This window comes from Monodelphis domestica, chromosome 7, assembly GCF_027887165.1.
Source record: "Monodelphis domestica isolate mMonDom1 chromosome 7, mMonDom1.pri, whole genome shotgun sequence".
Taxonomy (NCBI): Eukaryota; Metazoa; Chordata; class Mammalia; order Didelphimorphia; family Didelphidae; genus Monodelphis; species Monodelphis domestica.
In genome coordinates this window covers 5,525,800-5,597,888 of record NC_077233.1, presented here as the reverse complement: position 1 = coordinate 5,597,888, position 72,089 = coordinate 5,525,800, and the positions used below count along the sequence as shown (strand labels likewise).

The 72,089-nt window shown below is 40.4% G+C and overlaps 1 long non-coding RNA gene across 2 annotated transcripts; it reads right to left on the bottom strand.

Moving 5' to 3' along the window:
- Window positions 1-12,441: 12,441 nt before the first annotated feature.
- LOC103095431 (uncharacterized) lies at window positions 12,442-41,746 on the bottom strand. Of its 2 annotated transcripts, XR_473911.3 has the most exons (4): window positions 41,550-41,746; window positions 15,580-15,745; window positions 14,508-14,684; window positions 12,442-12,573 (listed from the first exon to the last, which is right to left on the bottom strand). It is a non-coding gene; the product is annotated as an uncharacterized LOC103095431 (long non-coding RNA). The 2 variants fall into 2 exon arrangements; XR_473912.3 differs by lacking the exon at window positions 12,442-12,573 and having other exon boundaries at window positions 14,412-14,684.
- Between the last annotated feature and the right edge of the window lie 30,343 nt (window positions 41,747-72,089).

Genomic DNA, 72,089 nt, shown 5'->3' with positions numbered 1-72,089 from the left:
CTGGAGTCTATATTTTTATTATCCCACAGATGAAGTTAAGATTGAGGGATGTGAAGCCACTTGCCCAGGATCGCATAGCTAGGTAGTAAAAGTGTCTGAACCTGGATTTGAACTCACATTTGCTTGACTCCAGGCCCAACATTTTATTGGCTGCATAGGGCTCCACCCGTCTTTGATATGTTGCAGAGAAAAAAGTGGGCTCAGAGTCTTTGGACCTGGGCTCAAATCCAATCTGTGACATTTCCTACCTTGATGGCTACAGGAGAATCTCTTAACCTTGTTGGGCCTCAGTTTATTCAATTGTAAAACTAGGGGACTGGCCAAGATGACCTCTACTTTTCTTTAGAGCTCAAAATCCTAACTGAATCTAAGAAGGCAAATTAATTTTAGAAATCTTCTCTAGAGGAAAGCTGGGTAGCTCAGTGGATCAAGAGCCAGGCCTAGAGATGGGAGGTCCTGGGTTTAAATCTGACCCCAGACACTTCCTAGCTGGGTGACCCTGGGCAAGTCACTTAACCCCCATTGCCTAGCCCTTATGGCTCTTTCACCATGGAACCAATACACAGTATTGATTCCAAGACCAAAGGTAAGGATTAAAAAAAAAAAGAAAGAAATCTTCTCTAACCCTCTACCAGCAAAAACAAAAGCAAAAACAAACAAAACAAAACCAACCAACCACCTAAGCAAGCAAATAAAAAGACAAATTCCCCAAAACACAAAACCTTAACTCCATTAATCTACTGATGGAAGATTATCTTCGTTACTTACTCTTCTTCCCCATCTGGCCTTGGGTGCTACTCAATGATTATATTTCAGGGACTTACCTGAAGAGAAAATGTTCAGTTCCCACTTTCTGAATGTTCTCTCGTCCCATCATCCTGACATCCAGAGTATTAGAGGCAAAAAAAGAGAAAAGAGGGAAACAAGCATTCATCAAATGCTTACTCTGAGTCAGTCCTCTGCTCAGCAATTGGGATAGCAATAAAAGATGACATTCTAATAGGAGAATACAATGTACAAAGAAGAGCTGAGAAGCAGTATGGGAAGGATGGCCGGAACCAAGGTTCCTGGTCCTGGGGAATGGCTCTGAAGTCCAGAAAAAGTTAGGAACAAGGCAAAGAAGAAAGTGAAGGTAGGAGAGCCTGGGTTCCTCCACACAATGGAGGCCACAAGCATGAGAGAAGGGGTACAGGCCTTGTGGGGGGATAATCTATAGTGATCAGGCAATTAGGAATCCTAGACTGTGCCATATTGAAGAGGCCCCTCCTGCTGAGGGAAGTCCATTGATCCTTCTGCTATTCTCTATTAAATAACATCTTTCTGAGTCACTGGACATCTATACTACTTTGTGAAGGGCTCAAGGAGAATGTCTGGGAGAGAGCTCTTGGCACAGAGGATATAAACACATATGCTGCATTGGATGCTATTTCTAGGGAGACCGGGGGAGATTAAGACCTGTTATTGAGAACAAATCAAGAAATCCCCTTGGATCACGTAAATAAGACCTCTTTCTGTGGCTTCCTAGTCATAGTCCTTACAAGGAAAGATGGACTTTAATTGTTTGGTATCTAAATACAATGTATGGGATAGTCTGTCGACCCATCCCACCCCTCTTCTAGAAAGCCGATGGCAGATAGGTCAGATGACAAAGCCACAAACAACAGCACTCACATATTGATTTCCCTTCTTGCTTAAAGTCCTCTCCATGAATGGTAGCTCCTGAAGACCTCAGAAGGCTGAAGACCTTCCATTGTTCCCAATGAGGTTTTCTGCCAAACATCCCAATAAATACAGATGCGAAATGAGTTTCTGTTCACAGTGTGACAGAAGCCCTTTTGTGATCCTGTTACCTTTCCTATTGCCTTCTTCTTTTCCTCTCTGGGTTTTTCTAGGCAATGACAGTGAAGAAATCTTTAATGTGATGAGGGAGAGAAAGCAAAATGTTATGGGGCGAACAACTCAAGGCCATTTAAAATGATTTTGAAATTCCTTGAACTCAGAACTCACAAAAATAAAGCACATTTTAACTGCCCAGATAATATATCAAAAAGCATCAATCCTCAGTGGGAGGTGACAACTGGGGTCTTCCTGAGTTAAAGGCAACATCTCTAGTGGTCTTGGGAATCTAGTATTGGACTGGATTGTCCTAGAACCAAAAGCACCAGAAGGGATATTAATTGCTCTTTGGAACATTGTGAACATAAAGGCTCTGAAACCAAATAGGCATGTGATCGCATCAGTTAGGAAGTGCTGTATCTTCCCCAAATGGAGATGGCTAATTATTCATGCTTCTTCTCCCTGTTTGACTCTTGCCTAGGTTCCAGAGAACCCCGATTCCCCAGATGGAGTCCACCCAATGTGCTGAAAGTTTTATTGTTTTCTACTCACAAACCAGGTACCAGGGTGGCACTCTGACCCCCTGCCTGTCATCCCTCACGTTATCATCTTCTTTTCCCATCATATAACAGCTTGACGGCATGCTTTAACCCATTTATCTTCAGAATTCCTCGTTGGTTATATATTACAATCTACTTGTACATACCATGTGCTTCACCACTGGCCTCTCTGTGATATTTGTTTTGAATATTTTGCAGATCCGGAATACAGCAGTTAGCAAAAATATGCAGACTAAATAATATATAGAGACAAACCGAGCCAATTATCTGGCCCTAGAGCCTGCTCCTGAGGATAATTTAGGAGTTTGGACTGAATTATCTGTGCTTACTTTATTATGAAGTTAATCAGAAACATAACTAGGTTGGGTCAACCAGGACTTTTTCCCCAGGTTGCCAAAATTCAGAGGTAACTGACAGCGTTCATAGTGCCTCAGTAACTCAGAAACAATGGAGCTAAGTACTTTATGAATAAGAATAACTAGCTGAAAGAGAGTGGCTGGTCTCCACCAAGACGGGCCTTCTTCAAGCCCTTGGTCCCATGGCCATCTCCCCAGAGATTCCAATTTAAGGAACTTCTCATGTAGTTTTTCTGAGCTCCATGTTGAACTTCTTGTCTCAGTTGCTTCATTGTGGGTGAGTTGAGACCTCTAAAGGGAATTGTTACCCAATTTTCCCTGACAGTGTAGCCAACACAGTGCCATGTGAACTCTTAAAGAGGCAGGGCAATGAAGGCACACTGCTCCCACAAAAATAACACCTATCAGAGATTGCTACCCAGGTAATCAACATCGTTGATGGCAGTGACCCATACTCTGATGTCAATCACCAACTTTTCCTCCATTTTCTCCTTCCTTATTTCCTATTCTTCCATTCCTTTGAATTTTCCCATCCTCTTTTCTTCTTTCTCCATTGACTATACTTTAGTAATGTCTACCAGATTAGTGTAGAAAGGTGTTGTATGAGCAGTGGACTGGGCTGGGCTGAAAGGATATTCCAGTTTTAGAGGAGTTATTAAGTTGCATTTTGGGAGAAGGTAGAGTGGGTGAGCCTTAAAATCTGTCCTTTGTGCTTTTGAGATCTATTGAGATCATGAAAGAAAGAACACACTAACTTCTTCGGGAGGCACCTCCACAAATGGAGTCCCGGGCAGAAAGAAAAAAGATTAGAATGTATGTAGGACGATGGAAGCCTTTCTCTGCCCACTCATTATCTGATAGCAAACACCCTCTGGGGCGCCCATGGTGGACTGTCCTGGTGGTTGTATTTTTGAGTCCTTTTTCCTTCTCTTTGATCGAAAAGCAAAACCAAACCCCCAAACCCACAAATAAACAATAACAGCAACAACCAAACAAGGAAGAGCTTGGAAAGCAAAGGAAGGTCCCAGAGAGAAGGGCCCTGAAGAGAATGCCTATAAATTCTTCTACTAACTAAGCCTATGGAGGATATTGAGACTGGTCACCTTTTCACTAAGGCACAGGGGATATAAAATCATCCTGTTAAGGCCTTAGCAGCAGTTCAGGCAGCATGGGGGTGGTTGGGGATGGGATTTCAGCCTGACCTCTGAATTTCCTGGCTTCTTCCTCTCAAACTGACTCTAGAGGTTAATTTTCCAAGCAAGACCCTGAGTTTGCTTGGAACCATTTCCTCGGATGCTTTAAAAGTTGAAGTGATTCACGGCATTGTTCTGGATTTAGGTTTAATGGCAGACGCTGCTTTCCAAAGTTCTCTCAGCACCTCTACTCCATCTCGTACATAACGGAGGGTTCTAGAGAATTGGGGCCAGACTCAGAGTCTCTTAAAAAGCACTTTATTTTTCTGATGTGTATCCCAAAGTCATCTATAGGAAGAGCACTGACTGTATTTGCTCCGGCTCATCCCGAGAGAACGAATGGTTTCATAGAAATGGCACTGTTCAGTGCTACAGTCTCCATTTTTCACTCTCCAACTTTTATATCATCGATACATCCTCATCTTGCCTTTGGCCCTCCCATCCAAGCGTGAACAGAAGACTTGCTCTGCGTAGGTAATAATTTTTTCTTAACTTTTTTTTTCTTCCCAGAAAGAAATAAGACTTAGATTTCCATGGTTACTCCTCCTAATCCAAGCCTAAGCCAGGCCTTCAGAGGAAAGAAAATGATCCAGTGACGCTTTCTTCTGTGGTCTACTATCCACTAACATCCTACATGTGTGGACATGGTCTAAATCAATTCGTTGTCACCTGGGCCTAATTAATTTTAATTCTCCAATGGCGGGGCACCAAGGCTTGGCGTCCAAGGAACCATTTATTCCCACTGAAAATACGGTTATACAGTTGATTATAAGAGGAAGGGAGTGGGTCTTGGTTTCACGCCATTTGGCACCCTCCATTGACTGTATTTGCTCTGAGTTCATCTGGTCCTTGAGAAGTACTGACCTCTGGGATCAGAACACCAAAGTTTCAGAATTGTAGAGTTGGAGGAACCGGAGCAGCGTTCAGCCCGAGCCGACAAAGAGATCCGACAGCAGGACCCTCTGACCTGGGCGTGAGGTGGGGAGCCTGGCACGTCTCCCCTCTTCGGACTGACATGAGTTGTGGGGGAGTTCTGCACTCGGCTACCTCCAGGTCCAACCTAATTGTTCCTCTTCCTCACTTGGGAAGATGAGAATATAAACATCTCTGCACTCCCCAAATCAAAGAGGGTCCCCCACTTCCACATATGTACAGAATTTATTCAATGGCAAATGAATTTCTTGACATGCACACACACACATACACACACACTCATACATATGCACATCCATCTCTCTCTCCATGCATACTCATATGTATGTATATACAAATTCCCATGTATATGTACACATACAGATACATGTATGAAAGGTATCTATAAACCAATATATTCATGTACATATGAATATACGGATATTTGGTTGCCTCGCTTTCACCGTTAAGACAGGCTACATAAAGAGATTCACTTGATAACAAATCTGTTTGGGTGGAAGTCTTCATGAGATATATTACATACAAACATATATGACACATGTACACAATATCATGTATGCATTGTGTGTATAGAAATATTTGCACATTACATATTTATTGTGTGTGTATATATATGTGTGCATTTATAGCTGTACAATAAGATGCTCTTTCCAGCCCCAGTTGTGTTGGCCCAGACAGCGAGAATGTGTTTGATGATAGAAAATCTTGAAAGAAGAATCCCATATTATGTAATAAGGAGCCCACATTGGACTGTGACAGTGCGGGCCTCTTTCAGTGGTCAGTGGCCAGGAAGGATAAAGTGAGAAACAACAACAACAACAACTGAAATACATCTAAGAGAGCCTCATTTTTCAAACTTTACAATTACTTTTTTACAATTTTTTGTAATTTTACAATTTACATTTTTTGTAAATTTGTAAATTTACAATGAAAATTACAATTACCCATTACCAAGGGACCATGGTGGGGGGACACGTGAGGATCTTCAAATTGCCTTTTTTCAAGACCTTTCAGCTAAGTGGCCTTTATTGCCGTAAATAAATGCAAGCCAGTCCTAGCTGTGTGACCCTGGGCAAGTCACTTGACCCCCATTGCCTAGCCCTTACCACTCTTCTGCCTTGGAGCCAATACACAGTATTGACTCCAAGATGGAAGGTAAGGGTTTAATAAAAAAAAAAAATAAATGCAAGCCAGTAAGATTTTTGGTCTTGTAACGCATTTGGAGTTCCCGGAGTCTGAGCAATGAGGATTCGCTGCCTGAAATTGTCCTAAGAAGACTCTCCTGTCTTTTGTGACTATAGTCATTTCCAGCTTGCGCTTTTTTTTCCATTTTTAAGAGGGAAGGAAAAGGCTTGGTGCTTGGTGGGGCTGGGAAGACTGTTAAAATGGTGACGTACTTTGGGGACCTGCCTGTTTAATATCTCTGTCTATATTCAGGGGGATCCAAGTTCAAATCCACCCCCAGACACTTACTAGCTGTGTGATTCTGGTCAAGTCACTTAACCCTGTTTATCTCAGTTTCCTCATCTAGAAAACAAGTTCTACAAGGAAAGAAATGTCAAACCACCCCAATATCCTTGTCCTACGGGACCACAGAGTCAGTTACAACCAAAATGACTGAGCATGTGTGTGTGTGTATACAAATAATGTATGTATGTTTAGATACACATATACACACATATACCCAAAATGCCTACAGAGATTATATACACAAATATAGACTTGCACATGTAGGTATAGGAGTATACGATGTGTGTAGATGAATGCATATATCCATGCACATATAGTGCTTTGCTGGACCTCAAGAGTTATATAAATATTGTCATTTTTGGAGAGAGGATGAGTTACTCTCCTACTGAAGGCTGCTCCTTTTCCTTTCAGTAAACTGACAACATATTCCAATTCCAATCGGATCCAGGCAGTCCTATTCGACTACTCTCCACTTCTCTGGGATGGGACTTCCAGTACCTTTGTAACATTTGGACTTTGGGGGTTTAGAAATCCATCCTTTCTTAATGTCACAGACTTAGAGTGGGAAAGGACTTTGGGGGGATTTATTTAATAAACAAGGAAACTGAGGTGCCCAGAGAGATGACTTGCCCAGGGTCATCCAGACAGTGAGACTTAGAGATGGGATTCAAATTTAGGGGCTCATCTTCCAAATGGAGCACAGTTTCCAGTGTACCACCTGACCTCTGTTGTCATGCCTCATTCACTCCAGCATGTTAGGTGGTGAGACTCCTAAGGTATGCTGGGGGCAATAACGTCCTTTTTGAAAGGACCAAGTCCATCCTTTACTAAAATAATTTATTATAAACTTATGGCTGTGATTCCACTGCTCAAGTTCAGACATTGTAAAGGGAAATGGGAACATGACTGCTTCCTACTAGCACTTCAGTATGGCCAAAGTTTGTCCTTTCTTCCTCTGATAAAGATAGAACTTAGAACTAAACATCCTCGAATGAGAGATCTTAAGCTGAAAGGAACTTAGAAGTCTTGAGTGCCAGCTGAGGTCTTCATGAGTTGCCTTCACCAAAAACTGATCCCCTGCAACCACATAGGTGCTGAGCTTCTGCAAACCCACTAGCCCAGTTCTCAGAAAGACAAACTTTCCAGTGCCAGGCAAGAGAACGCCTTCCCTACTAGAGTTTGCAATTTAGGCAACTAGTCTTCGAGAATCTTGGCACTTCACAAGTATATGTTAAAAGTAATTGATGGAATTGAATCAAATCAACTCTATCCCTTAATAAGCATGATACAAAAGAATACTGAATTTGGATTAAAAAAATAAAGCCACATCTTGTTTCTGCCACTTTCTCTGTCATTTCAGCTCCGTGAGCCTCAGTTTACCTTACTGTAATACCAGGGGGTTCTGTCTGGGGACTTCTGAGCTCATTTCCTGCTCAACATATCAGATACTCGGATTCTAATCCCTAGTATATGTTGTTTATTTCTTTGTTAATGTTTTATCTTTAGTAATGACTGAGGACTTCCCTGACAGACTGGCTATTCTGCGTTCTTTCCTCTGGGAAGCCCTGGGGCTGACAGTTTATACTCTCCTCTCTTATCCTGTGATGCTGCGGTTCTTTTAGCAGCTACCTCTGATAGTGTGTTGTTAAGTTAAAGTTTAATGTTGGAATCTCAGCAAGATCCTCCAAGAATTACTTGGGTGGTCTCTTCTGTAGATCAGCAGCTGATGGCTCAGGGAGCTTTGGTGGCAGAGCAAATCAGGGAGGTAGCTGACTGGATCTTGTAGAAAGTAAACACTGTGTTGGTAGAGGCCAATTATGAGAAATGTCATTCACAATTTAGGGACCACCTCTGCTTTCCCCAGTCCTCCAATGGGTATAGATCTTCAAGGCACTCTGTATACTTAGACTTTAAGCAAATCAGCGATTTCGTGGTTTCCACTGCATATGGTACATCAATCACAGGGAGCTCTTCCTTTCTCCTTCCAAGTAAAACCACCACTTCCACTCCCCAGGTCATTATTATCACAATAGGATCTGCTGGGAAATGGACTTTGGAAGGAAGCCTTGACTTGAAAGTCCTATTTGAGATGAAGGTTTCCTTCCTGCTGCAACTTAGCTTTAAAACAGACTTCTAATGAGCTTGACTCTCTCCCTCCCTTCTCTCCTCTCCTCTTCTCTCCTCTCCTCTCTTTTCCTCTCTTCCTCTCTGTCTCTGTCTCTGTCTCTGTCTCTGTCTCTGTCTCTGTCTCTGTCTCTGTCTCTGTCTCCTTTAGTTTATTGTACTATTATTCTGTCACTGTGGATTTCCTTTCTTCTAATTAGGAAGATCTTGGGGTCTCTATCATCTTTTCCCTTGAGGTTTCAAAGAGATGGGAAGAAAGGTGACACAAGAAAAAGGACATGACACATGACTCTAACTAGAGTAGTTTGGAATGCTATATGACAATGATCAGCCCTTTCTATTATCATTAAAAGGTTCTCTAAGCTCTAGCAAAATGACACTAACTTAAATGAAAACCAAACAAATTCAGTGCCACTTAGCATTGATTTAAATCATTACTGATGAATAAAAGAAAGCTGTGCTAATGATCAAATGTAAGCCCCTACATCTAATTTGCATTTTTTGATATTTGTCCAATAGGATCATGTTGGCTTCTTATACACATTCTCTTACATGATGCTATCAGAGAAGCTGAGTGGGCTATTTTAGAGAGTCAAAAGTCAAAAGGCTTTGTAGTTATGAGGGAGACCTAGTTATTCCTTGAGGGAAAACTTAAGAGTCAGGAGTGGCTCTGACTCCCAGAAAAATCCTTGTGAGGATTTTTCTACAGGAAAAATATGAGGGAACTAGTCAACCAATCAACAAATTGCTGTTGTTACTGTTAAAAGATTTTTCCCATGTGCCAGGCAGTGCACAGGGTGCTGACATTACTTCACATAGCCTGGCCTAGAGCTTCAGTCAGCCATGCACAGGGCTAAGAAGCTTTCTCTGACCTAAGTGTCTCAGTGTAAAATGGAGATTTGAACCCTAGACTTCAATCCTCAGAAGTCCTTGGTATTTCCCAGAATTCCCTATAATCTCACCTGAGTCCACCTGGGCGAGATCACAATGAGTATTTTAACAGGCTCTCTGCCTTACGAGGCTCTCTACTTGGCCGTTGCAAGTTGTAGTAAGCTGTGAATGGGCTAATAAGCCCTAGGCACATAGTTTTCTTATTTTGTATTTCTTTATTCCTTGATTTCTAATACTCTTTAATAAACCTCATAAAATATAATATTTCTATTACTAGAGCCTAATTTAATTTTTACATTAGTGGACCTAGTTTGCTGGGAATGAGATTGACAGATATTATTGGTAGATAGTTATGGAAGGAGAGAATGGGAGGTTGCTCATGAGGGTCCATAGATGACATGGAGGGCACAGCAAGAGATGAGGATCATTGCCTTCCTCTTAGAATAGAGAAGGACTTTAGGCAAGATGATCTAGAAGATAAGCTATCACCTGAAGAGGGCAATATAGGAAAAGAAAGTCCCTACCCTCAAGGAGCTTCCAATATAATGATAGGGAGATCACACATAGAAACACACACACACACACACACACACACACACACACACACACGGAGGCAAAGAAGGGTGGGAAGACAGGAGGGGATGCCTTATGTAGGGTAATCTTTTTCAGTGGATTCAGTGGATTTAGGCAGGGGAGCAGAAGCAGAGTATAGTGAGTCAAATAGTCAGTGTATGCCCTCTATAAAGGAAGGCTTTGGATGGATTATGAAACTCTACCTCCAGCCCTATGATTGTGTGGAGGGGGTAGGGAGTAAGTATTATACACATCTTTGATGCAATGAGAAATGAAAGCATGGCCAAAAGAGTCAGATCACTTAGTCCATACTAGGAGAACAAAAGCCTCTAGGACCAACCAAGCCTAGTGATCATTCCCCTAGCCCAGTATCTTATAATCCCATAATCATAAATTTCCAGTTGGAAAAAAAACTTAGAGGACAACTAATAGTTATTTTATAGATGGAGAATCTGATACCCAGAAAGTTTGGCTTGCTGAAGGAAACAGAGGACAGAATTTGACTCCAATTCAGTGTTATTTCAAATGTACCTACAGATATGTGGAGTCTGGTAGGTGTGCCCTAGAATATCCTACATGGCCTCAACTACTACTAGTACTGTACTACTGCTGTTACTACTATTATACCAATATTACTACTAGTAATACTAGCATTGCTGCTGGTAGAATTACTTTTGCAGTTACTACTACTACAGTTACTACTATTACAGTTACTACTACTATTACTAGTATTACTGCTGCTGATGCTCTTGCTACTGCCACTACTAATAACTACTGCTGCTGCTGCTACTGCTACTACTACCACTGCTGCTACTACCACCACCACCATCACCACCAAAACCAAATCATTTAGCACAGTGTTTGGTACTTAATAAATGCTTGTTACACTTCAGAAAAGCATAAATAATAAATGTATCTTTTCCAGATCATAATGCAATAAAAATTATCACCAATAAAGCTCCATGGAAAGAAAAATCAGAAATTAATTGGAGACTAAATAATCTAATGCTAAAAAAGGGTGGGTCAAAGAAAAAATTAGAGGAACAATCAATAATTTTATTAATGAGATTGCTGAGGAGACAACATATTAGAATTTATGGAATACAGCCAAAGCAGTATTTTATATCTCTAAACACTTACATCAATAAAATAGAGAAAGTGCAGATCAGTGAATTGAGCAAATTAAAAATCCTCATTTAAATTCTAAATTGGAAATCATAAATTGAAGAAGAAATTAATAAAATTGAAAGTAAGAGAACCATTGAGCTAATAAATAAGACTTGGAGTAGGTTTTATGAATAAATGCTTGTTCCCTCCACTTCTTCCCCTTATATCTAGTATTTATACAGTGCTCTATAGTTTACAAATCACTTGATATATGTTATTTCTTTTAGATCTTGTTAAAAAAATAAAATTAAAAAAAGTAACTTTATGGGACAGTCAGCCAACATAGTGGATAGAGAGCTCTAGACTCTAGGAGTCAGGAAGACTCATCTTCATGAGTTCATGCCTGGTCTCAGAGCCTTACTAGCTGCATGACTCTGCATAACCCACTTTATCCTACTTGCCTCAGTTTCTTCATCTGTCAAATGAGCTTAGAGAAGGAAAAGGGAAAAAAGGCAAACCTCAACAGAATTTCTATCAAGAATACCCCAAATGGGAGTCAGACACAACTGAACAACCACCACCACCATCATCACCACCACCACCACCACAACACACAACTAGAAAATGTTTGAGGTAGATTTGAACTTGTCTTTCTGAAATTTGATTCATCAGTAAGAGGAAGAGTTTAGGTAGTTAACACAAAGTATGTGCCACATTTGTGAGTGGAAGAATACTTTAATTATAATGATATTTAGGTGTACCCAACCTCTTGCATGATTTCTGTTCCTATATGTCACATGGTATGCTATTAGTTGGAATATAATTGGTATAGATTTACTTTGTCATTTATCCTGAGCAATAAAGGAGTTGATTATGCCATAGTTTTCCTTTCACTGAAACTTCAGTTTGCTGTATCCTTCTCTCCTCTAAATAGCACTAAATTTCCTACATTCCTTCATTCATTTGTTTGTTCGTTCATTCATTCCCCTTTCTTTTTTAGATAGACGAACAGACAGATAGATATAGACGTAGACACAAATACAGATTTATGTGAGACAATGTTTCATAGTGGATGACCGACTGGAATTGGAGTTATGAAAGTCTTTATTGAAGTTCTATCTCTGAAATATTATTGGCCTTTTCATGGGGCCCAAGGAGCTCCTTAAGTTATAAAGTATTGGATAATAATTGTTGGTTGACTGATTGACTGACATTGTATCCTACCAGCAGAATACAAGCAACTCAGTATCAGAGATTCCTTCATTTTTAACTATACATACATATATATATATATATATATATATATATATATATATATATATATACCAAACATAAGAGTTAGTTATATTATTGAATTGAATAAACAAATCAATGGACTGCAAACATACAAATCTTGCTTTTATAAAATCAGAACCATTAACAGGAAGCAATTCATTTATCCAAAGGTTTCATCAGTTCCTAAGTGAGTGTTCTTAGCAGGAGTTCAGTAATGCACTGAAGAGTCCCATCTTCCAGGTAGGATATTAGTGCCTAGAACATATGAACATACTCTTGAATGCCTTACATGAAGATCTCAATCATAGAAAAATGGGTAGTTAACCTGGGGATACATAGAGACTTCTATAGAAATCTTCAGGAAATTTCCTAAGATTTAACTTTTAATAGAATGTAAGCTCTCAGAAGGTAGGGACTGTTTCCTTTTTCTCTTTGCATCCCAAGTAAAGGTTAATAAATTCTTGTGGAAAAAATAGAATGGAATGCCCAAGGAAAATTTTGTTCATTATCATTTTCACCTTCTTTCAGTCTTGGACAATTTATTGTTCCATCCAAGTCCTTCTAATCACTCCACAAGTCTTTCTTGGGTTTTTAACACAGTAATATTCAAGCTAGAACTTTCCTATAATAGCAAGAATTATAAAAGAGTTAATTATTTAGCCTTCTCTATTTATTGTTTAGTGTCAAAGGAATATTATTTTTATCATCAAATCAAGGAAACCTGGGGGGGGGGAGGATGTGAAAATACATAAAGGCAAAGACAGAAATATGGCAGAAAGTAAGTGATTTGTAGGAAGGTCACCCAGAGTCATAGTCATTGAAAGGATTCAAAATTGGACTCCAGATCATCATTTTAGGTCAGCTAGGAGTTAGGGTCCTCTAGTATCCAAGGTGTCTTCTGGATACATTTGTCAAGGAGTTTTGTTAGTTTAGAATGAATTTTTTGCTTTATTTTCTAACTATATTCAGTATTTTCTCTGATAAAAGGAAATTGATGTTTGCTATTGTTTAGGCATGACCTATGTCACAGGTTCAAATATTTCATTGCAGAAAAAACATAAAGGAAGAAGCAAAAGAAAGAAAAATAGAATGAAGAAAGTCTTTGGGTCCATCCCATGTCAATAACAGCCAAAGAAATTATAGATGTTAAAGCCTGGAGAAGACTAGGGGTTGGAGGTAGCCATCAGTCATTTTACTACTTCTGTTGAGTACAAAGACATTGTCACCATCTTTCTTGTTTCTCTTTAGTGATCAATGCCACATATACTTGCAGATCTGCTACCTCTATCCAGGCATGATCTATGCTACAGAAGATTAATGTGAACAAGGAGCTGATTTAGGAGTGACAATATTGACATGCATAAACCAAACTGATTTCAACCAAGAAACAGAGGAAATCAAGGATTCTGATCAGTAATGGATAGCATGCTGCTATAATTCTGGGAGTGGAAGAGAGTTGTGCTTTCTACTGTATATCACAGGTTTCCAAGCAATGTGTTGGAAGGAATAGTCAGGCCAGGCTTGGTGGCTTACATCTGTTATCCCTGGAGAGGCTAAAACTGGTGGATCTCTTGAGGTCAACAGTTATGAACTATAAGGGAGCTAAGCCAATTGGGTGTCTGCACTAATTCAGGCACCAAAATGGTGAACCCATAGGAGATAGGGGCTACTAGGATGCCTCATAAGGGAGAACCATTTCCGTGTGGAAGGGAAACTGGCTAAATGTTTGCATGTCAATTAACTTTAGAGTTGGGTGCAGGCCTGTGAATAGACATTGATGGTCCAGTCTGAGCCATATAGAATATAGAATAATATAAAAAAGTCTTTGAGCTAAAAGATACCTTAGACATATAGTTCAAACTCATCAGTTTACAGATGAGGAAACTGAGGCCGCAAGAACAGAAGGGACTTAGAGAATTCCTAATAATTATTTGTACCCTAGGTTTCCCCATGCTAAAGGTCTTTGATTAAAGATTACTGGTTGCAGATTTTGTTGGAGAGATTTTTGATACAGGTATGGGTTGGGTTTGGTGGTTCTGAGTACTGACCGTGGAGTCAGAGGGCCTAGATTTAACCCCCACCTCTAATGCTTCTTACATGGGTAACCTAGAGCAAGACATCTTACCTCCCTAGACTTAAGTTTATTAAAAAAAGTGTTAGACAAGATGATCTTAGAGGTCCCCTCTAACCTAAGGTCTTTGATGCTGAATCCTGGGATCTTGAAGTCACGCAGGGAGTCAGGAGTAGAACTATACTTTGTCCCCAGGTCATCTCATCTGAAATCCAGCCTCTCACTCTTCTTAGTGCATCACTTCTCATTTCAGGACAGGATAAATGGCCTGGGAGAGGAGTCCTGGATCTTGGGGCTGTTAACAAAGGATAACATATCAAGGTGCTGCTGAATATAGATTCAGTGACCTATAGACCTTCCCCTTCCCCACCTCTATGAGAAAATGGGGAGCAAAGAAGAGGGTTGGCAGGGGCTTAAGTTGGCCAAATGTCGTTCCAGCTCTCCAGAGCACTGTCAGAATAGAGAACTTGGCATATAATAGCTTCTGCAAGATTACTAACAGGTGTATGTGTGTGTGTGTGTGTGTGTGTGTGTGTGTGTGTGTGAAGAGTCTTCTTTCATTAATATCTTTTGATGACCAGGTACTAGTCGATAGTCAATAGAGGCACAAGACCATGACAGTGAAAACATGTTTTTGGTTACAGGGAGAGCTACCATCACCTTCCTGTTCCCAGTTTGTACAGTCATACTGGGCAGAGACTTCTATAGTCAGGGGAGCTTTGAACCTCCCTCATCAACACTGCATTGGTATTTTAAGGCATCTGCCATCTTTGAGACTTCCTGCCTCCCCTAAATCGGGAAGGTCAAGATGTTGTCTACATGACCGCTGACCTACAAGGGCTGCTCATATTTGTCTCTGAAGACACAAATGGAATTCAGGGCTCAGCAGTTACCCCCCCCCGAGTTGCCATGGGGCTCACTTTCCAATGAGAAGCCTAGCTGTTTCTTTGAACCCTGTTCTCTTGAAGCTTTCATGATTTTAGGTGAGGGAGTTTTGGAGGAGGAAGAACTTTCTGAGCTTCCAAAGATCAAAGCCCAGTGAAGGGAGTCCATGGCAGAGACTGTTAGAGCTGTCCTAACTGATCCAGGTGTGAGGCCAGTGGTGGGAGGGGAATAGGGGAGGTGGGCAAGGACCAAGCCAGTAGCTGATCTGCTCTATCCTATAAACAAGGTAATGGTTCACTCATTACCTCTACGAAATCCAGAAGTAAGCTTGGTGGTGAGAAGATCCATGCAGCCACTTGAAGTAGGAATGCTCTTTTCCCAGGGACTGTGGCAGTTTAGAAGAGAGGGTGCTCCCCGTCTAGCCTGTAGGTCGACATTTTGGCTCTGGTTATATCTTTTCAGCAAATATTCCTTAGGCAAAAGACAATTGTTAGAATTCACTTATCAGTGGTGTCAAGACTGGAAGTACTCTTTTAAGCCCCACTGGCCCTCAGGGCAAGGTCCTTAGCTTTCCCCTAGGTCTAGGAGTTGAGAGGCAGTTTTCTGGCATGATAGCTCTTGAGGTCTCATCAGTGTGTTCCCCCATTGCCCAGGAGGTGGTTTCAATTTATCACCTAGAGTGAAGTGGCTTTTGGAAAGGAATATTTACTAGGGTGGGATAGTAAAAACAGCTCCCAGAAAATATTTCCCCTAAAACTCAAAATCCTCCACCACTCGGAAGTTCACAAGGGTTGTCCTCTGGTAAAGGGGGAAGGGAGATGGGGGAAAAGGAGGCCCAAAGTAGGGCTTGTCCCTCCTCCCCTCAAGCACTAAATGATTTCTTTTCAGGCATTTCCCTGGAATGTTCCCTCCTTTCTGTGGATTGTGCTTCTAGTCTACTTCAGTAGGAATCAACGCCAACTCTCTCTGACTCCAGAGAGTATGTCAGCAATGTGTCCATTTTGTGAATCCCTCTTCCTTCTCAGAGAATTTGTTCAAGTTGAACAGTGAGCCAGCATCCATGTCCTTTGGGTTAATAATGACCAGTGGACATGTGGGGTTGATCAGTGCTGACTAGCACTTTGAACATTGGGTCCTCTTCCAAGAGAAATTGACCCAGGATGGTTTCTTCTACAGGAGGTCCTTTTCTGTAGGCTGAGGGTATTTGGGTATAGGAGGGTGGCCTAACGAAACCTCAGATGTGTTCTGTAGCAGTCCAGCCAATAGGTATTATGAAGAGGCAAGGATTGTGTGTGGGCACATGGCCATTCTGCACATGGCAATGAACTCTGTTCCCAGCATGGCTGGAGTTAGGGCGCAAAACCTTGCTTCCCTTTGTCTCACTCACCTGAGGATAAAAACTCGACCTTCACCTTGTCATTTGCAATTATCCAATGGCAATACACTATGTAACTCATCAATATGTATTGAGTACATTTGTGTATCAAAGAGATTAAAAAGGGAGCGTGGCCATCCCTTTTCCCTTCTTCTTCCTCTCTTCTTGGATGATCTCACAGGTTTGCTCAACACTGTCTTTACACCTTCTTCTTTTCCCTCTATCTCTACCTGAGGCCTGGCCTTTGGCCAGGTGTCTCTTTCTTTTCCAATGCTAATACTTAGCATTCTCTAATTCTCTCTATTAGTCTCTATTCAATCTCTTAGCTGAGCTATATCATCCTCTGACTGGTGTAGTGTTAAATTGGGATCTCTGGACGGAATATAGCCTTTCAGTGACGTCCATTGATTGGGGCATGGCTGCAGCTCCAAGATATTAATGATAACTGATCTCTGACTCATTATTGACATCTTGAATTTGGCTCCCTCATGCCCTTCGTGGCATCCAGAACTTCTATCCTTTTTCTATCTTCCTACCTTAAGGCTTCTCGTGGGTTTGGAAAGCCTTATGTTCCCACCCCAGAGCTCTTCTATTTGGACCCAGAAACAGATCAGCTTCATCCTATTAGTCTGGGCCATACTGATTATTGGGGGGGGGGTCAGATTCCAGAGGCACTTAGCCCCCTCCCATTGCTGAGATGCACTTTTGACTTTCTTCCATTCCCAACCCCATTGGCTCATACTGTAAGGATACTGTGATATTTATTAATTCTTCCACCAAAGACAATTGTCAAATGGCTCTCAGTCCTTAAAGTCCTTGGCTTCTTTGATCCCCTGCAGGAAGACTAGTTTCTTTATTTTTACTAATCACATTTTGCTTTCTAGAAATTTCCCTGTGAGCACGAAGTCTGCGGCTTCCTGTGTGAGATAGTTCACAGGGATGAAGGATTGGTGAGGTTTAGAGGAAGCCTGCTGCTCACAGTCTACAGGATTAATGGGAATCACTGGGCCAAATTAGAGTATGCTTTTTTTTTTACATCTATGGTATTTCCTTGTTTGAAGAGGGAGAAGGAAGGGGGAAGGGGAAGGAGAACCCTCCTGCTGCAGCCTGCACCCTCCCCCAGACACTGAGATACCCAGAAACATCTCAGCCAGTCAATAGTCCTAAGTAAAAACAGATCTCAGATATCCAAACAAAATCCCCCACTGTCCTTTGGGGTTAGTATGGTGGCAAATGTGCTGCCCTTGGATCTAGAAGATTGCAGTCCTCATCCTATCTCTGCTCTCAATTTGCTGTGTAACCTCAGGCGGCTCTCTTGCTTTCTCTGGCTTCAGTTTTCTCTACAAAACAAAGGTTAGACATCATCATCACTGACCCATATTTGGAAGAGAACCTGCAAGTCAACAGTCAGGCCATCACATTTATTAAGTTCCTACTTTGTGCCAGCCAGCATGCTGGAGATTCAAATAAAAAAGATGAAACAACAAAGAACTGGCATTCTAATGAGAAAACACAACACATTGATAAGTAAGAGTAAGTGGGGAAACGGAGTTGGGAGATAACTAACAACTAGGGAAGTGAGTGAGGCTTCCCACAAGAGTTGGATGAAAGTCACACCTTAAGGGAAGCTAGTGATTCTCCAAAGTGAATTGGACTGGTGGGGAGAGCATTCCAAGGAGAGAAAACATGGCTCCTAGACAAAGGGGTTTCACTGGAAGAAAATTCCTTCCTATTGACATCAACCTATTCAGGACTAATGTTGGGTTCTAGGTATTCTAAACATCTCATAACCAGCTAATTTTTCCACCATCTGGCTCACACTTCTCCATCTTCTCTACAGGAGATTCTGGTTCCTGGAATCCCTTCATTGACCAGGCTATTCATTTTTCAATCAGATCTGTGATTTCAACAGGGTAGGGAACTCCCAGTGAGAAGCTTTTTCTCTCAATACTGGTCTCTAACTCTTCTCTAACTCCCAGTCTTCTAGAATTGCCTTAGGGTCCTGAAGAGTTAAATGACCTACCCAGTGTCACACAGCCAGAATGTGACAGAAGGAAAACTCAAATCCACATCTTCTTGGGACCAAGGTAAGCCTTTTTTTTTTTTAATGCCATATTACTTCTCCATGAACCGGACTCTACCACTTATTAACACCAGCAGATAAGAGAAGGTACTTAGATCAACAAGAATATTCTTGATAAAAGCATAATCCCATAGGTTCTTTAACCTAAAGGAGAAATGATCTTTGAGGTCATTGACTCCCACCTCTTTGTTTCACGTAGAAGCCCAGATCTAAATCAAGAGAATTTCCTAAGATCATTCTGCTTGTGAAATGAACAAAACAATAGTAGCAGTCAGGATTGGAATCCATACTTAATGTATGAAAAGTTAGCAGGAGCAGCAACAACAGCAGTCACCCACTGAGCCTCATAAGCCAGGATAATTGGTCTTGAGCCCTGTCCAGTTGTCTGGATTTATTAGATAATGGCTGTGCCTTGAATTCCAAAGTTCTGGAATGCTGGGACTAGAGGATGCTCCATGGTTGATGTTTCATGTGGCCACATTTTTTCCCTTTATTAGTGAATCAGCTTCCTTTGACTTGGTGGTGGAAAGTGGGGTGGGGACCTCAGAAACTCAAACTGATGTATTTGGATCTCTGTTAGTATGGAGAGGACCCACACTGATGAAGCCATGGAGGACTGGTGTGGTTAAAAAGTGGCAGTGTGTGTGTGTGTGTGTGTGTGTGTGTGTGTGTGTGTGTGTGTGTGTGTGTGTGTTTTTTGGGAAGGGGAAAGGAAGAAGGGACAGATACTGTTAATACAGATTTCCATGGTTCACTGATCTTTGGAGCTGGTTATTCATTTAGGGCACTTTTCTTACCTCTACTTCTAGCTCCCCAGGCAACCCAGGGTTCTTGAGTACAGGAAGAATGCTAGCCAGCTCAGAACTTTGGGCCTGGATTTCTGACCAATTCATAAGGGTCTTTCTTCCCAAATGCTTCCTATTTGTTATTTCCTGCATTATGGCACCATGTAAATACTTTTTACATCTCTACCACTCCCGCATACATCTTTCCCAGTCTAGCTCTGAAAATAGTAATCAAATCTGCAGGACCATTTCCAGTAGGGACATCTCAATCAATGGCCTAATACACTAATCAACATTTGGATGACTTTCCTGAATAAAACACCCTCCCTATATGGGAGACCTGCCTCTCTTAGAACCTAAGCTCCATGCCAGCCAGTAGGGCCTATGTTGCTTGCTTGTATTTGTATCCCTCTCATTTAGAATAATGCCTGACGCTCAGTAAGTATTTAAATATTTCTTAATAGTCATTCATTCAAGGATACCGTCAACTGCTTTGCTGATGTATAATAACCTTGAGAGGTCTAAACTTCTGTCATCTAGCAGTCTACACCAAAAGAATGGACTTTGACAGAACTCCTAGAAGGGGCCTGAGATGAACCATCTTAGCGTGAACTTGAGTCTACAGCATTATAAGATACCAAATTCAATTGCTACAGACCCACCATTCCTAGGCAATGGGCTTGATGATATTTTTTAGAGCACTGATTGGCTACTCTCTCATCCATAAACCTTTTCTCCTACTACATTCCTCTAGGCACGCCGAGATCATCATGATACCTGGAAAGATGGCACTCAGAACTCAGGGTCAGAGTTGCCAGTCCCCCTGTTATGTCATGATCTTCAGCATTTTCTATAACTCCTGAAACTGTTCTACCCTACCTTTGGGTCTTCACTCAGTCTTTTTTTGGAGTAGGACTCCAGAGTCTAATGGTTAATATTAGAATCAGGAGTTTTTTAATCTTGACATCAACTACTGAGGAATAGGATCTTGGGCTGAGTTTCCCCAATTTCTTTGGATTAGAGTTTCACAGGGATGATGGCACCTGACCTTGTCACTTTCCTAGGAATGTGAGGCTAAAGCAGCTAATATATGCTTGCCTGAATGCATTCCTTCACATGTTGGCTATTCTTGGTCCTGTTGCTCCTCTGCTCAAAGAGTGGCTCCCTAAAGCCTCCTTAGGAAAGTTCCAATTATTTCCCCTGCTTTTAAAGGCTTTTCTTTACTAGACTTGTTTTTTTTTTTTTTTTTGGCCTCCAGAAACATCCAGGGAATGGAGTCCACCAAAAGCCAAATCTCCAAGGCTGTTCCAGTAGGTCCCCATGACCTGGGGGGAGCTATTTCTCCAGTGGGAGCTGTTCTTCATAGAACATCAATCATGAAGCTGGACCATTAAGGCTTCCATGAAATTAGAACAAGAATATTGACACCAGGGCCAATGCCAGAGTGAATCACATCACCTTCTTTGAGCTGTAGTCATCTTCTTGCATAGCTTCAGCTGCTGGGGATGATGAGCTAATCCCCTCAGGTACCAGCACATTTCTTTTGTAATTTCTATTTTTAAAAGTAAGAATAATCCTTTACTATAAGTTTTGACACTTTCTGTCAAAAGAACATTCTTCAGGCACTTTGTCATTGTGCCCTCGCCTGCAGTGTGGGCATCCTGACATCACGCCCCACAGGAGAATGGGAGCACAGAGCATGTGACTTTCCAAAAGCCATGAAAGAGAATTATTATCAGAGGGAAAAGGCTGCCCCAAGATCTGGCCTCCTGGAGCACAAGGACACACACACCTTTGCATTGTGAGGTTGTGTTCCAACCTAGGCCTTAAAACAAAGGCAGGACTTTCTAGGCCCCTGGCAGAAGGGAAGAAACATGATTGCTCCACATGTCTTATAGAACTGAAGAACTCAAGTGTATTTCTACTCTACTGGAGAATCTAGCATAATGCCCTATCCAAGAGCCAATAGGCAAGAGTTGTTATGAACCCGTCCACTCTCTCTCTCTCTCTCTCTCTCTCTCTCTCTCTCTCTCTCTCTCTGTCTGTCTCTCTGTCTCTGTTTCTGCCCTTCTCTCTCTCTCTCTCTCTCTCTCTCTCTCTCTCTCTCTCTCTCTCTCTCTCTCTCTCTCTCTCTCTCTCTCTCTCTCTCATCACATTTTAAAATCCTAGCATGAATAAAGGCTGAGAATAGTCACACACACACACACATACACACACACAAAATAAAACAAACCAACAGGCCTCACCCTCAAAGAGTTTACAATCTCCTACATTCTCCTTTGTTGGTTTGTCATTCATACTATGTCTCCTATCTATAAGTGTCCATAAGTGTCCATAAGTGTTTCCCCCTGGTTCGGTCTTCACTTCCCTTTCCTTATTTTACATATTCCCTCAACTTTGGTAACCTCATCAGCTCCCATACACTTAATTATCATCTCAATATACTGACTCCCACTTCAGAAAACCCACCCCAGGTTCTAACTTGGACTTCAGTCCCCCATCAACCATCAGACATTTCAAACTTGAAGTACTCAAGACTTATCAGACTCAACATGACTTAAACAGATTGGTTTCTCTTTTCCCTAAGCCATCCACATTCTCAAATTTCTCTATTTTCTTTTGAGTATGTCATCTGTCAGCCACCCAAGTTTACAATCTTGTTGTCATCCTTGACTCTTCCCTCTTCCTCATTCCATATATTCAAGGAGCTGCCAAATGTGACCACTTGTGCCTCCAAAGTTCTCCATTCATATGATCATTGCCTTAAGTAAGACTTGTCATTCCTTTCCTAAACTATTTTTCTTTCAAATAATCTCTTTGAGTCAAGTCTCTCCATTCCCCAATCCATACTCTACTCAATGTTCCCCAAATTATTTCCCACCTCCTATGGGAAGCTTTTCCAGTCCTTCATTCTAGTGCCTTTTCTCAGTTGACTATTTCCTGTTTATCCTGTTATCTGTAGTTGTTTGCATGTTATCTCCGTGAAGAGACTATGAGTTCTTCGGGGACAGATACTCTCTTTGACCCTTCTCTGTATCCCAAGTGTTTATTCTAGTGTCTGGTACATAGTTAGCCCTTAATGCATGTTAATTGACTGCCTGCCTAAAGTACAAAGTCTGACCAGGTCACTCTTCTGTTCAACAAACTCCAGTGACTCACTATTACCTTTAGGACCAAACATGAATCTTTGGTATGTGAAGCTCTTCACAATTTCCCCCAACTTCATTTCCAGCCTGGTTATGCATTCCTCCCCTTAATGTCCCTTACAATCCAGCCCAAACTGCCTATTTATTGCTCTTCACATGGGAAACTCCATTTTCCATTTTCTTAAGTCTCCCTCTTTTTCCTCTCAGAATCTCTATCATACTTCTAAGACCCACTGAAGATTTAATCTTCACATGAAGTATTTCCAAGCCATATTTTTAACTATATATTTCCAGTTTGGCAGGAATTTTATTGATGCACAAGAATTCAATTCTTATATTCTATTTGCTAAGTGACTTCCTTTTAGAATCAATCTATAATAGTTTAAAGGATATTTTTTAATTTGGATCAATGTATTTTTTAATTTCAATTTATTTTTCTGTTTTTTTTAGTAGTAAAATAGCCAGTTAATTCTTTCTTTTCCTTCCCCTTCTCCTCCATTAGAGAAGGTACCATTTGACAAAGAGATACACGCATATATAAAACTATGTCTTATTTCTATTAGTCAGTTCTTTCTCTGGAGGTGAACATATGCAAGTCATTGATCAAGAATATTTCTCTTGCTGTGTAGAATTTTCTCTTGGTTCTGCTCATTCCACTCGTCTTCATTTCATACAGCTCTTTCCATGTTTTTCCAACATTAATTTGCTCATCATTTCTTACAGGGCAGGAGTATTCAATCACAATCATACACCATCTCATGTTTGTAAAAATGAGGATTGAGAAAATAATCATGGTCACGGCTTTTACCCCATCCCAATATTGACTGAAGAGATCGGCCAATTGCCAAACTTGACAATTCCCTTGATGTATTAATTACTTCAATATATTAATATATAGATTAATATAATAAGATTTCTGTAATAGTATTAGAATGTCTACATTTGCATGTACAACCACGGACAGGGAACAGATGGATTCTTGTCGATTTTTTTCTTCTGGAAATCATGTCTTTTTTGGTAATGCAGCTGAGGTGGAGATAAGAGAAGGTACTGGTGAATCTATTGTTTAAATAATTTTAGATCAATTGAAATGGTAGGGAAAATGCATCTTTCAAGATTCTCCTCAAAAATATGTTTGCCCAAACTTGTATTAAAACACATCTGAGCTCTGTGACAGATGTGAGAATCAGGAGCTAATTTTGTTCAGCAGTCAACTAATTGTAATAGTGTTATCTGACAGACATGGGATGCTCAGCAGCATCCTGGAAGCTGTCCTCCTGCCTGCAGGACCGAAGTTCAAAAGAAAGAAATCTTCCCTTCTGACCGTGAGGTTTCCTAGAGGCTTCCATTCACAGGAAACAGTTCTGTAGTCATACTGTGCTTATAGTACTTAAAAACTTCCATAGTGAATATAAAAAGCCATGCCAAGAAGTCAATGTAATCCCCATTCTAGAGAACCAAATATATGAAAAATGAATATTGCCAGACTATGGCATAAATATGGAAGGGATGCCTGTTGGGCTGTCTGTACATACACACGCATGCACACACACATGACACATGGATGTTTATACACATCATAAGTCCTCGCTTGAACGGATATCAGCTTGTACATTTTTTCAGGACTTTTAGGACTCCATCCACTTCATTCTGCCCAAGCGCGTTTCTTCTATATCAATATTCCCCCCATGATGTTTCATGGTCAGGAATCTTGGAATGCCGCCATCTTAGCAGAATTGGGATTCCAGGAGAATCAAACCTCCTTATGGGCAGGGAGGCAGTAGTTCACTTCTTTAGTTTTGTCTTCATGGCATCAGTGACCTTCACAGGTCCTGCTGCCTGCAGGCAATTAGTGAGTGAATGTTGGATCGCTTACAGCAGAAGCAATAGGAATGGGTAAAGTTGATCATGCTACTGGTGAAACTGGGTGTTTAAGATATGCAATAGGAGACACCATGGAGGATACTAATGATCAGAAAAGGGTGTGGCCCAGGGATCTGGGGGAGAATTCACCAGTTTTAGAGCTAGAAGGAAATTTAAGGCTAGAGATCATCTTGTACAACCCCTTCTTTTGAATAAAGTAAACTGAGGTTCAGAATGGAGCAGTGGCTTTCCAAAGGTAATTAGAGACCACAAGCTCCTCACAAGCAAGGATTTGTGTTTGGGAGCCTAATGCCTCGTATTAGTACCTAATTCTTAGAGCCTGGCACCTGGTAGGTGCTTAATAAAGGTGGATTGAATTAACTTGCTGCTGATAGGCAATGACATGCTCCATGGACACTCCCAAGATCCCAAGCAAAAGGGAAAGAGGAAAACATCTGGTGCATTATGCACAGGGAGGGGAGCACCCTTTGGAAAAGGGACGGGAGAAGGACTAGTGAATTCTGGTGAAAAAATATGGCATCTGTAGGCAGGGATACCTTGTGAGATGGATTGGTACTAGCGGGAGTTCCGCCACCAGTGAGATCACAGGCCCCATAAGGTACAAAAGTCAGTGAGAATGAATGCAAAGCTGTATGTATGAATGTGTCAAGTCAGCAAGGAGGCATAGCAAAGCACTTCACCAGTTCACCAGGCTAAATGTGCTCTCCTGAAGGCCCTGTAGGCTATAGGCATGGAGCCTGCTCCTGGTTTTAGAACACAATGGCCCCTGCTGTTCCTTTGAGGTGTACTTCCTTTGACTCATGCTCTGACATAAGCTCTTCTGTGTGTGAATAATCACTGGTTTGTGGCCCTATTTTGGTCTTTTGGGTTTAGACCACAGGGGCAACAACAAGCAACCACCAAAGAAACACCCCAACCCAACCACTGCCTTGGGGCTTCACAAATGTTGCCCTGTTCCCCACATGGATAGACACTGATCTGTTTTTGGGTTCAGCTCAGATGACTCCTACCCAGCCAGCAATGTTTGGGAATATATATGTTTGTGTGTGTGTGTCTGTGTGTGCGTGTACATCTGTGGGAGTGTTCGTGGAAGGACAGGCTTTACTCACTCTTGACACATCCCACTTTGAACCACAAAGTTTCTAAAGCCCATTCTTGTAGCTCCTGACCCAACCTTTCCTTGGAGAAAACCTTGGAGCTTTACTCCCCTTTAGGAAGCTGAGATGGGGTGAAGGTAGGGAGGCCAATAAGCCTTCAAAGTTGAGACAGGAGAAGAGTGAGATCAGTTTTATCTGCCTTTATTTACCTACTGAGTGAAAAGCATTTATTCAATGCATACTGTATGCTAGGCACTGATTGATCTCCAGACATAAAAAGGAATATAAAAACTCAGGCCCTGCCTTCAAGAAGCTCATTTTCTCTTGGGGGGGGGGGGACACAACATGAAAACAATGATACGAATATAAGATAGACACCAAGTGAACAGGATTTACTCCCAGGATTTCAAGTGCCAGGCATTGGACTCTTAGAAATGAATTTCAGATACCAAGCTTGGCATTCAAACAGAGGTGGCCAACACAAAAGGGGGGTAGCCCTTGCCCACAAAGAGTTAAAAGGGGGAGATGATATAGATCATGGTGGGGTCTTAGCGTAAGGGGGGAGAAGTACATCTGGGAAATCACAAGAATGGAGAGTGGAGCCAGAGAGCAGAGCGTCAACATATCCTTTATGGATGCAATAGTTCTGTTGCTTTGATTGCTGCCCTAAGAGCCACCGTAGAGGTAGAAAGTAGAGGCAGCAGTGGGATGCGGGGAAAGCTTGGCCAGAAGGAAGAAGCATGGCCCCGGGAATTCAGAGCTAAGGGTTCCTCTCTGTCTAGATACGATCTCTGGGTGCCCAGTTGGGAGGTTGGAGCAGTCATGGCAGGCCAGAGGCCAGAAATGGAAAGTTCACATCAGCATAGAGAGTGGACTCTGTGACACTCAACAGGTTTGTCCTCTGCCTAGTTTCTTTGGAGAATCCCAAAGATGGCAGAGAGACCCCACACAGCCAAGACAAGTGTTACATGATAGAAAGAGTAGAGAGCTTAGAATTAGGAGGACTCAGGTTGGGTTCCCACTTCTAAAACAAAAGAGCTGTTTGACCCTGGATGAGTCACCTATCTCTAAGTCTCAGTATGGTTATCTCTCTGGTAGGAATAGTTATAGCACGGATTTCACAGAACTGTAGTAATGTGGGCTCCACTGAGATAATGGATGAAAAGCACTTCATGACTGGTGACACTCCATTGGATATGCTTAGCATCTGACTATGGCTATTGAACTGGGCAACACCTAGCAGAAGGACTCAAGAGAGTCTGCTCACTTTCCCTGCTGAGCAATGCTAGGCTGGATTGTAAGTATTCTAGCACATGGCTTCACTTGGCACGTTGTATAATTAATGTTCAGTATTTAACACTGAGCACAAAAGAGCCCTGTGAAACCTACTCGGGACACCATTAATTCTTCATATCTAGGAGCACTGCTTTGGCCTGAATGGAACAGTTAATTTGGGGAGCCTGGATGTCTGGGTGCTCCGATCGGTCCATTTTTTTCTGGGACTCCCTTGACATTCCTTGCAAGCCATTTTCTCTGAGTGATGGCAAGGAGATGGGGTGAGAAAACTCTTTGCTTCAAGATCAGAGAAGAAGAGAATTGGGCTGTTTCCCCAGGGAGGGTTCTTGACAGTAACATATGTTGGGAAAAATCCTCCAGGCCTCCCGGTGCAAGTGCTGTATGCTATTAAATAAGATACATACATACATACATACATATATATAGTTTAACTATTCCAGCTCGTGAATGCTCTCAAGTCACACATAAATTCTTCTCCTTTACTCCACTGTCCACCCTTTGTGCATGCTGTTTTTTGCGCACCAAACTCTATTTCCCATTTGTAACCCTTTATCCTGGCTGCTCCTGGGGCCTAGAAGGCTCAGCTTCCTCCCTTCTGCCTCTTGGCTTCCCTCAAGACTCAGCTCAAATTTGTCTCCTTTCCTCTAGAGGTCATCCTCAGCAACCTCCCCCAAAAGACTTCCCAGGAGATGACATTCCATCCACTCCCCCTTTTCCTATCTTCCCCTTTCCTGGAATGCACCCTTGAGGGCACTGATTTTTTTAAAATTAGTTTTGGTATCTTCTGCACTTAGCCCAGCACTTCACCCAAAGCAAGTGATTGGTGACCAAGTCATTGGCATATCGCATTCAAAATATGCATGCCTTTTGTCCAGACAAGAAAGGAAGAGCAGAATTCCAAAGAAATTCCAGAAGAGCCAGTATGAGGATGGAATTTAAACATGGATGATGAACCATCTGGTAATCCTGTCTCAGTCATTTGGGGACCAATGCCTGAGTCACTGGGTCACTGAGGAAACTTTGAAAGGGTAGGAAGAATGTATGTCCATATGTTTATGGGCAGCATGACTTTCCTCCAAGGAAATTTGATGTTTCTGTGGCGTGACTATTTGGGGACAAATTTTGAATTGGGACACGGTGTCGGACAGTGTGGAGATCTAAACTAGTGAGTCTAGGATCTGCTTATAGATTTCCTCTATTTTCCTGTGTAACCATGTCCATTTCATCTAAACTTGAATTTAAGAACAGAAGACCCAGGTAACTGTATTGCTTGATTGGGAAAGAATCTTAGAATCAGGTTCTACATAGAGTACTACCTAGACTGTGATAGATGAGTGGCCTCATCTATATTCTTTTATTTAAAATATAGAATTAAAAAAGGGGAACAAATTTCTCTTTGGGCACCCCAGATCTAATACCTTTTACTGGTAATAATGAGTGGACATTTCACTAAAGAAAACAAATCCTATCTATTTAAAAAATTATCACTGCAAATGAAACCAGAAGGAAAAAAAAATCACATCTAAGTAGAAAGATGACTCACAGCCTCTCCTTAGAAAGATTAAAAAAAAGGAGTTGACAGAATTGATCTTGACATGTATCAAAAAGCAAGAAAAAATCTTATTGGCTTCATTATAGATTCAATCAATAGTCATTTATCAAGGGCCAGTGATGTGCCAACTCTCTGGTAAGCTCTGGGGATACAAAAAGTGGTAAAAGACAGCCCCTGCCATCAAGAAGTTCACAGTCTAATAAGGGGAACAGCAAATAACTAAATACAAACAAGCTACATACAGGGTAAATACAAAATAATGAACAGAGAAAAGGAACTAGACTTTAGAAGGGGCAGGAAAGACTTCCTGTAGAATATGGGATTTTAGTTGGGACTTAAAGAAAACCAGAGAAGGCAGTAGGCAAAGATAAGGAAGGAGAGTGTGACCAGTGCCAAAAGATGTGGTGTCCGTCTCAAGGAATGCACAGAAGGGCAGTGCCACTGGGTTAAAGAGGGAATGGTGGGCACTAAGAAGACTAAAAATCAGAGAGATCTATATTATGAAGGATTTGACAGCCAAAAAGAGGATTGTGTATGTGATCCTAGAGGCAAAAGGGAACCAATGAGATTTATTGACTGGAGGAGATAGTGACATAGTAGGACCTGATTATGGGAAATCTTCCCTTGTCAGTGGAAGGGAGAATGGATTGGGGTGGGAAGAAACTTGAGGCAGGAAGATTCCCAAAGAGGCTATTGCAATAGTTCTGGCATGAAATGGTGATTCAGATTCAAATTACTCAATCTCAACCTCCATGACACTGCTCCATGACAACCTTTTTATTCTTCATTGAAGGATTTCACTGAATACTTTAAAACATGCTTGTTTGTTTTCTTTTTGGTTGCAGGATAGTTTAATAACAAAATTCTGGTCTTAGAGTCAAGAAGACCTGGTTTCAAATTCTGCCTCAGATTTTTATTAGCTATGTGACCCTGGCAAAATCACATCACCAATGTGGGTCTTCGTTTTCTCATTTCCAAATGATAAGGATCAGTTTGATTGCGTCTGAGGACCCTTCCAGCTCTAAATCCATGTCCATGGTTCTATCATTTTCCATAGCAGCTGATCTAAACTTCCACCTCCTTGGGCCTCCAAAACTATCACCTATTTCTATCTCAATGGAGAAAGTTACCTTCTACTTATTGAGCAAATAGAACAAAACTCCTTTTCTTGAAGCCATACCCTCTTTCTTTTGCTCCAGACTCTGGTGAGTTTTCTCCTTATTAATGCTGACTATAACCACTAGTGCTCTAATATCCTTTCTTTCCATATCCTCTGAGAATCAGTCCTCTTCTATCATTCCCTGCCTCATCACTAAGCTTTAATCTCTTGCTATCTATTGGCCCCTTCTATTTTGCCTCCAAGCATAACAAGGTCCCTTTCATACTTAGAACAAAACAGTAGGAAAAGGAACCTTTCAGTGGATGCTATCATCTCCTTAAACTTCTATGATATCTCTCCTCTTTACAGGAAAGCTCATAATAAAAGCTTTTTATCCTCATCACCCCCATTTTCTCATTCCCCATTCACTTTGCAGCACCTTCAATTCAGATTTTCAACTTAACATTCAACTCAAGCTGCCCTTTTCAAGGTTCCTGACTCCATCTTCTAGGTAAAATCCAATGTCTTTCCTCAACCCTTCTTTCTACTTGATTTCCCTGAAGCTGTCAACATTGTTGACATTTCTTTCTGGTCAGTTCCCTTCTGGCTTAGATTCCACGACACTACTCTTTCTTGATTTGCCTTCCATTCATTAGGTTACTCCTGTCACTCTTCCTTGCCCCATCATGTCCTCTTGCCATCCAAGAAGTCCTCCAAGGTGTCCTCCAAGACTCTATTCTTAACCCTCTCCTCTCCTCTCCTCTCCTCTCCTTCCTCTCCTTGGTCTCAGTACTCTCAAGTCCCTCCCCTTTCCAATCCATCCCTCACATAGCCAACAACTTGACATTCCTAAAGCAGCCATCTAAAGATACAACTTCTTCTCAAAGATCACATCTAGCACAAAATACAAGCAGTGTCATTTAAAGCCTGACCACATCTGCAGCCCACTTAATTTTCCAGGCTTTCTTCTTACTATTCCCCTTTCTGCATCCTCCATTCCATTCAAAATGCCCTGCTATCTCCTTTCCAGAAAAAAAAGCAATCCACTCTCTGGCTCCACAAATCTGGACTACTGTCCTTCTTGTCTCCTGCATGACAGACTTCCAACCTGCCTTTCAAATATCTCAAAGGTTTGATCTTATAAATAGGCTCTTTTCTTGATCCTCTCATTGCTAAACTTTCCCCCTTTTGAAAATAAATCTGTGTTATTTCAGATTAAGAAAACCCCTTGTATTTGCTTATTTTTGCCTGTTTTCTTTCACCCATCACAAGTAGAATGCCCACTCCTTAAAACAAGGACTATTTCATTTTTCCCTCTATATTTTTACCTCTCAGCACAGTACCTTAGACTTACTCTGCATGGAATGTGTTTGTTGAATTGAGTTGAGTTAACAAATAGACTTTTCCCATTTTAGTACTCTGGATCAACTTTAGAAAAAGGGCCTGGCATGAAAATAATATGACAAGTACGCCAGATTTTGGTACAGCATATAGGGTGAGAAAGAAAACCTGTGAAGAACTCCATAGGCATAGGGACTGGATGGATGAAGAGAATTTCCTAATGAATCCTTTTATCAATGCAAGCCATCTTCTCCTTGGGAATTTAAAGTCTTAGAGAGTTGCCCAGAATACTGAGAAAGTAAGGCACTTGCCCAGGTCCCAGAGCCAGTATTGGCACCAAGGTAGAACCCAAACCAGGACCATTCTTACTCTATGCACTATACTAAGCTGCCTCTAAGAGAACTCTGAAACTTCCCAATGAAATCAATGCATAGATTTAATCCTTGGCAATCTCAAAGGAAGAGAGGATATGGGGGAGAACAATAAAACCTGATTTTTATGAAACATGCTTCAAATCTAAGAAATGAGAGAAACCAAAGACTCATGGTCTTTATACAAGCTCCATGACTATATGTCATGAACCTTTACTGCAAGAAGAAGATAGAAAGGGAAAAGGTGTTATGAACACAAAATAGTAGGGAAAAAATGAAACTGATCACATTGTAACTGACAGGAAATAAATTGATACCCAGAATATTCTTAACAAACGCTTTAAAACTATTGAATAAATGAGTTTGGGAGTCACTTCTGAATCAGTTATCTCTTTACAATCAGACCACTGATTCCTAAAGATTATGATTTCATTATTTTTGTTGCCTTTTATTTTTAGGCTACTGTGACTTTCCCTTAATATAAGTCCCATTAAATTCTTCCTTTTAATTTAACAGAAACATCAACAACTATAAGCTAACAATCTAGTCTGATAACAATTTCCCCCCTATTTTATAATCTGTAGTCCTGTCGTCTTCACTGAAAAAAGGAAGGCATCGTTCATTAGCCAGAATAGCAAATTGTATATTTAATCTTTAGTTATCTTCTCTGTGTCACTGTTGATTAAAAATCCTCTCTCCTTTCCTATAGTTATATAAATTATGTCCTTCACTTCTCTCTCTTTTTTAAATGACATGCCCTTTTATATTTAGCATACATATCTTTTGGGAGTTCAGTGTGTGGTATTCAGTGTAAGATACTTTAGTCACTGAATTCTTAGCACCAAGATAAAAATCAATATCAAGCAAGAGGAAAAAAAAAACCCAAACATTCAGGGAACTCTAAATTGATCTCTGTAAATAAATTGTTGCAAAAGAAATTGAAAATAGGTTAAATAATGGTCATCAAGACACATGGTCATCATTTCCTGAGAAAGTTTGATGTTAAGTGATCAATGAAATGGGGAGACCAAAAGAGCCCAGAAAAACCTCAGAGAAAAAAAAATTCTGCTTGCCAAATGGAGACATGTTAGCCACGGGAAACACTTATTTATAGTACAAGTTAATTTATAAAATCGCATACAGTGATTTATAAGATATTATCACCCCATAAAGCAATGGAGAAGGGGAAATGTTCATTGAGAACTCTGTGAAACTAGATTATCGCAGGAACATTTAATAATATCAAGAAATTGATAAAATGAAAACAGTCTGACAAGATTTCTATAACAAATTATTTTTCCCCATCAACTACAATGGCGTCAACATTTTGACTCCAAAATCAAGGTCCCTTTTGTACTGTATGAGGAAAAACCCAACTGAAATGGAAAGAGCAGATAGACCAGACCAAGAAGACACTGAGCCGGGACATGACAAAAGTGATGTTCTTTTGAGTTCATTGAGTGTTTACATCTTAAGATATCTGACTTGAAGTATCATATTTTTTTAAATAAAAAATATTATTAGTGGAAAAAGAGATTGAAAAAATAAAAATAACCAGAGAAGCATGTGACTATTTCCCTATCTTTATAAAATTCTTATGAGATTACTCTTTAAGTGTATTGATGTCAAATTTGATGAAGACATAAGATGGAAATAAGATTACTTCTCCTGGGTTGCTATGAGATGCCAGAATTCACAGAATGCCAGATATAGAATCTCAAGAAGATCCAAGTTCAAATTTGGCCTCAGATTCATACTGTGTGTCTTGGGCAAATAATTCATCCTTGTTTGTCTCAGTTTCCTCATTTGTAAAATGAGGATAATATTAGCACCTGTCTCCAGAGTTGTGAGAACGAAATGAGAACCAAAAAAATTTTAAAGTGTTTAACATAGTGCCTAATGTGTATCCAGCACTATATGTTAACTATTATTAAGGAGAGTATTCTATTTGACTAGAGACCAAAACTTTATGGAACTGTTGATAAGTATAGAGCTACCTTTTTTGAAGTAAAAGAGTAAATCTATATTTTAATTAATATATTTTATTGTTTTCTTTTGTATTTTTCCTTCCCGTCACAGAAAGGCAAAAAAAAAATTACAATAAAATTGCAGTAAAAAATTACAATTAAAATAGAGAAATAAATAATTAAAATCAAATGAATACATCTAAAATCCTATTCTTCTATGCAATGTTACATATGCACGTGCTTTTGCGAGGGGAGGGAGAAAGGATTTTTCCCCATATTTCTTCTGTGGATATAAGCTTTTTGGTAAAACAAACATCTTAAAACCTCTTTTTTCTATGCAGTACTTTGCTGTGCTTATGCGAAGTATAATCTCCTTGAGCAAGATTTGCTTAAGGAGATTATCACAAGAGAAGACAACATGCACATATTACATATGTGCAAAATACATACAGAATAGATGAACATTAACCTTAGAAAACAAAATGGCCTCCGTTATTATATATTGCAAAGACTTTTGGTTAATCTTCCCATTGCATAGCAAAGTGCTACACATAATTCATTTTGGGTATCCTTAGCTCTTAGCACTGAACCCAGAATGAAGCAGATCCTTAATAAAACACACATTTATTGTCATGACTCTACTCAATAATATCAATACACAACATTTGAGACTTTAAAGAAAGAGGCATGCTCATCAAAGAAACTTGTCACGGTCATTAAGGACGGCTGTCAGTGTCCAACTCAAAGTGACATACCCAGGTTATTTGTGAATTCCTTGTTATGTGGGTTGCATTTTATAGTGTATATCAAATACTAGAATAATGAAAAGTTTCACAAAGAATTACACAGGGTTGTGCAGATAAATATTTAACAACCAGATCCCTGGGACACACACATGCACATATGTGTGTTTAATTCGCACTAACATGTTCACTATTACATTTTTAAGTTTAGATAATCAATAAATCAAGCTTTGATTTATAGTGATTGATAGTTTCTCAGGTGTAAGCATTGAGACTGAAAATTTACCAATTGGCTCTTGTCAATTAGTGTGAGTTGGCTCCAGCATCTCCCTGGATAGCTACAATAACTCAGAAGAGTCTCTCCTTCCTAATTCCATGGAAAAACAAAAGAACAACAACAACAATAACAGGGGAACAAAGAATTCCTACTGTCCAGACTGTGGCATGAAGTTGGATACACAACATATGGAGCTGATTCATCAGTATATTAATTCTGGACAGATATTGTGACTACAAGAGGAGCTGAAACCAGAATTGAATAAGAGGAGTAAACTGGGCTGCATTATCTTTGGAAAATTCCATGCTGCTTTTAATGTCCCAAAACTTTTTATTGAAATAGGCTCAATCCTACCATCTTGATATTTTTCCAGTGATATTATATGGATAGATATAGGGACCACAAAGAGGCCAGTCATTTCACTGGGATAAGACACTTCCTCACAATAATTAAGTGTGGTTTACCCAAAGAGTAAAGAAAAAGTATATTGTGGTTGTGATGAGTGTAACTTTAGAGTGAAGAGTTTGCTAAATGTTACAACCTTTCTGCTCCTTCCTCCTTGTGGGCTGGGGGCAGAGATGACTCCTTCTCAGGGCATTCCTACATGTTCTCTGGATGCCAGGGGTAGATTGTTGGTGAGTTTGTCTATAGTAATTACCCTTTTCTTCCTAACCCCGTTCTCTCTAGAGATTTAATTGGCTTTATCATGTTAAAATAGATATCTCATTTTTTGGCCAAGGGCCAATATAATACCCTTTAAGCTTTGACCTGTTTCCTATTTTATCAAAGTTGCATAAAATGAAAACCTATTCATACAATCACAGTAGCTCAGAGCCCCCAGTTAAAATTCCTAACATTTATATAGAAGCAGAAACATAAACTCCTTCCCTGATTGAAATAATGGCACCAAATTTACTCAGATACTTCGATGAATCCGGGATCTCCTTAGTGTAAGTATGCTCCACATTGGCACAGATGAGCATGGTTGGGGTTCTTCTGAGATTAGCATTTCCTGGATACCAGGTTAACGGTTAAACATAACATTTGTTATTTCTGACTCTCATCATATGACTCTTCCCACCTCCCTTTTGGATCATTCATGATATCACTCATGTACGAATCACCATTGGTGCCATGTTGCATTTTCTTTGGACCCATGATGCATATATAACTCACCAATCTATAAACCCGGTCATAATTCATCTCTTTATCATCAATAACAATTCCTGTCTGGATTTTTACTTATTGAGGTACTATCAGAATTTCAAACTCAACATGCCCTTCCCCTCCTTCAAACTTCCCTGTTTCTCTCATACCCATCCCCGGCACTCAACTTTCATGGCCTCCATCCCAAGTCAGGGCCCATGTTTTCTGTACAAATAAACCTCCTGGTGGTTTCTTGGATTCAGTATTGCATCTCTCTAGGTCTTTCTGAAGATTCTTTCCTCTTCCTGACTTGTCTCTCTCCTCATTTTAAACTCACAAGCTCTTTTCATGATTCAGATTTTTGGGTCAGGGATGAGGTTAGTAATAAATTGAGAAATTAAAGTGCTACACAAAGAAGGCATATTATTAAAAGTTTAAAAAGGGGGGAAATAGTCCATTGGTGGGTAACCCCTAAAAGTCAGGGAATGTGTGTTAGCATTATTATGCTTACTGATTACAGGACCCAACCCATAACAGGCACTTGATTAGCATTTCTAGATTGAATGACTGAATGAGTGAATGTTGCAACAATGAAATTGATTTTTTTTTCAAGGAACCGCCATGATCTGGGAACATTTGGAGAACCACATGGTGCAGTGGGTTGACAAATGTTCTGGAAACAAGAAGACCCCTGGATTCTTCTGCCTCAGGCATTTAATTCCTTATGATCCTGGATAAGTCATTTAAATACTCTGGGTCTCAGTTTCCTCATATATAAAATCAGAATATTGGATTTACTGAGATGAAAGCTCCATTATAGCTCTAAAGTTATGTTTCTATTAACCATGGAGAGCAGGTAATGCTAGAAGGAGCACAGATTAGGGGTAGTCTGGGCTTTCTCTTTCAATAGCTCTTTAACTTCATGGAAGGCTGGCTCTTCCTACTCCTGGGACTCAGTTTCCTCATTGGTGAGATGAACGTTTTGGACTAGAGAGATGTTCACAAAGGTTCCTGGCAACCTCCTTACTCTGACTGTGGGTGTCTAGACCCCACCATTGGCTCCTTCCCCCTCCTCACACTTCTGTGACATAGGAGAGGAATCTGTGAATCCACTTTGGAGGTGCCCATAGGCTGCTATCAAGCTCACCAAGTAACTATTCCTTCCCATCATCTTCCCCAGCCTCACAATGACCTTGCTTTCAATGTGCTCTGCTTGGAGTTTAGTGAAACTCTAGTTCCCAGTGAGGAGCCATTCCCCCTTGGCCTTTAAAAGGCAAGGCCCCATGGGCTGTCTCCCAGTGAGCATCAGTACTCTCTGTATCGGGAGGGCGGACGAGAAGAGAAGCCCCCGCTGCCCTGGGAACGCTCACAATGGCATGGCTTTTTTTGGCAAGCAGGAGAGCCTAATTACCTTTCGAAATTCCAAAAATGTCAAACTGATTACGGTGGGGGCTTTTTTTATAATATCACACGCGCCGAGGTTATTTTGGGATAATGAGTAATTTTCATCTCGCTTAATAAAAGCTATTCACAGGATGGTTTGGGAGGGGGAGTGCATCTAAGGAGATTCTACTAAAACCACCCCCCAGCCCTTTTTGGAACTTATTCAAGAGTAGGCATATCCTCCAGAGAAGGGAAGGGGTCATAGCTATGGCCTTCAGGAAGGGCTCAATTTACTGGACTGGAATAATTTTTGGGGGGAAAACATCTGATGAAAAGAAAATTCAACAGAATTCCAGAAATCAGCTTTGGGCTAACATAAAACAGGGATACACTGATGAGTGTGAATATCTCTCTGTCTTATGGTCCTCAAGAGAAAAAAAAAGTCAATTATTTTTTAGCCTTTGCAGTTAGCCTCAAGAAGGAGATCAAGGATCATGCCCAAAGATCATTTCTTTAAAAGGAGGCTTTGGAAACTTTTGTTAGTATTTCCTGGAGCACATCTCAAGTAATTGTTGGACCTCAAGATGGGAAATTGAGAGTCAGTAGGATCCTGATCTCAGAGGTGGGAATGACCTCAGCAGGAATCTCACCCATTCTTCTCATTTCACAGACCAGGACACTGAGACCCAGTGAGATTGAATGGTATGGACAAAGTCACATATGGATGGGATTCCAACTCCCAAGTCCTTGCTCATTGCCCAAGACCAAGGTGCTTCTGCATCTTCTTTCTCACATTCCCTAGCTATATGATTGTAGACAAGGCACAATAAGATGAAAGCATCATTGTGAGGAAAGCATCCTGGCCATGGGCAAATACTCTCGAAATGTCCTCTCTCCTTTTTCAGTTTTATTTTTTCCCTCGTCAAATTCTTTGAGTATAGAATAGCTATGTGTATACCCATATCTACATGCATGTATGTTGTAACATTTAAATTAGTTTTTCTACTAAAAGTATTATATTTTAGAGGTTTATTAAAGATTATTAGAAATCAAGGAAATAAGAAAATACAAAATAAGAAAAGCACGTGCCTAGGGCTGAATAGCCCATTCACAGCCACTTACTCTACATCTTGAGAGATGTGTGTGCTTAGAAGGGGAAACAGAGAGCCCAAGTAGGCAGTATAGTCAGTTTAAATATCCATTTTGTTCTTGGCCCAGGTGGGGATCTCAGGTGAGATTACAGGGAATTCTGAGAAGTGCCAAGGACTTCTGGGGATTGAAGTCTTGGGTTCAAATCTCCATTTTTACAATATATATGTATGACACACGCATATATGCAGTTACCATATCTAATTGCGTGTATGTGCATGTCTGCTTTTCATATTCCCTTGCTCCCCTCTCACCTCTATGCTTTCTAGCATCCATCTCTACCTTGGTAATGAAGTCACCTATGCAGAGATCATCTTTATATTCTTTCTTGCCAAATTGTTTGATCCAATCTCTTTTTTAAAAAACACGTCCGGATCATGTGGGCAAGGAAAAGAGCTTAGAATAAACACCCTGGTCTACCCTCATTCCCTCTATCCAAATACTTCATTCATCCTTCAGGGCTCAGCTTAATCACATTTCCACTAAGAATAGCTTCTCTGTGACATGATTTCCCTTCCTGTAAAATGAAAGTTTGGCTTCAAAGGGCTCTGAGATCCTTTCCAACACTGGATCAAAGATCTCTCCTCAGTTAAGTCTGCCTTCATTTCTCACCTTTTTGATTAATCCTCTATTAGGACTTAGTCTGCTTGGCAAACATTCATTAAACTTTATCCTTTTGCTAGCCTCTATGCTAGGCAAGTTGAAAAAAGGGAGCCCAGGGCCTGGCATCCTTAGCGATCTTTATGAAAACATTGATTCTACTAGAGGAGCTTCTGTTTTATCTTCAGGTGTTTAAGAGAGAAAGGAGGGCACTGTGGGTAGAAGGATAGCCTTGATGCTCAGTTCCTGCCCCTAATCCATAATGGTGGGCATTTCTCAGCAGGTCCCACCAGTTTTCTGTGTCCCAGGGCACTCTTAAATGAGTGCCAGAGGAATACTGGGGCAAGAGAGAGCTCCCACACCAATTAAATCACTGTAACAAACAGAAAAATGAGTTCACTGCCTAACTGTTCTCTCTGTTTTAAGGGGGTATTGAATTCATCTCCTCCAATAGAGGGAAAGCTTTCTGAAGGAGAGACTAGCTCTGTGGCAAGAAAGAGCAGCCAACTCTGAGGCTCTCACTGATGACCCTTTAATATATGGGATGAGTATTTCTAGGAGAGAGGACTAGTATTGGAACCCTTCCAACATCAAGCTCTGGCCCTAGCAAAGGTGTGTATGCTTGCTTGGCCACTTTGGCCTATAGTCTTGCTAAGCCAGTGCTGCTGCCTGAGAAAGGCAGTCTGAAGAGTGTCCTGAGATAGATTTCCATTAAAGAAGATGATCAGGTGGTCAGGTGAGTTGGAATGCCAGCTTAGACCCTTTATGACTGCATAATGGTTCAGTGACAAATCATGGTCATTTCTGTAGATATCTCTATTATCTAGAGCTTGCTTTTCTTTTTATGTATACAATAAAGCTCACAAGCTGGCCTACTAGTCTATTCCGGCTAGCTTTTGTGCTAATAAAGGTATGTCCCCAAACAAAACGGGAAGAGTCTGCGCAAGAGTAGCCAAAGGAATCTGCTGTTGGTTTAGCAACAATGGACTGGAAGACACTGGTCCAAGGGAGCAGGACATTTCAAAAGAAGCCATTTCTTTGACTAATGTCCACCCCTTTCCTACATCCTTAGAGTACAAACATTTATAGAAAGAAAGAGCAAATAGAAATGCTCTGGAGCAGCTTCCCATTTGTGCTGAGAATGAGACGTGAGTTTCACCTACACTCTGTCTTCCATTCGTCCTGGAATCCTGGGAAACTGAAAAACTTGTCTCTTGTTTGTAGAATGGAATCTTTTGCTATTTCTGGATACCCACACATGGGCAGCCATCCTCTCTGAGAAATGGCCATAAAACAATAACATCGTCACAAGGACAGCCGAGGACTGAATACTTGAGAGAGACTTGCATTGGTGCCCATTTTCCATTGGACTACCATGTGTAGACAGAACATTTCCAGTGGCAGGGGTTGGGCTAGCCAGAGGGAAGGTGGTTTTATTTCCCAGTGTTTTCTAGGCTGGAGCATCTGTAGAGAGTGAAGTGTACTGCAAGCTGATTGGTTTCTATTTGGAAGCTGGTGGCAATACCTTTTCCCTGCCGAGAGCCAGTCTGAAGTAACCCAGCAAACTGGATTTAAGGGACTGCTATGTACAGGCATGGAGCCATGTATTATAGGGTATGCAAAGAAAAAGTGAAAAAAAAATCCTTGACCTCAAGGGGTTTGTATTCGACTGGGACAACTTTCAAAGTACACCTAATGAGTCCCAGCAGATAAATAATCCATTTCTATTCCCTTGTGCCTATTTGTGTAATGGGCACTTGGAAGGCATGGTACAGAGAAGAGTCCCAGGAATTATGGTGTAATTGATGGGGACATTTCACCCCTAAATCAAGCAGGATTCTCTTCAGCAGCCACCTCCTTTGGGGACGAATCCATGCTCAGTGTCTACCTCTCAAAGGTCCCTTCCCTATGATTGTAGTTCAGATTTTAGTGTCTGGTATAAGCAAATACTACTAAATTGAATCCATCTACTCAAAGTAAAAAGCAGAATCATTTCTGATGAGGAAAAAATCTCACTTCAAAGGTCTGCTTGAGCACCACCATTGCTAAGATCCTGCTAGCTCATTAGATTGCAAGCTCTTTAAAGGTGGGGGTCAGCCTTTCATCTCTATTGGTACCCTCAGAACTTAGCATAGTGCTTGGCACGTAGTAGGCACTTAATCAGTGTTTCTTGATGTATTGATTGATGTCTTTCTCCCTTACTATGTGCTTTTTTTGGAAAATTTTATTTAATTAATTAATTTAGAATATTTTTCCATGGTTACAAGATTCATGTTCTTTCCCTGTCCTCCCCCAAGCCACCTTCTGTAACTGATGTGTAATTCATCTGGGTTTTACATGTGTCATTAATCTAGAACTATTTCCATATTATTGATATTTGTACCAGGGTGATCATTTAGAGTCTACATCCCCAGTCATATCCCTATCACCCCATGTGATCAAGCAGTTGTTTTTCTTCTGCATTTCTACTCCCACAGTTCTTCCTCTGAATGTGGAGAGCTTCTTTCTCATGAGTCCCTCAGAATTGTCCTGTGTTACTGCTTTGTTACTAGTAGAGAAGTCAGTTACATTTGATTGTGCCACAATGTATAATTCTCTGTGTACAATGTTCTCCTGCTTCTGATCCTTTCACTCTGCATCAATTCCTGGAGGTTGTCCCAGTTCACATGGAATCCCTCCAGTTCATCATTCCTTTGAGCACAATAGTATTCCATCACCAACAGATACCACAATTTGTTCAGCCATTCCCCAATCGAAGGGCATCTCCTCATTTTCCAATTTTCTTACTATGTGCTTTCAATGCCTTTACTTCTCTTTGCAAGTATGCTTGCATATATAAACATAAATACATGTGTGTATAATGTATAAGTAACACATTATATACAGTATACAACAATTCATATATGCACATATACATATGTACACACAATACATATACAACTATATAGACATATATAGACATTTCAGTCTTCTGTCTTTACCTTTATGGATATCTGATGAAATTTGTCACCCGATCCTGTAGGTAAAAAATGCCTATTCAGCAGCTATAGGGTTAACCTGGGTCCTAAATCTTCATGGTACTATCATCAGAAAACAAAATGAGAATAATGCCAAACATGTACATTTGGCTTCCCCCAGTAGAATGCATGTTCCTTGACAGTCGGAGTGTTTCCTGTTTGCTCCTCTAGTATTTATTTCTAGCTCCATAGCCTTTCCATCACAGTAAATGAAGTGATTGCCACACAATGGATACTTAATAATAGAGCCTGGATGATTGGCTGTATTCTGCCTGGGGTCCTATTTATGGTGTTATGTTTGGTTATACGAGTCACAGATTTGGAAGAGCATTGATAGAAGCTGCTGAATGTCCAGACCAGGGCAAGGAGGATGATGAAGAGTCTTCAGTTCATATGAGAGAAGGATCAATTGAAATCACTGTTTTTCTTTTAATGTGGAGAAGAAAATATTATGGGTGACTTAAATCAACCTTGTTTTCAAGTATTTGAAAGGCTGGCATGTGAATAAGAGATTAAGCTTCTTTTGCTTCCTTCTGTTTCTAGTCTCCAGCACCATTGGGTGGAAGCTGCCAATAGGCAAAGTATGAGCTTGATTTTGGCAGCAATCACCTAACGAGCAGAACTGTCCAAAATGGAACATGCTTCCTTGGGAAGCAGAGGCTTTTCCTTTCTGAGGATCTTCCCTTCAAGCTCAGGGTCGGATGGTCCCTTATTAATGTAGTGGTGTGGTAGAGACCATTTTTAAGGTGCAATTTGAATTGATGCCCCTGAGATTCTAGCCAACTCAGAAATTCTCTGTTTCTATAATGATCGCTGAATTCGAAACTTACCATGAATGCCCAACTCCAATTTAAAGGTAACTTTTTCCCCCTGTTCTGGAGGAATTGTTCATGGGAACTCTAATGACATATGTTACAAGTTGTGAGTGCGAACAAAATATGGCATTCTTTAAAAAGCCATTTCTTAAATTGTTTTTGCCCAGGGATGACTAAAAATGACTGCACATTAAATGTTGAAACTTTCCATGTGTCGTCTTTGAACCAAAACCAGGTCTCCTGGGGAATGAACTGGGGGTGGGTGGGAGGATAGAAGTTGGGGCCATTGCAAAAGCGTATTTCTTGCCCAAGAACAACACCAATGTGTCACTTCATTTATTTATATTGCTCTTTCCATGACCACGTTGCTGCAGAAATGCATTTCCTAGGTACTGAGATGAGATATTTTCTTAGTTTTGGGCTATGGGGATGAAAAGCCATATTTTATAGATTGGGTCTTGAAAGAGAAAATATAGTTGACTCGGGAATTGTGCAAGAAGAAAGTGGGAAGTTCTAGATTGACAACTAGTTCTAAGTCTAACAGAAAAGAAAGAGAAAAAAAGACTAGTCATGGAGGAATGGGAGGGATGGAATGAAAGAATTATCTTGAGTTTGAGAATCACTGACTAAGAACCATGGAATTAGGAAGTACAAGGGAAAGGATAAGATAAACCATGTCAAAAATGACACACATCTATTTGGGACTGGGGGAAGGTCATATATATATATATTGAAGTCTCACATCAACAATACCCCTAACCATGTACAGTGTTTGGCTTTGGCAGAGGAGGAGGTACATTGGTGTGTATCCCCATGAGAGAGTAGGAATGAGTTGCTATTGGTGGGCTAATAGTCAGTGTGGCATCATGGATAGAGGGCTAACCTCAAAGTCAAGAAAACTTCGTTTCCAGGGCTCGCCTCTAATACCTTCTGATTATACGTTGCTGGCAAAGTCAATGAACTTCCTGAACTATGGGCAATTCTCTGAAGTGATACATTTCAGACTCCTGGCCCATCTACATTGGTAGAGACAATCTCCTGAGCTAGATCAATGGAATCCTAGGTCCAAACTCTAAAGCATTATTTGACAAAGAAGATAAAATTTACTATAGTGTTAATATATACTCCAAATGCCTATAGTTGACTAGTGTTCAAAAAAAAGTAAGGATGGTGAAGGATTCGAGTCTCATATCTGCTGCTATTTGAATTGAAAGCTTTATTAAAACCAAACCAAACCTGACTTTCCATCATAATCAATACTGTGTCTTGGTTCCAAGCAGAAGAGTGGTAAGCGCTAGGAAATGGGGCTTAAATGACTGGCCCGGGATTACACACCTAGGGAGTGTTGGAGGCCATATCGAACTCAGGGACTCTTGTCTCCACTCCTGGCTCTGAATCCACTCTGCCAGGTCCTATTCTAATTCCTAGACAGGCTCCCTTCAACAGAGCACCATCAATCAGTACCTCAAACTGACAAAAAGTATTTAAGAGCATAACACCCCAACTCCCAACCCAATAAACTCCAAATGGTTCCTTATTGCCTCCAAGAGAAAAATATAACATTCTCTGTTTGGCATTCAAAGCCCTTCATGACCTAGCACCCTCCTATGTGTACCAAAGGAAAGCCAAGAGGGAAGGGAGTCCAGGAAGACCAACGCTCTCTTTTCTCTCTCTCTCATCATGAACCCTGCATTGCCTGGTCCTAAACCATCAATGCACCTACCTGGGACCTGAGTTGGAAAAACTAGACACAAATTGAAAGAAAGAAGCATCAGGGCAGAAAGAAGTGAAACCATGATCTCTAGAGAAGCACAGACCAAGAGTGGAGAAGTACATCTCAGGGGGAAGTTCATGAGAATTCCACGGAGAGAGCAGGACAGCCAGATTCCTGAAGCTATCTGTGTGTTTGCCCTTTGGACAGACAAATCTATTCTCCATAAGGCTGTCAATGTGTGCAATGGGAGCATCCCCCCCCCCCAGTTTGGTGGATGTTTCCATAACAATTGTCCTTGTCATATCTACTGAGTACACACTCCTTTCTCAAAATTAACTCCAGCTTTCCAATGACAGTAATTGTAAAGCACAGAGGGTGGGGGCTCATAAGCAACACCACTAGAGATAACCCTAGTCTTCCAGTCGTACCACTGAGGCAACAATGCGAGTGGCAGACGGGGAATTACCCCAGGAGAGGGTGCTATCCCGTGATTCCAAAGTTCCTGTGCTATCTCTGACTTTCTTGAGCCTGGTCAAATGACCAAAGGGACCCCTTTTCCTTCTTCATTTGCTGCGCTACTTCATTGGCAGCCATTTTTAGAGCCATCTCAGGGATGTGAATTTCAACTGAATTCTAGCATGTGAGAGGATATTGTTTCAGGCATCTGCTGAACCTCCAACTGGAAGTCAAAGAGCTGTCTGAGCTTTCCTCTAATCTTCAACCTTAGCTTGTCCTACCATGACCAGTATCTTTGCTTGTCTCACTGCCCTCAGAATACTGATTCTGGGCTCTCTGGCTTGAACTTGTCTGAACTTTCAATGAGAACATACATTTCTGGGACAATTGTTTGTGTCAAGAATGCCATTTATTCTGCTTCTTGTCTTTGCCCCTTGTTCTTCCTCCTTGCTCCCCCCACCCTAATAGGCATCGAGTTGGCTTGTTCTGTAAATTAGAAATCGAGAGGTAAAGAACTAGCTTTTCCACTGTTTCTCTTTTATGTCAGTAATGCCATAGATCAGTAGTTGCAGCCTGACATTTCCACTCACCTTGTATTATATGCATCCTTGAAATGGCTTATTTATCTTGATAACATCTTGTAAGAGGTAAAATGAGTGAAGTCTCTATTCAAATCCAGTACAAGAAGAATTTGAATGCCTACTATGTGCAAGGCACTGGTTCAGACACATGAAATGCAAGTAAGAAGTGAAGAAAAAATTCCTTCTCTCCTGGATTCCATGTTCTTCTTGGGGAAAGGAGAGAAAGACAAAATGTAAACAGAGATGGGTATACGTGTGTATCATTGCCAAAGCAACTAAAAGGATGAAGAAAGACTTCTCACGGCAGGCAGCAGGTGACACTTGCTATGCACATGATGTAAATATCACTGGAATCAAAGCTCTGAGAGAGGTAAGGTTTATCAGAGGGAATTAAGAAGGAATCAAGAGGGGTGGCAAAGGTTTCCTGTAGAAGATGGACTTTTATTTGAAACTTAAAGGAAGTCACGTGGACCAGGAATCAGAGCATAAAAGGGAGCATTCTGGGTTTGAGGAATAGCCAGAGAAAATTTCTGGAGTTGAGAGAAGGTGTCTTGTTTGTAGACTAGTCAAGAGGCCAGCATTCCTGAATCCAAGAGTATATGTTGGGATGTAAGTTACAAGAAAACTAGAAAGGCAGGACAGATTCAGGTTACAAAGGACTTTGAATGGCAAGCAGAACATTTTTGTGTTTCATCTTTGAGGTAATAGGGAACCAATAAAGTTTAAGTGAAGGGAGACATGGTCAGAGCTGTGCTTTAGGAAGATGATGTTACCATTTGAAATATGGTGGCTGAAACTAGCCCCTCTCTTCTACCAGAACCCATGACTTTTGTAGAAATTGCTGGGGCAACAGGAAAGTAGTTTGGCAGAAACTAGGTATAGACCAAGATCTTACACCATTTACTAAGATAAAATCAAAATGGATACATGGTCTAGACATAAAAGGAGATATCATAAGCAAATTAGAACACAGAACATAGAGTAATGGATTTGTGGATAGGAGATGAATTTATGAGTAAATAAGAGATGGAGAGTATTGTGAGATACAAAACCGATAATTTTGAGTACATTCAACAAATTCTGCTAAGATTAGAAGAAAAACATCAAATTGGGGACATTTTTCAGAGACAGTTGCTCAGATAGAAGCCCTGTATCAAAAATGCAGAGAACTTGGTCAAATGTATGTGAATAATAGCCATCCCCCAACCAATAAATGGACAAAAGATATGAGCATGGTTTTCAGATGAGGAAATCAAATATAGGGGCATGGAAAAAATGCTCTGAATCATTACTGATTAGAGAAATGCAAACCAAAACAATTCTGAAGTATCATGACAAATGGTAGAGGGGATGTGGAAAAGTGGGGACACTAATACAATGTGGGTGGAACTGTGAACTGATCCAACTATTTTAAAGAAGAATCACGGCCATAACTTTGTATATAACTGTGTATATCTTTTGACCTAGCAATATCAAGCAATATCAAGGGAAAAGGAAAAAAAAAGCTATATGTTCCAAAATATTTATAGCAATTCTCTTTATGGTGGCAAAGAACTAGAAATTGAAGGAATGTTCATCAGTTGGGAAATGGATAAACAAATTGTGCTACGTGCATGAAGTAGGATTTGAATATAGGTTTTCCTGACTCCAAGTACAACCTTTTATTTACTACAACATTCAGTTGTCTCCTTGCCCAGGAGTAACATAAATAGTAAATAGAAAATATAGGATTTTCGCCTCTGTGTCTGCCGTCTGCTACATAATTCACTCAAATCACCAAGGAAGCAGTTTATTATTAAATAAACTTTCCTGGAAAACTGAATGGAATTTGGTTTTTAAAAAGGGATAAATCAATGTCCTATATCACAACAATAAATTCTAAATGAATCTACCATCTAGACATATGAATTTATATCATAAAAATGAAAGAATAAAAGGGCATGTTTTTCATAACTTTACATAGAGGGGGGAAAACTTAATTAAAAAGATTACTGGTAAGATTGGTTTTAAGTGGAATTTTCAAGTTGGAAGGGTACTTAGAGATCATCTTTTCTGCTTTCACCTAATGATTTACCTACATATATAAAGCTTTTCAGGGGCAATTAGATGGTGATGAACATTATGGGGATGATAATATCCCCAACTCAGTGGCTCAGCCAACAGTGACTGGCACATAGTAGGTACTTAATAAATGCTTATTAATTAAAGTTATTCTGCCATGGATCATATCTTGGAAATAATAATAAGAATTCCTTTAATGTTTTAAATTTTGCTAAATGTTCTACATATTCTACATCATCTAATTCTCAATAACAGCCCTCTGAGATAGGAGCTTTTAACTAATTTTAAAGAGGAGAAAACTAAGTTTAATAAAGGTTATGACACCTCCAGTGAACTGAGAAGTAGAAATGTGAAGGATATAATCTATATATTTTGCCTTCTCTGTTATGGAGAGGGGAGGGAGAACCTAAATTAAAAAAAATTAAAAAAAGAATAATCCATGGCTTCAGGCTTAATTGCTTGGTGACTTAACTTAGGTTTTGACTTTACTTCTATCTCTGCCTCTTTGTCTTTGCACAGTTTTCAGTTAGCACCTGATTCCTTCCCTTGCAATGGCTTTCGTAGCCCTGGACACATATTGTTGATTTGTTTACAGTCCCTCGAGGTACTGTACTACTTGTGTGTCTCTGTGGTGGGCTCCTTGGGTTCTATCTTGGCTCTATCTCCAGCTGGGGCTTTGGTGCAATCTGTCCAAGTGTGTGGCCTTCCATTGTCATTGGTTCATCTCCACTTAGATCAGGAGTACTTATATTTCTTGGTTAATCAATCTGCTGAAGCCATTCGATCCCTTCTTAGAATCACCTTTTTAGTAGCATAAAATAGAATCCACAAGATTCCAAAGGAAACGATCATATTGAAATAGAATTCCCAAATGGCGCCCACCATCCTTGGACCTCCTGCAATCTAACGGTCCAGGAAGCTTGGGATTCTGGAGCAATCCTGAGCTGTTTGGAGGCTGTTGGGACTCTCTTGTTATTTTTCAGGATTACTGTTCCTCCTGGTGCTCTCTGAGGTCTTTGCTAGAGCATTTCGGAGAGCCTTAGGCTCGGCAAGGGTCTTTCCTGCTATCTTCTTCACCAAAAGCTTCCGAACATGCGCTTCACCATGAACAATCCCTGCCATATCTAGGATTGTTCTTGTAGTCTACCTTTGTCCTTTATCCTCACGGTCAACGATTACCTCTGTGAGTTACAATCTGCCCAAGCTGACTTAAAATCTACCTTGGGAGCAGTCAAAAGGGGTGCAACTGGGGGAAGCAAACATGATGGAAGTGGGCCAATAAACATTCATTAAGCACCAGCGATGTACTGGATATGATGCTATGTTCTGGGGCAAAATATCGTCCTTGTTTTCAAGGAGTTTGGTCTGATGAGGGAAATAACATGCAACTAACTGTGTACAAATATGCTATAGACAGGCTACATTAGATGTAATCAAGTGATCAGATATTCATTACGTGTCTATGATGGCTGTGTTGGGCACTGGACTAAGCGATGGGACTTTGGGAAAGCCATTAGGTAGGAGGTGTCTATGAATTAAATATCTGGGGGAACCTCTAGCCCAGTTCAACCCCAGAAGACTCGGCACAATAAATAGCTATAGGAGTCACAGAGTCACGTGTGGGGTAGGCCTGGATCCTGAGCAATGGAAATCACAGAGGCCAAGAGATATGGCATATGGGGGTTGAGGCCATGGACCAACTGAAGGATTGGGGGAAGGGCAGAGCCTGAGCTTGAAAAGCCAGCACATGGAGCTTGCTTCCCCTCTGGACCTTTCCTTTGGGCTATGGAGGAAGCCCTCTCTCAGCCCCCTGGGCACTGGCTTATCCTTGTAAGCATCTCTGAAAAGCAGTAGTATGGTGAGGACAGTTCTGGACTGCAATCTGGGAGCTGATCTTACTTTAAACTAGAAAGTCTGGGGGGCAGCTGGGTAACTCAGTGGATTGAGAGCCAGACCTAGAGATGGGAGGTCCTGGCTTCAAATCTTTCCTCAGATACTTCCTAGCTGTGTAACCCTGGGCAAGTCACTTAGCCCCCATTGCCTAGCCCTTACTACTCTTCTGAATTAGAACCAATACACAGTATTGATTCTAAGACGGAAGGTGAGGGTTTTTAAAATAAAGAAACAAATTATAAAGGCTGGAAACCTTATTTCTATCTTTCTTTCTCTTTACTAATAAATATTCATGAATTTAGTATAAAGTCTCCAAGATTAATTTTTATTCATAAAAGGTGTCTGGTTTGGATGTTCCCTGAAGACCTTCAAGTCTTACTAGAGATTGCTGGAAAGGAAAATAGATTATTTTTGTGATCTTTCTCACCTGCCATCTTGGATTACCCACTAGGATATGCCTTTCATAAGTTGGTTCATATTGGAACAGGCTGACTCTAGAGCATTCCTCTTTGGAGATCTTCAAGCCGGGACTGAATGACCATCCTTCAGTTGTATTGTAGTGAGGATTGTTGGAGTTGAGGTCCCTGGAGCCCCCCCCCCCAACTCTCAGACTTAATCAGTCTGTGAAGTCCTTCACACATCTGGGCTGTGGTGTTGCATTCTGGGCACCAGATTTTAGAGAGGCGTTTAATAAAGTCCACCAGAAGAGGAAGGGGAGAAGAATGGTGAGGGGACATTTGTTGAGAAGCTAAAAGAGCTGAGCAGGCTAAACAAGGGAAGCTGAAAGGGAGGGTTTGAGCTATTGAAATATTTGGTCATAGAAACAGGATTCAACTTCTGCTTGTCTGAGAGGAAAGAACTTGTTACCACTGGGAATACTGGCAATAATAAGATGGTAGCTTTGGATCTGAGGAGGACCATAAAGGCCATTTAATCCAATCTCTTCGTTGTATGAATGATGAAACCGAGACCCAGAAGTTTATTGATTTACTCAACATCAGCCAGGTAGAGAGTGGTAGAATGGAGATTAGACATCAGGTCCTTTTCCCACCAGCCATGCTTAAAGACTTCAGGCAGGTCTTTTTTTCAAGTTTTTGGGGAAAGGGGTACAGCTATTGAAGCTAGATTAGTTCTAACCTTCTTGAATGAAAGGTCTAACTCTGTTGAATGAAAGTGGATGGGGCTTTTTATATTAGCATGGCTACATCAGAGATTAGTAGAGAGCCTCTAGCACTTAGCACAGTGCCTTGCACACAGTAGGTGTTTAACAAATATTAATTAATGGATATATCTGTGGCAAATGATTATTCTTTGGTTGGTGTTATCAGAATTGGTAAATTTTAACATTTATCTTTTTTATCACCTTCATTTTTGTCTAGTCCTAAACCTACCTCACATCTATCCTCTCCTGAGCAGCTGTCTAGAGTTTGATGGAGCCTATAGACTTCTGTTTGCATATTTTGATATCCTATTTTGATCTAATTGGCTTCCCTCATAATCCTATGTGTTTTGTTTTATGCCTTTAAAAACATATTTCTGAGAAGAGGGTGCCAATCTGCCAAAGAGGTCCAGAGACTTCCATAAAGGAATGTAGGACATAAGAAGTCCTTGTCTAGGATAATCCTCTGTGATTCCGGTACACTGAGGTCTATGTTGATCTCTTCCAGTTTTCCTGGGAGGTTGAATTTCAGTTCTGAGTGTCCTCTTATCACTCTCGATTCTTCACTACCCACATTTAATGATGTAACGCCCATGTGTAAGTCCTTGTGACCCCAATGCCTTTGGATTTCCATCAGAAGATGGCGGCCCCTTTTATCTCTATCTCTTCTTTCTAAGTGCTACTGATAGGTAAGAAAAGAACTGAGTGCTTATGTGAGGGCATGCAGGGCCCCTAGCTAAAGAGTTCCTCCCTCCTGCCTTCAACCCCTGCCTCCGTCACCCTATACTTAGAGACAGAAGCAGAAATTCTTACAACTGGGGCAGATGTAAGTGTAGTGGGGAGGGTAGAAGTGCTGGTGGCCACTGAGAAAGGTCACGTCGTGGACCTTGGGAACAGTCACCCTGGGAGAGAAGAAAGCCTATTGGCCAGGAAATCTGTGGAGACTAGGGGGTAGCCAGGTAGCCCCAGGAAAAAGATGTCAGAGCAAGTTGATTCAACAACGTAAAGCACCTCTGATGGCCTTTGTACACTGCCAGGTCAGGAGGGGACCAATAATGAAAAGGACAAAATGATCATCTTTACTGAAGCCAGTGGGGCAGCAGTTTGCCCCCTTGGCAAGCCAATGATTCAGGGTTTCTTCTAGAGAAGACAGTGATGAAATTTAAATAATAATGGTTAGAAAAGTCTCTCTCTTTCCCATCTATGACCCTATGACCTATGACCCTGCTGGCTTTGTTTTCTCAAGACAAACCCAGGCATTCTTTTTTTTTTTTAGCAACTCTGTGACACCTGCCCTCAACTTCAGACCAAAGAAGTCACACAAAAACTGTCTACGGTATAACCAATTATTGTTGGAGCCCTTAGCTCTGGAACTCTCCAATTCATCCCCTCAATTTCCTGAGTTACAAAGATGATGCTCATCAATGATGAGGACTTGCCCAAAGTCACACAAAAAGTACTAGCAGTATAGCTAGAATTGACAAAGCACTTAGGATTAGATTGCCCTTTACATGTAATATTTTCTTTGATCCTTCCCCCCACAGCCCTATGAGGTCCCTAAAATTCTCTCTCTCTCTCTCTCTCTCTCTCTCTCTCTCTCTCTCTCTCTCTCTCTCTCTCTCTCTCTCTCTCTCACACACACACACACACACACACACACACACACACACACACATTTATGTTTGTACTTCAGAAAACCACTTTAGAGGAAAGGGACCATCGTGTGTCTCCTTACGGAGGAAGGAAGTCCTTGGGGTCTTTTAGGGAGAAGAGCTGCAGGATTTCTGTGGAGATGCTGCTTCGGGAGATCTGTCCTTCCGTTCCCAGCCAATTGGCTCAAGAGCTGGTCAGAGGGACATTTTCAGGTTTCCTTTGACATTTGCCTTTTCAGGGCATGGTTAGCACCCAGCACAAACATTTGCTAAGGTAGTTGGGCCTGCCTTGGGCTTCCCAGACTTTCAGGGACTGCACTGAGGGACTTTTCAGGATGTCAAAGGCCATTCTTGCTTGCTCCTAAGATGATCTCTTGGATCATGTTTCTCTAGAGGCAGCTCCCAGGATGCTAATGATTTCCCAGATGTCTCTGGGGTTTGTGGCATCCTGTCTGCTTGGGCAAGGAGTGAGGGTATATGAGGCCACCACATATCAGGCTTCCCAGGCTAAGGCCTGGCAGCTGAAAAGAGTGCCAGCTTTGTCATTCAGTGGGCACCCTGTTGGACTGAGTCACCATCGTCGGGGCTCAGCTCCCCTGGCTGCCTTTGTTTGTATCGTGATACTCCCATGTGCATCTACCCATGATGCGTCAAAGGGCTTAGACTGGGTCTTTGGCAAAAAGCAGGCACATCTGTCATCCTGGCTTCCCAAAAGCTTTAGCTCTAAACCAGACTCCTGCTCACAAATTCCTTTTATTTTATTTGTGTTTGAGTTGGCTGCTGTATTACATGGAATTAACACTCTGTTCTGTGTGCCTGGGGTGGGGGCAAACCATGGTTGCTCCCAGGTCCTTTGCATTATGGCCTCTGCTCCATTGCCAGGACCCAATCCCTCTTTGTAAGATTGAGAAAACACTTTTAATATTGGCACCATTAATTCATTTCAATATGGGGGAGGCAAATCAAGGGATTTCTTGCATACCATTAAAGCTTCCATTACATAGTCATAGGGTTATAAATTCAGACTTGGGAGAACCTTAGAGGCCACTGAGTCCAGCCCCCTCTTTTACATATTAGAAAACTGAGTCCCAAATTGAGGATAAGTGAGTTGCTCGGAGTCATACAGCTAGTCAATATCCAATGAGCAACACAAACACATATCTGCCTTACTCCAGGGCCAGGGCTCTGTGGACTGTGACAACAGTCACCCCATTCTATTCTACTTAGTACCTATTTGTTTTATGGGAGGTTATCTAGTTCTGGAAGATCCTGTTTGTGGATTATAATATTTAATACATCTGGACACACTATGTGTTCATGGATGTACATGTGTAATTAGAATCTGCTCCCCAGGACTCTAAGTCCCAGCTTCCCGTGTGCCTTCTCACTTTACATGCTACCATAGGGAAGATATCAGTTTTGTGTAGCTCTGCCCTCATGCTCTTTTTCCCCTGATCATGGTTTGTGGAGGTGAGTGCCAGGCAGGAGGATTTTTCTCCCCTGTCTTTACTCAGGCTTTTACTTTTGTTCCTGTATTTTTCCTACTTCAAGTGATTATTAACAAAGCTTTTAAAGTATAATTCTTGGAGTTATTGAATATTAATTTAAATTTTATATACAGATGGATGTAGTTCTCCATCAAATTTCTCACTGTGGCATGGGAGTGACTGTGCATTACCAAAGGTCATGGCAGCCATTGAGCTACCTAGAAAGGGCCTAGGACTGGACTAGAAGAGTAAGGATCATCAGCACAAGGTTAGCAATTAGGTGGCCACCATCTAAAATTGCTTTAGCCCACTGAGGTCCTCTCCTCACTAGGCAGCTCATGCTGGTAATATAAGTCTCCAATTCTGCTGCTTGGAATCCTCCATTTCCTTCAAACCTTCCACAAGCAGTAATTAACACTAGTGGAACCAAGGACACTAGCTGACTCTCCTTAAATTATAATTTGCCTTTGAAATTAAAGAAAAAAATCATCCTGCTCTGCTCTCTACTCATCCATTTTCCATATGGATGAAAACAATGCCCCACGTTGACACAGCTTAGTCTGAGGTATTCTTAATTCTAATTCTCTGGGTTTTTAAAGTACCTACTATATGTCAGTGCTGGGTTCTGGATAGACAAATATACCATTGGAAATGATCTTTCTGTATGTGTTGTGGAGTACTAAAGTTCAACCCCCGGGGTTCGGGAAGGATACCTTTTGTAAGAATGCAAGACTCCAAAGCTTAGCTTAAAATTGAAAAGAGAAATTTATTAATTTAGAAAGTAATGTTGAGAATGACCAGGAGGATAGCAAGGTGGAACAGCAAGATGGAAGGCTGCTCCCCAGTCCATCAATTCTGGGAATTATATACTCTTTACAACAGTGAGGATGTGATGCTGTGTCATGGTGAGGATGTGACTCTAGAGTGGTAAACCCTCAGGCATTTGGTTGGGGGGGGGGTGTTGGTCATCTGACCGGGTCTGACTGGAGACAAAGGGGATGACCCTCATAGTTTAGGGACTGAGAGATGTCTGAGATACAGCCTGATGGTATCGAAGTGTAGCCTGGAGGTGCATCTCTCTGTCCATCTTAAATCTAAAGGACAATCCAGGGAGGAGAATCCTCTCAGGGTCTTATAGGAGTCATCAGATGTTTTGGGTTAGGAGTCATGAGGATGTAAAGGAGCAAAGGAATTTCCCTGATAATAGTTTGCCTGAGTTTCTGGGGGTACAATGCCCATGCAATAAGGAGCTCCCATCTGACTATTGGAAGATAAGTAAAGACAAAATAAGCATGTGGTCATTTCGGGGAGGTGGTGAGATAATAGAATGTCATTTAGAAAGATGAAGAAAAGTACGAGATGAAACTTCAAGTGGGCTGGGATTCCAATAGTAATAGGTGAAGGAAAACATATGCTATTTTGAAATTGGGAGAGATGTCTTTCGTTCTTTGTAACCCTAGCAACCAATCCTGAATCTGCACACAGTAGGCATTTAAGAAATACTTGTTGATGGGGGAGCATCCAGTTCAAAGGCTCAGAGATGGGAGACAGAATGTCTTGTCTGGGGAACAGCAAGTAGGCTAGTTTGGCTGAAGGAAAAGTACATGAGGGGGAGTCATTGGAAACGTGGGGGATGACACGTTGAAGCCAGATTGTGAATGACAAACAAACATGACCTGAACTGTCGGTAATCTCCGTGTGCCATTTTGGTCCAATGCTAGTGCTGGAGAAACTCATCCCTATTGTTACTGACACTTTCGCCATGAAGGCAACCCAAGGACACAAAGAAATCGCAGGTAAGAAACATCACTGATTGTCTGAGAGGTAGAGACAAGAGTTGGCAGAGTTGGCTTCACTGTGTGACACAAAGCAATGCTTGGTCATGTGTCTCCATAGAGCTCATGATGAGTTTTGCCAAAGGAACTTCCATGAAGTTGATCCAAGTTGACAAGGGGGCTCCTGAAGAGGATGAGAGGGTCAAGACCTTCTAGTGGCATGGACATTGTACGCCCAGAAACTCAGGCAAACTATTATCAGGGAAATTCCTTTGCTCCCTTACATCCTCATGACTCCTAACCCAAAACATCTGATGACTCCTATAAGACCCTGAGAGGATTCTCCTCCCTGGATTGTCCTTTAGATTTAAGATGGACAGAGAGATGCACCTCCAGGCTACATCTTGATACCATCAGGCTGTATCTCAGACATCTCTCAGTCCCTAAACTATGAGGGTCATCCCCTATGTCTCCAGTCAGACCCGGTCAGATGACCAACACCCCCCCCCCCAACCAAATGCCTGAGGGTTTACTACTCTAGAGTCACATCCTCACCATGACACAGTATCACATCCTCACTGTTGTAAAGAGTATATAATCCCCAGAATTGATGGACTTGGGAGCAGCCTTCCATCTTGCTGTAGTATCCTGTACTATCCTCCTGGTCATTCTCAACATTACTTTCTAAATTAATACATTTCTCTTTTCAATTTTAAGCTAAGCTTTGGAGTCTTGCATTCTTGCAAATGGTATCCTTCCCGAACCCCGGGGGTTCATCTCTGCACCCCACAACACTAGGAAGAATTGTACAAGACCCTGCAAGTGGAATCAAGATGCCAGGATACTCATAGATTCCTAGAGGTGAAGGGACCTCAGGGACACTGAGACCTAGCCATATTGGCGCAGGAATCCCCTTTCCAGAATGTGAGAAAAGAGGTCGTGGAGATCTAAAACCTCTATCTCTGAACCAATCCATCAATAAAATCAGCAAAGGTTTATTAAATGTCTGCCCCGTGCCAGGCATTATGGGTAGAAATACAAACAATAAAACAGTCCCTCCCCATAATGAGATTACATTCTAGGCAAGCAGACAGCAAGAACATACTCAAGTATACTCAAGGGACATAAATTCAAATACATGCCATGTAGTTGAGTAGCAAGTAGTTAGAAAGGGAGATAATTTGGGGAGGGGTGTGAGGAAGCACTTTGTATGTAAAATAAGACCTGGGCTGCACCTAAAATGGAGAGAAGGAATCTGGGTGGCAAAGTAAATGAGAGGGTTCATTTCCAGAATGGGAGACGCCCATTCCATTTTGGACTTGGTAGAGCTTTCCAAGCTTGTACTGGTCTGATCAGAGACACTGTACTTTGACCCTGACACAGTGACGTCATTTTGGTCCTCTTCAAGTATGAAGGACAACAACCGCCTTGCACTGATGATCCTGAACATCAGTTTCTCTCTTTGCACCTCTCCCCTTCCTCACATCTAGGTTAACCCTTTGGGGACAAAGCCAATTGAATCAGTTTCAAATTCTTGATGACCCTTGTCATGCCCCCTTGAGTCTTTTCTTCCCCAGGAGTCTTGTAAACAGTCCCTTCACCCTTCACCTGGATGTCTTATGGCATGGTCCCAACGTCCTTTTCTGTAAAATGAGGCAAATGAAATTTGCACTTCCTGTCTAATTACCTGGTTTATTATAAATAAAGCCCTTATTCCCATTTGGTGACACAGGGAACAGAGCCCTGGGGCTGGAATAAGGAAGAGCTGAGCTCAATTCTGGCTTCAGATTCTTCTTAGGTATGTGTCCCTGGGCAGGTCACTTAGCCTGTGTATCTCAGTTTCCTTAAATGTAATATAGGGATAAAAATAGCACTTACATCGCAGAGTGGTTTTTGACAACCAAATGAGAGAATAATTATAGCACAGAGCTCTAGCACAGAGCTCGGAGTTCAGCTTTCTGGGGCCAGGAAGAACACAATCTAATTTTTCATTTGAGTGAGAGCCCTTCAAAGACTTAAAGGTAATCCTCATATAGCTTCTGTGAAGTCTCTTCTCTAGGGTTCAAACTCCCAAGTTGTAACAATCTTCCTTTAAGCTCTAAGGTATCTGTTCTTTGGTTATTTTACTTGTATCTGACACTTCATGTCCCCATTTTGAGTTTTCTTGGCAAAGATAATGGAGTGGTTTGCCATTTCTTTCTTCAATTTGTTTTGCCAATAAGAAACCGAGGCAAACAAGTTAAATGACTTGTTCAGTGTCACACAGCTAGAAAAAGCCTGAGTCAAGATTTGAACTCAGGAAGGAGAGTTTTCCTGAATCAAAGCCCAACCTTCCATCTACTGTGTCACACAGCTGGTATGTACTAGATGTTTTATAATCTCTATTGTTCATATTCTTAATATATGTCTTATTTCTAAGCTTAGATGGGCTTCTATAACTTATAGTTCACATGCCATGAAAAACAAGAAGGGTAGTCCAATATAGTAAAATAGATTCTGCATTCAGAGTAAAAGGACCTGGATTCAAATCCTTGTTTTTCCTATTTGCTATCTGTTTAAGAAGTCACTTGACTTCTCTAGTCCTTGTTTTCTCATCTGAAAAAAAAAAAGAGGATATTGGATAAGGCAACTTTTAAATCCCCTCCAGGTGTTGAATTCCCTGTGTGGAAACTCCTTCCCCCAACACATATCAATAGTAGCTTCACAACTTCTAGCATCAGACAATTGCTTGTGGACTGAGAGATTAAAGGTCCTCTGGTCTGCAACAGAGGTAGAGCTTGGACACCAGGTTTTCATGGGTCCTGGCTCTTTATTCATTGCTTCTTTGAAAGATGAATAGAAATATGAGGGTCTTGGCTTTGTCATCTGTGCCTCAATATTCCCTAGGACAATTTGGGCTGATCTAGTTTAGGCTTAGCACACTTTTCACAACCCGAAAACCTGTCCAGAACCTTTTTTTATCAATCACACAGAAAGCCATTCTACATTGATTCATAAGCATCTAAAAATGTTGCCTGCTTATCAGTGTGCTGGTTCACTTGTCATGCCGAGGGATGCCAATTGTACTGCATGTCTGAGTAATAATGCAAATAGCCTCATGCTTTGGAGATAGGCTAGTCCTGTGGTTTCACTAGTCTAGGGAACTCCCAGAGGATGAAATGCCCCTCACCAATGCAGATTGGCACCCCCTTTATAACTCAGGCATGGAGTCATCATTTCTTGGAGTACCAACAGGATTAAATCACTTGCCCAAGATCATGGTCTCCTTGTAGTAGAGGCAGGACTTGGATCAGAATCCAGGTCTTCTTGGCTTCGAGTCTGGCTCTCCACTCCCAAGGGCCACACTACCTCTCACTGCATTGGACAGTATGCAGATCACTGGTGAAATCATGGCAGTCACTTGAGATGAATTACATGAAGTGATCTGTAAACACACACACACATGCAGACTATACACATATACCAAGTATGCACATTTTTCACTTTCCTACACCAACTAGAAATCTGGAGACCCCAAGTCTGCCCCCGTGCCCTGAGAATTCACCCCAGGGAAGTCCCAGACTTACCATTTTAGCCAGAACAATAGACCTAAAGGTAGTCCTCATCAGATGCTGAGTACCCTTTTGTCCTAGTAGTTTCTCCCATAGTATCAATGTCCTCTCCCAGGTAGCCCAGTACTTGGTTGGACCCTTCCCTTCTGTGTCCATTGTAAAGCATCAGCCTTTCCTGGATAATCCTGTCTTGGGCTTCTCATTTCCTTGTAGCCATGGTAATGCCAATCAATCATACTGCCCTGTGTTGAGTTCCCCAAATGGTAGACAAGTTCCCCAAATTCTATTGTTCTCAGGAGAATCACCTAGCACAGTGCATTCTCCCAGGGCTAAGTCCCCGGAGCCCCAGGATGTAGGCCCTGTGAAGTTTGTTGGCACTGGGCTCTGTGATAGTGACTGACTGACTACTGGACCTATCCCTTTCCTGATTAAAGACTTGGCTTTACTGAGTACTCTGTTATTGCCAAGTTAACACATATAATGTATATATGTATATGTCAATATGTTACCAATATATCTATAGAACATACATACATTCACATATATAATACATAAATATTTTTCTATCATCAATCAACAACTTTCTACAAGGAAGGAATCCATTTCTTCTATGAAGACTTCTGGTTGGGCCAATTCATATTACAGTATGATCGGTTATTCTTCAACTGATGTACACCTGCTTTGTTTCTAGGTTGTGTTTTGTGTTATGAATATTTTGGTATCTATGAGACCTTTCCTTCCTTCCTTCCTTCCTTCCTTCCTTCCTTCCTTCCTTCCTTCCTTCCTTCCTTCCTTCCTTCCTTCCTTCCTTCCTTCCTTCCTCCCTTCCTCCCTTCCTCCCTTCCTCCCTTCCTCCCTTCCTCCCTTCCTTCCTTCCTTCCTCCCTTCCTTCCTTCCTCCCTTCCTTCCTTCCTTCCTTCCTTCCTTCCTTCCTTCCTTCCTTCCTTCCTTCCTTCCTCCCTTCCTCCCTTCCTCCCTTCCTCCCTTCCTCCCTTCCTCCCTTCCTCCCTTCCTTCCTCCCTTCCTCCCTTCCTCCCTTCCTCCCTTCCTCCCTTCCTTCCTCCCTTCCTCCCTTCCTCCCTTCCTCCCTTCCTTCCTTCCTTCCTTCCTTCCTTCCTTCCTTCCTTCCTTCCTTCCTTCCTTCCTTCCTTCCTTCCTTCCTTCCTTCCTTCCTTCCTTCCTTCCTTCCTTCCTTCCTTCCTTCCTTCCTCCCTTCCTCCCTTCCTCCCTTCCTCCCTTCCTCCCTTCCTCCCTTCCTCCCTTCCTTCCTCCCTTCCTCCCTTCCTCCCTTCCTCCCTTCCTCCCTTCCTTCCTTCCTTCCTTCCTTCCTTCCTTCCTTCCTTCCTTCCTTCCTTCCTTCCTTCCTTCCTTCCTTCCTTCCTTCCTTCCTTCCTTCCTTCCTTCCTCCCTATCCTTAGGACATGTATTCAGTAGTAGGGTTAAAGTGTTTGTAGGGAAGGAATTTTTCTAATTTAATTCCAACTTTTCCTCAGAATTCTTGGGTTATTCCACAGAAATGCCGGCAGGACATCAGTGTGCCTGTCTCCCTGTGGTTCCAGTATCTCTAAAGGTTTCTGTTTTGTCCCTTTTAAGTAAAAATCTCAAGGTTGTCTTAATTTGTCTTTCTCTAATAATTGAATTAGATCTTTTAAAATCATTGCTAATGGTTTGAAAGTCCCCTTTTGAAATGTCTTTATATTTTGAACAAACAATATATTTAGAAATGGCTCTTCATCTATCATATCAGTTTTCTATAAATGTTCATTGTCAGAATTTTATCTGAGACTTCCATGTGAAGACTCTCTTTTCTTTCCCATACTCAAAAGTAGGAGAAATTTTTTTTGTCTTGTGCAAATTGATTTCATTGGCTACAACACAAATTTTCTACTTTGTCGCATATTTGATCTATCGTTTGGGTAAGAATCTCTTTAATCTTCCCCATAGAAGATACCACTCTCTTTCTTCCAGTCACCAGGAGCAGGGGAGAAGATCCTTGAGAATAGGGACTCATATATTATAGTTCTCCATAAAAGGGAGTTCTTATTAGGTGCTCCAGCAGCATCTGGTACCTGATTAGCCTATGTCTTCTCTCATTTATATAGCCAGCACTTAGAGTGTAGGTATAAAATACAGAATTCATTAACTGTTTACATTGAATGCATTTCCTCCATTTGAATTAGTGTCTTCCTCTGGCATTGGCAGCCTCATTCATATAGAACAATTGTTCTCAAATGCATTTGGCCTGAACCCAACTTTGGCAAGGCAAACGTTCCCAGCTCTCCCACCTCGCCTGCTCCCACTTGTTACTGTGAGGGGGAAAGAAAGAAAAAGCCTCACCAGATGGGAAGAATAGTCCTGCTTTCAATGAGAGACAATGTCTGTTCATTTTTCATTGAATAACATATGGGTATGATTAATTCCTACACCAAACAAAAGTATAGATCATAGGAGCATAGGGTTAGAGCCATAAGGAACATTATTGATTATCTATTCCAAGCCTTTCATTTACAGATTGAGAAACTGAGGCTCAGAGATGTTTTGCATGAACAGTGCTCCTCTCTATTGTGCTTTGGGTGACCTACAAAATTCATTCTTCAGAAACTAATATTCTAGTACGTTCAATCATACACCAGCATACCAGAAGAATACTGATATTGTAAAGATCTAGGGAAAGAATGTGGTTGGCATTGTGTTGTTTTCCAAAGACCTTCTGTCCCATTTTTCTCCTTCTACTTATTTCTGGATACAGTTTGATATCTCTCTTCAATGACTGAGAGAAAGATTGTAAGGGGTCATTTCTCTGGGCTATCTGTTCATAAGCATTGAACAGTCTTTAAAAAAAGGGCCTTTGTCATCCACTTGTTTTTTCTTGTGTGGATGGTTACATATATTCAAACTCTTTTGTATAGCTATGAAATTCATTAGGAAGTGACAGAAAGTTAAAAAAATTGCTTTAACTAGCCCATTGCCATCAAATAGGAGAATCAAGAAGATTTAGCCATTTTAAGGGAATTGGAATCATTCCTGAATATGCTCCTAACAGTAGCAAACACCATTATGTAGTATATATTTGTTATATGTCACATCTGAAGTGAGATGAGATAATGAGATGGTATAATGTGATATATAATTGATACATATTGAAAAAGATTTCAACTAGCTAAATTTATCTGTCTTTATTTCTATCTCTATCCATATTCCATAGAGAGAAAGCTAGATGATAGATAAATAGATATACATGCACCAAGTATATAGAGTTCAGGGGAAAATAGGCTCACTATTATGGAACATATATGGTAAAAAGTTGGCTCATAGCTCATGGTTGATGCAGGTCCTTTCCTCCAATTCAAGGGGGTTGGGTTCAGGGTGGGAAGGATGCCCAAGAAGTACATTTAAACATGTTGAATTCATGTCTCGAATTTTCTTGGCTTCCAGGAATATCATTAGGACACTGATGGAAAGGACACCACCTTCCAGACCCTTAGAAATTGTGAATTTTAGATTTACTCCACCCTGCTTAGTCTTTAGAATTCTAGCAACCAGGAAAGTATACACCCCCCACTTAAGGATTAACTGTAGGGGAGGATGACTTATGACAGGCATGTGCTAGCAAGTGACAAATCAGAAACAACTGACTGCCTGGGCTGGCCTAAGCCAAGTTTAATACTTGTGTACATGTGAGACACAGGAAGTGACGTAAAGAATTGCCTTATATTTTGCGTCACTTTCTGTGAGATGGGCTCTTGGTGGCATTGGGAGCTTTTGGCGGCATTTGGTGTGCTTGCAGTTTTGGTGGACTTGGAATTGGAGTTTACTGGGAGGAGCTCTGTAGCATGGTCTAAATGAGGCGATTTCCCTGAATCAGACTTGATGAGTGAGAAGGTTGACTCCCCTTTTCCTTGACCTTCTGTAGGCACTATCTTCCGAGGAGGCCCCTCATCTTAGAGGAGGCCCCCTGGCTGAGGCCTCTGAACTCCCCCTGGTTTAGGCCAGGACGGAACAGATCTTCTACCCTTTCCCTCTTCTCCTTCTTCTTAATTTCTTCCTTTTATTGTAAATAAACCACAATAAAATCCCATAGTGACTTGAATATTTCATTGGGATTGAAATTAAATCCCTGGGAACCACTAAAATAATATATTCAGTCTCAACCCTAAATTTTACCCTTAACAAAATTCATATTGTTCTGTGGCCCAAGACAGTAGGGGTAGGGGATAAGGGAAAAAACCTTGGCCAAGAACTTTCTCCTCCCTCCCAAAAGGCAATTCTTCCTTAGGGTTGTGCTTTATCCTTTCCAAGAAATCCAATTCTATCTATAAGAACTTATCAGAATATTATTTGTATGAAAATTCAGTTTATTCTAAAGCCTATGATTGATTGAGATCCATTCTCTACTAATTTATTAAGGCTGATAGGATGGACTTGATTCCATCCTTGAAGTGTCCAACTCATTAGCCCCAGACGCTTTTTATGAATCTCCCCTGCCCTCTTACAGGCAATTCATTGTTTCTCTCATCTTCTGTTTGTTGACTGACTGACTGGACTAAAGGTTTATTTGTCATGTATTTCTTTTGCATGTACTTGTTTTTGTATGTGTTCTTTCCTAGGCTCACAACCCCAGGTTGTCCTTGACTCTTTCCTCTTCCTCACCCCACAGATCCAAGCAGTTACCAAATCTCACTATTTTTATCTCCAAAAGCTTCATGAGCTCCACCACCCTCCTATCTTTCCTCATATGGCCATTATCCTCTGTCAGGCCCTCTTGACATCTCATCTGAGTTATTGTAAGAACCTTTTAGAAGGTCTTCCAATGATTGACCAAAGTGATTTTCCTAAAGTTCCAGTTTGAGGGGAATGTCAAACTCAAATACTCAAACTCTGGTTTTCCATACTTTTCTTACAAGACACAATAACTATGATTTAATGCCCAGAGATTACTCTAAAGACCACACCACATGTGGAAGTTCATAGAATAAAAATAAAACAAACATAAAAGAACAGATAGGAAGGGACTAGAGATATCTATTAGTCTAGTACTGTAATTGGACAAATAAGAAGCCTGCTCTTTCCTCAGACAACTCTCTTCCATTTGAGAATTGCTTCATTTATTTGGAAATTGTTAACTTACTTTGAGCCTACAGATGACTTTTTTGCAACTTCTACCCAATACTGCAAGTTCTGTGTCCTGGGAGAAAACAGACTAAGTTTAATACCTATTCTAAAGAGTCATCTATCTATTTAAACACAAGTTCATTCATTCCCCTGGATCTTCTGTTCCCTAGGCTACATCTCTCTCTCTCTCTCTCTCTCTCTCTCTCTCTCTCTCTCTCTCTCTCTCTCTCTCTCTCTCTCTCTCTCTCTCTCTCTCTCTCTCTCTCTCCTATTATCTCCATGCCCTCTATCATGCCAGTTTGCCCTCCTTTAGATGATATCCAACTTCAAACTAGAAGTTGTCTACTTTAGAAGATTCTAAAACATTTGTTGAATTCAACTCAATTGAACGAACACTCTCACTTATTCTGTCACTGGGCATTGAGTCCAAACTATTTGATGGGGAGAAAAGTTTTTTAAGTTGTCCATCAGGGTGACTTTACATTGTAAAAGTTAAAATTAAATCTCAATAATAATATTATACTTTAAGAGATTTATTAATGGTCATTAGAAATCAAGGAATAAAGAAGATACAAAATAAAGACCACATGCCCATGGCTGGTTAGCCATTTTTTAGTCAACCCCACTCACCACCATCAATGCTGATTCCACATTTGAGAGTGGGAGCCTTCAAAGCCCATGCCCTTTGTCCTCTGTCTACAGGACCTATGGAATGTCAGGAAGTCAGTGGACTCTTGGGATATGTAGTTCTTTTTTAGGGTAACAGATTTTCAATCATACATTCCCCCTGAGACCCATGGAAGACTAACCTCTCCAGTGGGTCTTGTAAACATACCAACTTTGAAATTGCAATAATTTGAGGATAAGAGGAAAAGAGAACAAAACCAATAATTTCTAGGCACATTGACAAAAAGCCAGTTGGGGGCAGTCCCCTTTTGACATAAGAGTATACATTCAAATTAAATGTTCAATCAACCTTCAGTTCAATCAACCACACCCAAAATTCATTTCGGATCTTCTTGATGTAGCTTGTGGTCTGTAGAGGCATCTTCATGGTGCCTTCTAAGAAGAGTTCATTTTCTGGATTTGGAGAGGTGGCATATTTCTTAACCTAAAAATACTCTAAAAAATACTTTAAAATTTGCAATTTAAAATAATAATAATACATTCCCTCTTGAAGAGGGTGTTGAAAAACACAGGGATCACTTAGGGATGCATGGCTGAGTTATGAGGTATATGAATCAATTGGCAAGAGAAATAAAAATAAAAAATAAGTTCTAGATGACATATAGACTATCAAAGTCTTATGTATAAAAATTCTAAGTAAAGGAAAAATAAATCCATAACAGGTCTTTGAATCAGGGCCCAATTAAAACAATTTAAGCAATTATGCATTTACCCAATAAGTAGCCAGAACTATAGAAAGTTTGCCATACCATGAAAGACAGAAAAGGGACTAGATTATAGAAGCCAAATTTGAGATACTTGGTACAATGTGGGACAAGGAAGACCTGCCTTTAACACATGTTAAACAGCCACAACCTCAAACCCCAAATAAGTTCAAGTCTTCTTGTCTTGGCTCAAAATTTTCATGAATCCCATCGGGATTGGTTGGTCTCTTTGACCTTGTTATTGATAGGCACTATGCAGTTTAGCTTTGTGCTTCTTTGACACTGTGCAATGGCTCTTTTTGTATGCTTTTGTCCTGGAATCAGACAGAATTATTAAGCAAAATCCCATAATTCTTTTTTAAACAATCAGTGGTGTCATTTTTATAGTCTCAAGCTTTTGGGGCATGCACTGACATTATAGCAAATATATTTTAAACTTATATTACTGCAAAATCAAAAAAGTTAATGAAAATCTTTTCAATACTGGCGACATGTGTGCTTCAAATACAAAACATAAAGAAAAATAAAACTGAAATAGTATATTGCACATGCAAGAAAAAACAATAATAAAAGAGTTTTAAAAACCAAAAATATATGGCTTATAATCATTGACACTCTGTCAACTAAGGAAATGTAGAATACAAAGGTTTCTCACCAAAAATGAGATCTATTTCTTATTCAAACCTGACCATGATCCACTGTGAGTACAAGCAAATGATTTTCACAAAGCAACAGTTTTTTTATAAAGAACAATATTGCAACATGTAATGCACATTCAAAAAGTATCAAAATCCCCAAAATTATAATAACCTATTTAATGACAATAGCAAACAAACTCACTATCATATTTCAAATAAGTTGCTGTATGACAAGAAAAAAAAACCTATGAACTGATTGATATTTGTAACAATTTTTACAGATGCAGCAAATCTTTCAACCTTGGCAAGTATATTTTTAAACAAAATAAAAACTCATTTGGGCCTAGAACATCACCAAGAAATCCAGATTGTTCTGGTGGAAGTAAATTAAACTGAAAAATTTTGCAAGAGCTCTTTTTGGCTTCCTGCTTCATTGAAATATCTTGGTAGTAACATTTCTTTGTTTCTCTACCTTTAATACAACATTCTTTAAAATATAAATATTAAAAAAAAAACTCATCCATTCAGAAACCACTAGTTAATTAAAATTATTTCCAAAGACCCCTTAACATTACAGTTAAATTCTTAGCTTATTAAATTCTCTAAAGGTTGTTAGCCAGGTTGAGTCCATCCATCATCTATGTGACAATTTAACAAATGCAAAATGGAAAAAAAGGCTGTTTATGGGCTTTTAAAGTATTTCATAATATTTTGTTCAGTAGTCATAAGGGAAAGGTAACAGAATATATCTAATAGTTAAAATATAGTAGATTAAAATGATTCAGCCTAACAGAACAGTATCGAATACATTTAATATATGAACTTAAAACAACAAAATTAAATCTTAAACAAAACAATCAGCAAAATAAAATAAAGATGCAGAGACTTTCATCAAAAATAATGGTGTCTGAAAAGGCTTAAAATACACCTCCAGACCCTTTAAAGTTTCTTTTTCCAAAATTCAGATCCCTATTGTCAGCACTGTGGTATTTCCCATAGTGAGGGAGAACATGGGTTTTAGGAATCTCGAACTGGGCAGATTCAAATGACAAAGGGTAATAGGGGGAATGAATTTCTCCCCTGAGCCTCAGGCAAGATAATTGAAAGGATCAGTAGTAGAAAGAAAAAAAAATATCCTTTAGTTGGAAGCTGTTTGAAATAGGTAATGCAGTGCTCTTTCATAAAATATGTCATGATTGTAATCAATTTCCTATTTGGAAAGAGTTTCTTCCTTCTTCCTGTTCCCCTGAGGTAAAATTCTAGTTTTCCCAGAAGGAGTTAGGAGGCTAATCATTGCCTAAGGAAAAAAAAAAACCCTGTTTTTTTTTTTTTGTTTGTTTGTTTGTTTTTTACCATCTGCCCTGAGGAGTGACTCCAAGGACTCCTAGCTTCTAGGTGGCAGCAATCAGCCCAGCAGAGGCAGCAACACCGATCAGTGTCTGGGCAGAGGCTGATTTAGGATCAGAGCTGGAGATCAGGAGAAGGATTTCTGGAGACTTGGGGCTGGGGATGGGTGAGGGATCTGGGTCCAGAAGATCAAGAGGAAGCAGTATCAGCAATGCCAGAGTCAGCAGCGAGGAGGAATGAAGAAGGAATGAGGAACAAAAGACTCAAGCAGTTGGAAGCTCTAGAGAAGCCATTTATTTCTTCTTCGCCAAGAGTCCTCCTAATAAAAATAGCTCAGCCAGTAGGGAGAGCAAGCAACTGGGCAAAAAGTAGTAAAAGAAAAACTCAGCAGCTCCAAAGAGAGTTGGAGTTTGCAAGAGTGGGTGGGGTGGGCAAAAAGCCTTGGCAGGAGAAATATGGCTTAAAACATTTTTTTTATCTAGGCTATCTTAAAAATTTGAGAGGTTCTTCTCCGACTAGTGGTTGCCATCAATTCCCCAAATTAAATCTCAATAATAATATTATATCTTAAGAGATTTATTAATGGTTATTAGAAATCAAGGAATAAAGAAGATGCAAAATAAACGTGCCCATGGTTGGTTAGCCATTTTTTAGTCAACCCCACTTACCACCATCAATTCTGATTCCACATCAGAGAGAGGTAACCTCCAAAGCCATGCCCTTTATCCTCTGTCTACAGGAAATATGTAATGACAGGAAGTCAGTGGGTTCTTTGGGATATGTAGTTCTTTTTTAGGGTAACAGATTTTCAATCATACAACATCTAGACTTTACATCAAGTATAAGTCCTTCTGGTATATAGACAATAAATAAAATAGAATTGATTTTGGAAAGACATTGGTTAGAATTTAGATTTTTTGTTTATGCTGACAATTTTTACATGTTTATAGGTTTTATGAATGAACTGTGGCTTAGTTATTTCTCATGGAAACATAGTTAAAAGTATTTTCCTTCATTAATTTTCTTTTTCATTTAGTTTACTTACTCACACTGCCATTTGGCACATGCCACTCTGGCTTATTACTATATTTCAATTTTATATACTTTGATTTTATTTCCACTTTAAACCACTATCTCTTGAAATTACCCTCCCAAAGTCTCCCTTTCTACTACAGTGATCAAAATAGAGGACACTGAGAACAATGTTTAGAAGCATTTTGACTTGAAAGAGCTATAACAAAGACTCTTGAATTGAGAGAATTAATAAATAAGGAAATAAATCTGTTCACAAGGTGATATGGTGGAAGAAAGAGTATTTCTCTTATAGGCAGAACACCTCTCTTGGCTGAGTGACTTGGACAGCTCAGTTTGAATCTCTATTTCCCCATTTGTAAATTAAGACTCAGGTCACTTCTTTGAGCCTCTATTTTTCCTTTTGTAAAATGAGACCATTGAACTTGATGGCCCCTATGACTCTAAAGCTCTAATCCCATCATTTTAGTAGAAAGGCAGAGACTATGGCTGGACAAGGAAATGAACATTATGCCTTTTTTGACTTTGAAGGTTTTAGTTTTTTTCCCCTTATTACAAAGAAGAGTTCAATCATAGAGTTAGGGATAAAAAAAAATGGAAACTATATATAGGGGGCAGCTGGGTAGCACAGTGGATTGAGAGCCAGGCCTAGAGATGGGAGGTCCTAGGTTCAAATCTGGCCTCAGACACACTTCCCAGCTGTGTGACCCTGGGCAAGTCACTTAACCCCCATTGCCTACCCCTTACAACTCTTCTGCCTTGGAACCAATACAAAGTATTGATTCCAAGATGGAAGGTAAGGGTTTAAAAAAAAAAAAGAAACTCTATATAATTGTGTGTGCATATAAGTGTATATGTATATGGATATATATGTATTTATAGACTATGTATTTCTATTTAATGTATATACTATGTAATATACTATAACTTATCATGTAATATATTCATATTATATTATGTCATAGAAGATTTGTCCTTTCTTTGATGCCACTTTCTAAAAAATCTGAGAATAATCTGTCTTTGTCCTTTTAGAAAGTGAATAATAAAAATTGATTAAGTAAAGTAAAACTAGAAATGAATGAATAACTCATCTTTTCTCCAAATTAAAAGAAATGTAAAGGCGAATATATACATTTGCTCTTTATAGTATTTTCATATAATTATTTTTCATCCTGTATCTACAGGTTTTCCTTCTGAAGATATTTTTAGGGGTGCAGTTTATATTCATATATATATTTATATTCATATATATTTATATTCATATATAAAGTAGCACTTTATATTCAAACTTACTGTTGTTTCTGTTGTTCAATCATTTCTCAGTAATGTCTAACTCTTTGTGATCCCATTTGGGATTTTCTTGGTTATTGGATGGTTTGCCATTTCCTTCTCCAGCTCATTTTATAGGTAAGGAACTGTGGCAAACCAGGTTAAGTGATTTGCCCAGGATCACATAGCTAATAATTTTCTGAAAAATTTTAACTCTAGTCCTTCTGATTCTAGGGCTGGTGTTCTATTTACTGCTCTATGTACCTGCATCTTCACACTTTGACAATATTTTTTTCCTCATTTAAAATAAAGTATTCTGTACTTTAATAATGATACTTCTCTTTAAGCCTAGGAATTCTTCCAAATCAATAATAACTATGTGATAGTTTAATTCCATCACTTAATTCTCCAAATTTCTCATCACTGAAGTCAAGCACAAATGGAATAGACTAGGAGCAAATGACCTCAGCAAGCTAGTGTTTGATAAACCCCAAAACCCCAGCTTTTGGGACAAGAACTCATCATTTGACAAAAACTACTGGGAAAATTGGAAAACAGTATGGGAGAGATTAGGTTTCGATCAACATCTTACATCCTATACCAAGATAAATTCAAGATGGGTAAATAATTTAAATATAAAGAGTGAAATCATAAAAGTAAATAAAAGTACACCTGCTATATCTGTGGGAAAGGAAGGAATTTAAGACCAAGCAAGAGATAGAGAACATTACAAAATGTAAAATGAATGATTTTGATTATATCAAATTAAAAAGGTTTTATACAAAAAAACCCAATACAACCAAAATTAGAAGGGAAGCAACAAATTGGGAAAAAATTATAACAAAAATCTTTGACAAAGGTCTAATTTCTCAAATTTATAAGGAGCTAAATAAATTGTACAAAAAATCAAGTTATTTCCCAATTGATAAAAGGGCAAGGGACATGAATAGGCAATTTTCAGATAAAGAAATCAAAACTATTAATAAGCACATGAATAAGTGTTGTAATTCTCTCATAATTAGAGAAATGCAAATCAAAATATCTCTGAGGTACCACCTCAAACCTAGCAGATGGGCAAATATGACAGTAAAGTTAAATAATAAATGTTGGAAGGGATGTGGCAAAGTTGGGACATTAATGCATTGCTGGTGGAGTTGTGAATTGATCCAACCATTCTGGAGGGCAGTTTGGAACTATGCCCAAAGGGTGATAAAAGACTGCCTGCCCTTTGATCCAGCCATAGCACTGCTGGGTTTGTACCCCAAAGAGATAATAAGGAAAAAGACTTTTACAAATATATTTATAGCTGTGGACAGGCTCTTTGTGGTGGCAAAAATTTGGAAAATGAGGGGATGGCCATTGATTGGGGAATGGCTGAACAAATTGTGGTATATGTTGGTGATGGAATACTATTGTGCTAAAAGGAATAATGAACTGGAGGGATTCCATGTGAACTGGAAAGACCTCCAAGAAGTGATTCAGAGTGAAAGGAGCAGAACCAGGAGAATATTGTATACAGAGACTGATACACTGTGGTACAATCGAATGTAGTAAACTTTTCTACTAGCAGCAGTGCAATGATTTAGGACAATCCAGAGATACTAATAAGAAATAACAGTATCCACAGCCAGAGAAAGAACTGTGGGAGCAGAAATGCAGAAGTAAAACATATGATCTATCACATAATTTAACAGGGATCTGATTGGGGTTTTGGCATTAAAGGATCCCTTTACTGCAAATATGAAAAACATGGAAATAGGTTTTGAACAATGATACATGTAAAACCCAGTGGAATTGCTTGTCAGCTCTGGGAGGGGGGGAGGGAAGGGGGTGGAAATCATGAATCATGGAGTCATGAAAAAACATTCTAAATTTAAAAAAAAGAAAAAAAAAAGAAATCAAGCACAGTATTCCCAGGGATTTCTTTTAATGGATTCACAGAATTTTTGAGCTAGAAGGAATATTTTTGAATAAACCAATATTGTCTACTCATTGATCAATATGAAAGCTATAACTTTAGGAAAGTCTTGCCTTCTTCAGGCTAAATATTCCCAGCCCCTTTAGATTATCCTCACAGGCAATGACCCTGAGGCCCTTCATTATCTCTGCTTCCTTTCATTTTATCAAGGTAGAAAATCTGCTGCTTAAATAACATTAAATGTTTGTTCAATTCAAATAGTTTGAATGGAGTGGCAGGATAGGATTTCCTTTGTCAAAAGCAAATTCCTCAAAGTCATACAACTTTTTAAGGGATATCTGGGACCAGATCCCCTGGCTCCAGATTTCATATTCTTTCTACTTTACCACATGATCTCTGAACTCAATGATGAAGCATTTGTCAACTTTGCTACTCTTTGATCTTTCCTTTTCTCAATAGCACCTCTCAACTCATCTCTTTGGGACTTGGTTTTTCTTCTCTGGTTGACATTTCTCTATACTCTTCTGAAAACAATTTGTGTTTAGGAGGATTGCCTTTTAAAGAGTGTTTATATAGAAATAGTTTTTGATTGACTGAATGATGGAGTATCTGGTAATGGTTCTTCCTGACAAGGTGCAGATTCTTTCATCAGG